This window comes from Acomys minous (assembly GCF_964271855.1).
Source record: "Acomys minous genome assembly, chromosome: 3".
NCBI classification, from domain to species: domain Eukaryota; kingdom Metazoa; phylum Chordata; class Mammalia; order Rodentia; family Muridae; genus Acomys; species Acomys minous.
Window position 1 is genome coordinate 22,693,643 of NC_140485.1, and position 72,089 is coordinate 22,765,731.

The window sequence follows — 72,089 nt, forward strand, 5'->3', positions numbered from 1 at the left end:
CTACCAGTGATGACGCAGCCCTCTTTATTGACAGGGTGCGCCACCTACATCTCAGCTCAAAAATTACCCTGGGTGTTCTAGTTTCACTCCTTCTCTGGGATGGAAACACTCTGACCAAACAGAACATGGGAGGAAAGGATCCATTTGGCTTTCACTTCCAGGCCACAGTCCATCATGGAGGGAAATCAAAGCAGGAACCTAGAGACAGGAACCATGGGAGAATGCCAACTGTTGTCTCCCTCCCTTGCACAACCCAGGACCATCTGCCTAGGGATAATGCTGCCTACAGAGAGATGGCCCAATACATCAACAGATAATTAAAACAACTCCTCACAAGCCTAAATTTATCTAAGTTGAGACTGTCCTCTCAAATGACTCTAAGCTGTGTCAATTTGACAAAACTAAGTAGGACAATTGGTAAGGTGGCTAAGACTGGGAAAGAAGACCATTTAACTAAACGAGGTATAATTGCTTATGAGATAGGATTATTGAGAGAATCCTGAATTGACTGGTGAAAGTTCCAGCAATTGTCCTTCATGACAACGCTCATCTCCGGCAATTAGTTGGTGAGTACACTACGAGAGATCAACTGTTTCAGGGCTGTTGGAGTATTTCTGGTTTCACATTTCTAAATAATCCATGATCTCACTTTAGTTGTCAGAGCGTATGTCATTTGTAATGACAAGGATGCTGACTTTCTCCAGCAGTCTGAGGTTGCGTCCTCCCTGAGTTTTCTTCATAAGCAGTATAACAGCATCACGTAGACTTCCCACCCACGGTCTGTCGCTCGGTGCTGATCTTTGGTGGCCGTTCCTTCTGCTTTTGCCCTCCTCTTGAACATTCCTAAAAGCAAGAACTTACAGGTTTCAATAATCCTTTTCTTCCATCATCATTAGTAGGATACATACTTAGAGTTCAGAGTCTTTAACTGTTCAAATATTGGTTTGAAATATATAGAGTAATGTCAGTAAAATGACACGATAGTAATTGCCAGTTCTTGTTCTCCATGGGATATTAACTTAGTAATAAATGGATGAAGATACTTTTGTGGGAGTTCTAGAATCTGAGTAGTTATAGTACCCAAGGAAAGTGTGGATGTGACAATAGCTGTATTTAAATAGCTTAAATGGTTCTGCATCCTTGAAACTAGTACAATTCGGCACTGGAAAATTGGATGTCTTGGTATACCAGGTCAGTATTTTGACGTTTTGGAGCATTTCTGGGGGACTGATTTAATTGTGCATCATTCAAGTGCTGAAGAACAGGCATACTGTGGACGTACAGGGCAGGGGGTGGTATAAAGAATGAAAAATAGTAGGAGTCGTACACATTTAAGCATGATGGAGAGAAAGTGCATAACCTCATGCTTCTCCATCAGGAGGGAAGAAAAGAATCAGATTGTAGGCCTGCCATTCTGACTTTTTGGAGACCCACACAAAGGGCTTGTATCTTTCTCACTCTCTGATCTAAGCTAGCCATGGTCTCACAGAGACTCACCTGCTTTTGTCTCCCAAGTGCTAGGGTTAAAGGCATGCACCACTACTATTTGATCTCTGCTAATGGACATATTTCTGCAAGGAGAAGCCTCTCTGATGATGGTTGAGAGATGCACTGACCTGTAAGAATAGCAGTAAGTCATTGTAATGCTCTGCCTATTTAGCACAATAGTAGAAGTGATGTTAGGCAGCGACAGTAAATAACTTAAATTAGAGGCATGATTATCATTGAGAACAAGGGAGAGCAAGGCAGTTTGTTATTCCACAACGAAGTCTTTGCAATACCTCAGGAGACACAAGGGGGAGCAAGAGATTGCAAAGCCCTGAAAAAGAAACTAATTTGAAAAATCAGCATGACAACTTAGACGTTGCATGCTCACAAACACAAGCTTTAGGATACTGCAGACTCTCTTAGCTAGCCTCATTGATGAGTGTCATCTCCTGCAGGAAGCCAGTGGACCAAGACTTGAGGAGCTATTTTATCAGATATACAGACTTGCTGAAAGTTTTTAGAAATAGACATGCCAACTTGGCCCAAAGAGAGAAACACATTAAATCCCCAGCAGCCAACCCCAAAGAAACAAATATAGATTAATTACTTGACAAAGAGTTCAAAAAACAACTCTTTAAAAATATTTGTATTAATTCTTTGGGAGTTTTATGCAATGTAATTTGATCATATTCACCCCTCCCCAAACTTATTATAGACCCACCCATCTCTCTCTCTCTCTCTCTCTCTCTCTCTCTCTCTCTCTCTCTCTCTCTCTCTCCCCTCCCCCCCCCCCGCCCCTCCATCGTCCCTTCCTTCCTCTTTCCCTTCCTCACTTTCCCAAAACTCCGGTTTGTGTTGGCCACCTAGGTTTGGGTTTGCCTCCAGCCTGGAGTATACTTGACTTACTTTGGGTCACAGTATTAAGGTCAAAGACCTCCCTCAACTAGCAGCTGTCAAATGGCAATAGTGCTGCAGCTAGGGGTGGAACTTTGTGCCCACCCCCACATCCTTGCTGAGATTTTGTTTGGTTCGAGCTTGTACAGGTCTTGTGCATGCTTGCATGCTGTCAAAATGCTGTGAGTTCATGCGTTCAATTGCCTTATATCTAGAGAGCACTGTTTACTTGGTATCATTACATCTGGATCTTAATAGTCTTTTTAAGCAAGCCCTTCTTCCATGAAGACCCTGAGCTTTGAAAATAGGGATTTGAGGGCCTGAGCAATCTAAAGACTCATACTTTGTTCACATTGTCTAGTGTGTGGAGCTTTTTTTGGTTTGTTTTTGCTTTGCTTTCTTTAAAGGCAGAGTTTCTCTGTGCAGCCCTGACTGTCCTGGAACTCGCCCTCTGATCTAAGCTAGCCATGGTCTCACAGAGATCCATCTGCCTTTGTCTCCCAAGTACTGGGGTTAAAGGCATGCACCGCTACCATTGGTTAATGGTCTTTGTTAATGGACATATTTCTGCAAGGAGAAGCTTCTCTGATGATGGTTGAGAGATGCACTGACCTGTAAGAATAGCAGTAAATCATTTTAATGCTCTGCCTATTTAACACAATAGTAGAAGTAAGTTTTCCACGAAGGCTATGCATGTGTCTAACTAAAAATTAGCAGTTCCAGGTATGACCTCTATCTAATAGACTGGGCCAGTGTTCTATGAGCTCAAAAATGATGCATGAACAAAGTAAAAATATCAACAAAAATAAGAAAATGTGGGCTGCTGAGCTTCAGATAAAGGTTCTTGTTCTCAGGCCTGGTGAACTGAGTTCCCTGCCTGGGACCCACATGGAGGAAAGAAAGAACTGGCTCCCCAAATTGCTCTTTAACCCATCTACAAATAAATGTAAAAAGAAAACAAAACAGAAAAGCTTAAAGAACACATAGGAAAGTAATATGAAAAATGAAATAGAAGAACTTACAACCGATGCTATAGAAATTAAAAGCATTATGAGTTCCACAGACGATTACATGCCAACACATTGAAGAACATATAAAAAGTGGATAAATGTATAGAAACATGCAGCGTGTCATGAGAGAATTATGCTGCATTAGAAACAATGAACAGATACACAACCAGTAAAGAGATGGCCAATCAAAACCTCCTCCAGCTTGTACATTCTTTCTACCCCCTTTTCTTGTGATGTACCCGACAGGCAGAGAGTAGCAAGAGTGTCCTCTCTGGAGTTGAATACCCAGCTACCATGCATTTTCAGCACTCTGACCAGTTGTATGTCTCTCTGTTAACCACTGCCTACCACAAAAAGACTGTTCTCTGACTAAGGATGAGAGCAGCATTAATATAGAACTATAAACATAAGCTTTTAGATTTTTTTTTTGGCCAAATGTGTCCCATTTAACAAAGCAGTAGTAATACATTCCCACCTAGAACACAGAACCCCCTCAGACACCCCCTTCCCCAACCTCATGTCTTTTTAAGATGTAATACACTAAGGCTAGTTAGCGCTGGCCATATGTGCATGGGTGTGGGGCCGTTCACTGGGAAGTCTACCAGTGACCACGTCATCCAAAAAGAATGATTCTTCCTCCCTTGGCTCCTATCAATTGCCAATATCTCCTTAGCAAGGGGTGGGGCCTGGAGTCTTGTCTCTGCAAATAGAGAAACGTTGGCGTCTTCCTTTCCTAGTTGCATCTCCTTTATTTGTCTCTCTCCTTCTATTGCTCTAGCTGAGGTTCTCAGCACTGTTTTGAATTAAGAGTAGAGACAGCGAACACTTGTCTTATTCCCTACTTCACTGGAAATACTTTTTGGTTTTCTCATTTAATGTGCTAGAGGCTTGTTGTATTGACTTTATTATGGTGAGAAATGTTTTTTTTTCCTATTCTGAGTTTCGTCAAGATTTTTAATTTTCAATTGTTTTTTTGAGATTACAATATAAGTATACCATTTCCCTTCCTTTCCTTTCCTCCCTCCAAACTCTCCTATGTATCTAACCCCTGCTCTCATTCAAATTAATGACCTCATTTTCTTTAATTGCTGATATACAATATATATGTATATGTTCCTATATATGTATGTGCATACAGTTATATGTAACCTGTTCATTCTGCACAGTGTTGCTTGTATGTCTATGTTTCCAGAGCTGACCATTAGGTATTAGATAGCCAATTGGTGTTTTACTCCCTGGGAAAGACTGTCCCTTACTCTCAGAATTCCTTTGTTGCCTGTAATTCTTTTCTGATGGCTGAGGCCTCTTAAACTTCCCCCTTTCACAGTAACAGTCTATTGATGTCATCCTTGCTCAGATGATGTTTTGGCAGACATGTTGATGAGACTTTATTTGGGTAGCTTCTCTGACATTTTTTGTTGATACAATCTCATAGCAAACTTTTTGTTCCTCTGGCTCTTACGATCTTTCCAGTCCCCTCTTTTATCACGATCCTTGAGCCTTGAGTGTTGTAAATATATCAGCTGGGACTGGGCTCTGAAACTCTGCATTTTGACCAGGTTTTTTGTTTGTTTGTTTGTTTTGGGGTTTTTGTTTGTTTGTTTGTTTTGAGTAATAGTCTCAATCTATTGCAAAGAGAAGTTTCCTAGAAAAGGGACAAGAATGGCATTTATCTGTGGGTATAAGATAAATATTTATAGTGTAGTTAGAGATTATGATGGTTTAATATAGTGATGGTTGTAAGCTCTCCAAGATCCATGACTTTGCTAGCCTAAGGTATTTGGCTGGGTTCCAGTACCAGGCATGATTTCCCTCTTATTGAGTGGCCCTATGTCCAGTTGGAGAACTCTTGGTTACTGCCAAGGTGAGCGTGCCACTACTGCCTGTTGTTTTAAATGAAAATCCCAGACATTCTATTTTACCAATAAAGACTTGGGAGCCAGATGTTGGGGTAAAAAAAAAACCCTGCTAGCTCAGACAGGCAGAGAAAGCACCCAGCTGACCTTCCTACTCAGCTCATGTCCTGATGGAAAAGGCCCCAAGGCTCACTAGCTCAGCTGACAGCCCAGGAAGAAAGGCCAAAAAAATCCCTGGGGCAAAGGCTTACTAGCTAAAAAAAAAAAAAAAAAAAAAAAAAAAAAAAAAAAAAAAAAAAAAGCCTGAGGCCAAGGAGCTGAGGAGCTGAGCTCAAGAGCTAAAGAGTTAAAATCTAAAAGCTCAAGAGCTAAGGATCTCCTTCTACTTCTACCCACTCTGTCTTAACTGCCCCTCAACTCAAAGTCCCTCCTACTCTTTAATCCCTGTCAGCTGGTTTCTTGCTCTCTCTCTCTCTCTCTCTCTCTCTCTCTCTCTCTCTCTCTCTCTCTTGACCTAGGGTTAACTTTATCAAATCCCATGTACAGAAAGCTCTGGTATTAGGTGTGTGCTAGGGTTGGCTGAATCACACCTTAGTCTCCTATTTACAGTAAACAGGAAGTTATTAGATTAAAGTTGTGTGTTAGGGCCCAATCACCAAAAGACAGGATTTTACAGTTCACAATTTCAGCGATCACCATGGGACCAAAGATCCTACAACGGTTGCCTCTTAGCGTCATCATGTCATACTGGTCCTTCAGGACTTTTATCATAAAGTTTTGATTTTGTTAAAGCCTTTTAGAGTCTATTGAGATGATGATGCGTTTTCTGTCCATGTGTCCACTCATGTAACGTACAGCACTTAATAATTTACATATACTGCACTATCCCTGAATCCCTGGGATTAAGCCAAGTTTATCATGCTAAATGATCCTTTTGATGTGCTCTTGAATTTGATTTGCATTGATTTCACCCATTTATTCTTTATCAGTATTTACTTTTATTGACAGTTTTGCTGTTTTATTATGTTTTGTCCTTACCTGTAATAGTCTGTTTTGTTAATCTTTCTGTGTACATTTGAAAATAGTATGCTTACTTTACTTGGATGGAATACTGTACACAAATCATTTAAGTTCAATTTGTTAATTAAGTTATTACATCTCACAAATCCTTATTATTTTCACCTGATCAATTCATTACTACATATATGTGTGGATTTACGTGACCATTAGTGTTAAAAATTTAAATTATTTATCATTTGAAAAATTTATACATGTATACAATGTATTTTGAGGACTCCCCCATTTATTTCTGAGAATTAATACTTTAGAGTTGTTAAAGACACTTTATTTGGTACATATAAATTATTAAGTCCTGATTGACCTTTAATTTGATCATTTTGTCTTTTTGAAATGTCCCTTTTATTCACTAATACAAAATAACAAAGTCATCCTTTACCTATGTGAATACTAAATGATATAATATTGGATGTTTTAATCCTTCTACTTTAATTATTTAGAATAATTTTATATTTAACTCTAGAATTATTACATACAAAGCTATACTTCTTACTTAGTTATATCAGATATCGAAGAGTTTTAACTGTTAAACTTTTCCTGGCATTTGTTGGCAGTGTCATTTCAGTTTTCTTTTGATATACATTCCAGGTGTTACAACATAAATATCTGACTTGTTAGAATTTTACTTAAATTATTTTTTCTGACTTTCCACACACTGCAAGGACCTTATAATAATTTAACTTCGTTTAACTTTCCAGTTGAAGTTTTTTCTACTGTTCATTATCTAAGTCCTCTATACAGCAATTGGCTCTTTATAAAAGTAGGGCTCGGAAATATTTTTATTGCATTTCAGCTACCTCATTATCGGTATCTTACAGTGTCTAGAGTTTTCCAGCTTGTTTCTGTCTCATAACTTTGTGTTTTATGTTCTTTTGTTGTGTTTCACACAACCAGGTTTTAGTCTCCCCACCTTTCAACTATTTTCTGTTTGTTTGGCTTTTGTTTTGTTTTGTTTTTCTTTGTGACTCCTCATTAATTGTCTTCACTTGGATTAATTTTGGCTGTCAGGGAAGGAACAAAACTGCAGGTTGAAACAAAAACTGCAGTGGTTTTCATCAGTCTCAGGGTCAACCACAGGGAAGACACTCCTGATACAGTGCAGGGAGAGCACTAAGAAGGTACTACTCGGGAAAAAATGTTGTTTATAGTTTTTGAGACTGAGGGTATCAATATTTAAGTATCGAGTCAAAGAGGGATCTGGAAACAGGAAGAGGTAAAGTAAGAATGAAAAGAAAAGTATGTTGATTGTAGGCATAAAAGCAGTAGAGAAAACAGATATTTTAAAACTGTATTTATTTATTTGCATGGATATGTCTGTGTCGCATACATGAAGGAGCCTGTGGCGGTCAGAGGAGCTATCAGGTACCCTGGAGCTGGAGTTACAGAGAGCGTGGACCACCCCGTAGGTTCTGTGAACCAAACCCGGTCCTCTGCAGGCACAGTAAGCGTTCTTAGCCTCTGGGCCACCTCTCTAACCCTGAGGAAATATCTATTTTAAAAACTTCACTTAAAATGTTTTAATTACGTACATTTACGTATGGATGTGTGCACATGACCGTGGGTGACTGTGGAGGCTGGGAGAGGGTGCTGGACTCCTTAGAGTTAGAATTACAGACGGTTGTAAGCTTAATGGATGCTGGAAACCAAACTCAGGGATCTCTGCAGATCAGTATGAACTCTTAATCACTGAGCCATCTGTCCAGGCCCAAGGTATTACACATTAATTTTTACAAATTATTATAACAGAAGGCAGACATAAGTAAAATATAAGTTATAACACAAATGAACAATTAAAATACTCAAGTATAAACCCCCCAAAAATAAAACAATTATCATAATTAAATTTAAGCATTGAAATAAAATAAAATGAACCTTTAAATTAAATTAGAATGTGTTTTTTCCTTTAGTCTATATTTCTTCCCAATTGAAAACAGTTTCTCTCATCTTTTTTATTATTTTTTTTTAAAAAAGAGAACTCAATCTCTGTGTGCAGTGGGAACTTCTGGTGTCTTTAATTCAAGTAAGCTAGATCAGTATGCCCTTCCAGAGAGCAGGATTTCACTGGCCCCACATCACTTTCTCTCAAAATGCGAATCACAGCCCTATTTCTGGTGCTTTGTGGGATCAGTTAGTTTGTGGAGGGCTTTTGTGCCTAAGGCTCTGAGGGAGTGTGGAGTCTCTGCCCACACTTTTTAACCCTTTAAAAAAACTCTCTGGATATGGTAGCATTTTTTGCCATCAACTTCCTGCAATCTGATCCTGTACAGTGGGTCCTGGATATGGTGGGTGTGGGAGGGTGTAGGTGCTGAGGGTCTCTGGTGTATTTGCTTGCTGCACCTCTGCTGCGTCCACCATCACTGCTGCCTGGGGATCTGTTGCTCCCATCAAGGTGTTGCTGCTGAGTTCTCCCTGTCTTCATGCTCAGGACATTGTAGAGCTCTCAGCTCCTGACTCTTACACATTTCCTATTGCTGTGTCCATAGCTTGCTGTCCTCTCTTCTTCTGGGGTGTGGCTTTGGTTTCCCTCAGCTTTCCTGAGAAGTGGTGACCACAGACCTTGAACCGTTGCTGGGACCCAGCTCTGCAGGAGTTGCTTGCAGTGGCTGGCAGTGCCCTCTGGTGTATTTGTGCAGACAACCTCACCTCATCTTAATTCTGTAACTCCCTCTTTCTTCCTCTCTCCCTCTCTCCCTCCATCTCCCTCTTTGTCTCCCTCCCCAACACTCTCTCTCTCTCTCTCTCTCTCTCTCTCTCTCTCTCTCTCTCTCTCTCTATTTTGGTGACTTTTCATCATAATTTATGATTTTCTCCATCTGCCCTCATGAATATGGCCTTCTAATTCACCATCTTGCCACAGACCTCTCTTTTGCCAAATTTTCTCTCTTAACTGAATAACAGCTTTGCTTTTTAGCCTCCATTAAGACTTCAAAAGGACATAGCGCATTGCATCCCCTCAGGTAAGCAGGAGCCTCCTGGGGAGCTGTCAGCATCCCTTCAGGGCTCTCATAATGACTGTATAAGGCATTTCTGTAGCACATGCCATGTTCTAGTTTCTCCATTCTTCTGGGGTCAATACTGAAATACGTAGATGAGAAGAATTATTTTAACTTTTCAACTTCACTACAAATCTTGGGAGAAACTGTGTGTGTGTGTATGGAGAAGCCATTCATAGAGATGTCTCAATATTCATTATGGGTATCTAGTATTTTTAAACCTTGTTGTCTCTTTGCTGAAGAGATTACTCTTGCTTTTGCTTAAAAGTCAGCACCTGGGCTCACTTCAGTTAATTGTCTATTTTTTTTTAATGATTTATTTATTCTTGCATTTTATGTATGAGTGTTCTGTCTGCATACACACCAGAAGATGCAATCAGATCCCATTGCAGATGGTTGTGAGCCACCACGCGGTTGCTGGGAACTGAACTCAGGACCTCTGGCAGAGCGGTCAAGTGCTCTTAACCACTGAGCCATCTCTCCAGCCCCAATTGTCTATTCTTGATTGCTTGGAACTGCCAGGAAATATTTATTGCAAAAGCATTTTAGAAGGAGATATTGCAACATCTGTTTCTCTAAGAATTTGTTTGGTTCTAGTCATAGATATGACTAGAAGACCTGTATACAAATCTATTAACAAATTATTGCCTTCATATCTTAAATGTATGTGTGTTTCAAGCAGCACTAGGTGAGATATATGACAGGACTGACCTGCAGAGGGTATTCTCCATGCAGGTCACACATGGGCATCTTACACTTAAAATTACACACACACACACACACACACACACACACACACACACACACATATATATATACCAGCATTTATGTACACACACACACAGACACACACACACACACACACACACACACACACACACACACACACACATACATATTTGGACCAAGGGATCTTAGTGGGTGGATATTCCAGATGTTGACACTGGGCATAGAGGAATAGTAAATGGTATCAGTCTTTAGAAGATAAAGTCAGCAGACTCAAGGAAGGGCTGATACATTTTCATCTTGGCTTTCTCTGGCGTGTTTACATATTTCTGCAATCCATATTATAGGCAGAAATTCAAGTGTTAGTCTTTCTCCAAATAACACTTGTTGCTGTTGATGGTGGGAAGAAAAAAATCAAAGTGTTTTATCCACTGTAGTTCGTAATTGTGGAATATCATCAGTAGGATTACTGGACAAGCACTGGCTCTGGTTGAGATCTTAGAATCTTTTGAGGCTGGCCTGGTCTACAAAACGAGTTCAGGTACTCGGTGGAGTGTTTCCTATACAGACCGTTAAGGACAGGCTGGGGAGGAGAGCTTGTGTGCGCTGGCTTTGTTCCTTAGCCAGCACCTCTGGTTCACTTTTGGCTTTCATCTAGTTTTGATGGAACATCAGATCATTGGATCATGAGCCTATGGTTTCAATCAGAGTCTGGCCAAATGTATGATGCAGCTCTTTTTGGCTATAGACTGAAGACCCTTCTCAACACCTATTTTTGGTTGTCTTGGCCTGGGTAGTACATGTAACTCATTTTGATGCTGCCAATAAAAACAAAAGGGAAAAGAATTCTTCCTACTTTTTAAATGGCTTATTGAGACATTAAATGATTTACCTTATTTGAGAAATGGGAGCTTCATTTTCTGATTAAAAAATGACTTCTCAAACCAACTTATATCTAAATACCTGGTGCCTATCCAAACTGATTGTGGTCTTAGAATTCTAAATAGCCATGTGTTTCCATTAAGGAAGTTTCTATTATTACCCAGAATTTATCATATCTGTAGGAAACTATCTGTTTTATGTAGGCTTAGAGTTAGTTAGAACTCTGAGCTGCACTGGGATACCAAACTTATTCTGAGCACTCCCAAATGTTCAGAACTCAGTGTGTGTGTGTGTGTGTGTGTGTGTGTGTGTGTGTGTGTGTGTGTGTGTGTGTGTAAGGAGGAGGCTGGGTCAGGCCTTGGCTTGCTTTCCTCCTTATAGATAAAAAACTATAAGGTGAGAGAAAGACAAACCAGCCCATGTGTTTTATTGTTAATCACAGGCATAAGTCAGCCACACTAAAGAACCAAGGCCGCCTCTGCACTCTCAGTCTTAGGGGCACTGCCTTGTTCAGCCTGAGCATCTCACAGCTGCTGAGCATTGGATATGTCAGGTCTGACCGCTGTCCTTAAGCCAGGCTCCCATGAAACATCTGCCCATCCCATCATCACTCAGAAACAGCCACACTGTGAATCAATTCAAGTTTGGGGATGAGTCCAGAGTCTTTGGGTTCTGGAAAAGGAAATCATTAAAATAAAACCCAAACTGGCTCAAATATTAGGCCAATTACAGGCCGATACAAGCTACATGCTTAAATGGTTACAGATTTGAATCCCTCTAGCCACTGAGCAGATGCAATTCAGTAAAAAAATTTAAAAAAAAAACCCAACTTATTAAGTATCACCACATATTGACGGAATCATAAAGACACATACATCTCTTACTGCTGCCCCCTACCATCCTGTCTCTCACAGGAGATCAACATGGTTGTGTCATCTCTGAGATGCCATGGACACTGGGAGTTTTTGGCTGATCTGGCCACGCCCCAGATTATCAGCCACACCCTGCCACTAACAAGGCACAAGAAGCCTGCATCCTCTGTTGGCTCTCACAAGCTTCTCTTACTGGAAGGCACCAGATTGAAAGTTGGCTTTCTTTGCATATTTTCTTCCAGAGGCTATGAGGATTCCAAAGCTTAAAATACAACAGGGGGCAAGAAAAGTCAGGGTCTCAGCCACTAGAAACTGAGGCCACTTCAGGAAACATGGCTCCCCCTAGAAGTCCTGGTGTGGGAGAGGGCTTGCCTTGTTGACCTCACATCTGGGAGACTGTTGTTCTTTAATCTGCTTTTCCTGCTGAGTGCTATTGCTGACTGAGAAGATCAATAAGGTAGACCATGCTTACCTACCTGTGAAAGTTTTGTAAGGAAAAGGCTGTCTGACCGCTGAAGCTGAGTAAAGTTGTGATGAGCGTCAAGGGTACCTGAGGGTGGTGTCCCTCAAAACCGTGCTGGCATCCGATACCTTGAAAAAAGTCCCAACATTTGGATCTTGAAGGTTCCCCTCAAGTGACTGTAAGGTGTCTGTGGAAGCATGTGAGAAAAATTTGTGCAATGCACAACCTTTCCCATTTCCTTAACTTTTTCCCCAATGCCTTCTACTACAATATGCCTAGTGCTATCTCTGGTCTCCCACACTCTGCAGACTATGAGCAGGAAAGCCCTGCTTATGCAGCCTTCCTCATCACCCTCCATTTCCTCCCCTCCTCTGACTCTGTGGTGCTGGTTTCTTAGCAACTGGAGCAAATCCAGGCCTGGGCGTCCTGTTTCCACAGGAGATCCAACCCATGCCGGTGACTGACAGTGCCTCACTGCATGAGTTAGACATAGGCCAGACCCTGGAGAAGACAAGAACTTCCTGTCTTTCTATAAAGGCTGAGAGTCGCTCTACTGTCTTCCAGAACCACCCTTTTCTGCCTTGCAGCTTTATTTGATGTTTCTCAGGAGCCACAGCCTGTGGAACCTAAAGTTCTCAGCTGGCTTTTAAGATGAGAGGGTTCAGGAAGGGTCAGGCAGGTATGGTATCCTCTCCCAAAATGTAGACATTGCAAATATCCTTTGTATTAATTTTACTTTAGCATGTAGATTCTTCTTCTTCTTCTTCTTCTTCTTCTTCTTCTTCTTCTTCTTCTTCTTCTTCTTCTTCTTCTTCTTCTTCAACATTCTTCATCTTATTACTGGACAAACCACATCCCCAATTTAGACATGACCAAGTCTCCAGGTTAAAAATGTTGAACTCCACTCCATTTGGTAGGATTGGTCAAGGACAATGATTCAGCATAAAGCCTCAGCCTTGCCATTGTGTGAATCCTTACAGTCCCAGCTTTGCTCTCCTCCAGTGTCTTTTCTTGGAGTTATACCTGATCTTGTTATCAGTTTTCATCTGAATGCATTGAGGAATAGGATGGTTTTGCTTTTGCTTCTTGGCCAGGAATCACTTGATTCTGAAAGTCTTGTGAGGAGACATGAGAAGAAGCTAAGCACACAATGGCAGAGGAAAGGAGAAGAGGAGGCCCCGGCTGGAAGAACAGCATGTGGCTTCTTATAGGAAAGCCAACTGTGGGTCTCCTGGTCCCAATAGCAGAATTCAGCTGTTTGCTTTATGTTGAAGACCTCCAAACCTGTCTGGGCATCAGAAAGCTTTGTGGTCCAAGACTACTATGTCGGTTCTATGCTGGATTCAGGATACAGAGGTGATGTTCTTATTGATCATTACACAATTTAGGTCTCTGGTTCCAGGCTGAAAGCCAGTCACTTGACAGATGACTACAAAGCATGTTGTATGCCTTTGCTCTAAGTCACTTAATTCACATGGCTGTGGGGTCCTTAGGGGATCTCAAGAATTCTGGTGACTATGTAATTAACTGACCAGTACATTGCCAGGTTTCATTTCCTCATTTTGTTCTGCAGAGGACAGAATCCCATGCCTTTCTAAGGTTTGACACATTTTGAACAGAGACAGACACCCTTTTAGTACACTAATGTCTTGAGACCATTCTTTCACAAGGGAATTCAGACATTATGATCTGTTTCCGGTTTTTTCTCTCAGTAGCCAGGACCCTGCCAGTTCAAACAGATAGAAGCAATTAATTCAGTTTGGATACCAAGTAAACATCTATAAACCAAGGGTCTTGGGAGAAAAAAGAAGAGGTCCCAAAGGGGCAAAAAAAAGTTTCTTTCTTAAGCACCAGAGTGGTGGTGTCGTGTGGTCACCTAATTAAGACCCTGCCTCTACTGAAGCGGAAAGGAGTAGGGACAGCCAGAATCAAGTAAGAAAAGCTATCCACACCACCTTTGCTCCTTCCCATGTAAATTCAAAGAGCCTTTCTCCTGATCATTCTGAGTGTGGGGAGACCTCAGGTGCTGGGATGCTGGACTGAACAACTCACTGTACATGTGAGGATGTGAGGCTGGTCCTGAGTGGTGGCCAGGCACCTGGTGGGCACAGCCAGTGCTTGGATTTACTTTATCTTTATATATTCTTCAACATGTCCAATTCTGTACTATATTCCCCCTGCCTTACAAGATCTTTGCTGCCCTTGTGTGAAGAAGCAGCCCTTTCTGAAGGGCTGCATGCTTTGGGAAAGTTGGTTTGACGAATTGCCCAGTCAACAACTTTACTGTATTGATATTAACAGGCATCTCCGACTTAATATATCCCAACCAAACCCCTCTTCTCCTCTCTAGACTTACTCTTCAAGGAGATACCATGCTAAGAGAACAAAAGTGGGTAGACAGGAAAGGAGTTACACAGCACTGGACTTTTTGTGAAATAAAGAGGAGAGCAGATATTCCATAAAGAGGAAATTCCCCTGCTTCCAAATCCAGCTGCTTAGCTCCTAAATTTAAGGGAAATTACAGAGTATTGGAGATAAGGCTTAGTGGTTAGGAGCCTGTAATGTTCTTCCCAAGGACCTAAACTCGGGTCCCAGGACCCATATCAGGTGGTGCACAACCAGCTGTAACTTTGGGTCTGGAGGATTGGATACCTCTGTTTTTGTAGGGCGCCTGCACTTACATGCACATATCTACCTACATACACACATATACACATAATTTTTAAAATAATAAAAATAAAATCTTCAAAAAGGATAGTTCTTTTTTTTTAAAAAAAATGACAGAGTAAACAGAAAGAGAAGTACAGACATTCTATTGACCCCAAGGACAGTGATGGATCAAGGCAGCTGAGGAAAATAAGGTAAAGAGAGTATAAATTGGTCATCTTGGGCCACACAGCATGCGGGTCTACAGTGAGTACTCAAGCCTGCCCTTGGGTTAATACTTTGGAAACATGAAGTGAAAAGTGAACGGTAGCCTTTGTTCACTAGTTAGAAACAGCCTAGAACTGCCTTCTGTGTTGAATTGGCTGTATCTTACTGTCACTTATCGACTTCCACACACTATAAGAGACTTATTACCTGTTATCTTACCAGTTACTATAGTGACTACTTGGGCAGTGTTGTTACTATTGCTTTAGAAAATAAAAGACCTACCATTTTAGTAGGTGTGGGGGGAGGCGGGGGTTCATGTGCTCATGTATGTTTGCACGTGTGTGTATGAGGGTGCATGTGAAGGACACACTCAACGTAGGATGTCTTGTCCAGTTGCTCCCTCTCATTTGTTTATTTTTAATGCTTCACAGTGCTGGGATTTAAACTTAGAACAACACATGCCTAGCAAGCGCTTTAACTCTGAGCTACGCCCTCACTCTTTCATCTTGCTTTTCATTTTGTTTTTTGAAGACTGAGTTTCTCACTGAACTCGGAGCTCACTGTTTCCATCTGACTGAGTAGCCAGTGAGATCCAGACTTCACCTGCCTCTGCTCCTCTCCTTCTGCCACTGCTGGGCTCACAGACGCACACCACCTTATCCAGATGCTGATGTGGCAAACATTCTCCCACCCGAAGCATCTCCTAAGCTCTCATCTTAGTGGATGCTAAGTGCCCAATTGGTCAAAAAAGAAGGAAGAAAACGCAAGAAAGTGCCAGGTTTTAGAATCAGGTTTATTTAACGGCAGGGCCATGATCTTTCAGCTCTGTTGCATTTCTGACGCAGGGTCTAGCCAGCCCATCCCTAACCCATCCATGTGTACTTCCTCTGAGCTATGGCATGATACGGCAGTGGTCTTGTGTATGCTATTCAGAATTGCTCGCAGACTGGAAATTATATCTTTTATTGTAACTTTATATTTATATTTATATGTTTCTGTAGCCAAATTATACCACATGTGCTCGTGTGCTGTGTTCTGCTTTGGTTGTCATAAGAATGACCTGATGAGTCAGTCTCATGTGTCCAATTAGAACACAGCTCAGTTGGAAAGAATGACCACCACTGGTAAAAACATAAACAAAATCAGGAAGAAAAAAAATTTCAATTATTCTGCTTACAGCCCTTGAATAATACTGTCATCACAAAGGAAAGAAACATTTCTTCATCTGCCCTCGTCCTTTTCCAGATGAAGAAAATCTTAAACCTCTATACATCATGGATTTGCCTCCAAAATAACCCTTGTGTGGCGAAGCTCAGCTGTGCTTCTGTAGTAGATGCAAGCTCAAAAGACTAAGTAGGACTCAGTCCTTCCCATAGTAGTGACAGTGCTGTGCTCTTCACTGGGGACATTGTTCTACACAGCGGAATGAACTTATTTGCCTATGGCCGTCTGTAGTGAGAACATAGATAGTGTGCAAGGGGAAATAGGAACAGCGAGGGATAGATGACTAAGTGGAGGGGGCATGGAGGGTGGGCAGAAGACTGGGTGGGGGAGGGATGGCTCACAATAAGAATGTTTGGAAATACATATGGAAAGCTAATATCGTATAAGCCTCTTCATACAGACATATAGATAAATATATGCACATATTATTTAAATAAATACATATGAAAATAATAAGGAAATTGTTGTCAAGATTTTTAAGATTCATGTAACTCAGCAAACCAGTATACTCTAAATGATGCATTCTGCACAAGCATGCATCGGGACACCCCATCAACATGCAAAAGACCTTATGTAACAAAGTATTGATTGATTTCTTCATTGTAGTTTCAATTCCACTTTTTAGATAACAAATAAGAAAGTAGCCCTTGTTTAGTTTTCGTGTGATGCCAAAGAAAACCGAGATTATCTGGAAAGTTTGAACATAATTTATCTCTTATGATTGCAACCAGTTTGAGGACTGATCTACTTTCCAAAATACTCCAGCCAAAATAATACATGATAATAGATGGAACGTGGACTGAGAACACAGTTCTCTTTCATGAAGGCAAAGGGATTTGCAAAGTTAAGACAAAGTCAGACTTCTCATTAAACTTTCTTGTTCTAGAAAATCCAGTTTGTTTTTCCTGGATATATTTCCATTAAAATCCAATGGATTCCTTGTACTTTGAATGGAACTTTTACTCATGTGCAGAAACTAAAGTTGGTTTCTTGGAAAATACTGAATTTTCAATATTATTGTTTAAAATAATCATTTAATATCTGTTTGTTTTAATTTCAAAGTCAATATAGGTATAAATCATATAGGAAACATGCCTACATTGTGGCCTTGGATAACTTTCCAGAGTATAAGGAAAGTCTTAGAGCAATAACTCCAAAGATTTCTGTGCTAGATATACAGCACAATAAAACAGTAAATTACAGGGGAGCAAAAGAGTGGGATGTGCATCACCGGTTGCTTTGACTCAGGTAGAAGAAGGGGAAAAGAAGACTGGAGGGAAGGCATGGTGCAAAGAAGGGTGCATTTGGAAGAGCATCAAGTACTAGCAGTGGCTTAGGCTGTGAGAATCCTCCAAATCTCTCCTTTTATCTTAGCACTTTCATTGCCCTGATTCTGTTGTCAGTCACATTCTCATTCTCCCCTCCACAGATGTCTCCCTGATAAGTTTCTCTGCTTTTCACCATTCATGTAATTCTATTAGGTCCACCTAGATAACCCATAATAATCTTCCTATCTCACAGTCTTGTGTTTTAATCATACTACAAAAAAAAAAGACCCTTTTGGTGTGGAAGTGTGCTGCCTAATTTTATGTCATCTTGACACAGGCTAGGTAACACACCAGCTGAGAAAACGCCTCCATAAGACGGGACTGTAGGCAAGCCTATAAGGTGATGTGGGAGGGCACAGCCCATTGTGGATGGTACCATCCCTGGGCTGGTAGACCTGAGCTCTCTATAAGAAAGCAGGCTGAGCAAAGCCATGGGAGGCAAGACAGTAAGCAGCACCCCTCCATGGCCTCTGCATCAGCTCCTGCCTCCAGGTTCCTGTCCTGTTTGAGTTCCTGTCCTGACTTCCTTGATGATGAACAGTGAGGTGGAAGTGTGAGCCACATAAACCTTTTCCTCCCCAAGTTGCTTCGGCCATGGTGCTTCCTCACAGCAATAGTAACACCAACTAAGAAAGAAGGCAAAGTACTCATGGATCCTGGGCACGTATTAACATACATGTTTTGAGTGCAGCTGGTACCCACAGGAGGGATATCTTCAGATAATCCTGACAGGCATTGCTTTTGCTTTCTTATTACAATCCTGTCCACAACTGTTATTCGGGTAACTAGGGAGATAAACATCCATAATTCCTGGAAATAACTTTTTTTAAAAATCGTATCTCAAAAAATTCCAATAGAATTTTGTTCTTGCTGATCCCAGAAACCAATATTTCATCAGTGTGGAATTTTGCTGTCTCGGACACATAGGGAAGCAGTAGTGAGCTTCCACATGATGTGCGTCCTCAGTGTGGCTGGGTTCACAAGCCTTGGAGTGGAAGGCAGCAATTGGGTGAATTTTGTTATTCTGCCACCAGCCCTGTCGAGAGAGCATAATAAACTCTGGGCTTTTGAGTGATAGCTTATCACAACGGCCAAATTATAAAAGAATGTTTAAATTGGGTAAAAGAAACCTGCAAGATGGATACAGCTCAAATATTTTCCAGCATATGCTTCCTTCTGAAACTAATTTATAAGTTTGTCTAGCTTACCCTCACATTTGTGCGTGAGATGCTAAGTAACTATGTAAGGACAGAAAGGCAATCCCTAGGGTATAAATTACAGGAACAGCTGGAGCTCCAGCCAAAGGTCAGTTATAAGTCAGAACAAGTCCGTGTCTAGAAACTAGTTCCACAGAATTAAATGTCATAGAAATCAGGCAAAATGACAAAAGCCATTATTTTCGCCCCTATACGTGTATGTATACATACAGGAGGATTCTGTTTCTTCAATCAGTCAAAGAACTTACCAGGATATTCCTCTATTGATGTTTAATGTTACCCTGTAAGAGTGGTCTTTGGTATCTGGCAACTTCCACAGTGAAAACCACACCATCTGTTCACTCTCTCGAGTGTGTACAGACAGCGGCTTTCCATGCGTTTCCTTCCAGAAAGGTGTCCCTAACCACAGCAACCAGAGTTTCTCTTGAAAATTTCTTTTCTTAAACATCTTACTTTAAAAAAATATTTAATTTTTTATGTGTGTATGTGTGTGCCTGAGTATGTCTATGCACGATGTACTTGTCAGGGCCTGAGGAGATCCCTGTAATTGGACCTAGAGACAGTTGTGAGCTACCATGTGGGTCCCGGGAACAGAACCCAGGTCCTGTAAGAAGGGTGGCCAGCAGATCCAAGATGTTTTTTTTTCTTAAGGAAGTCATCACTTTCCTTCCTCTGTCCTGCCCCCGGAAGTGGGAGTGCACAATACCACACCAAGTTCACTGCTCTCCTAATCCATTATTATCTTGCCAGGCTATATCTTGTCCCTTTTGATTCCACGTGCTGTTTCTATAATCCCAGGCCCATGTAGTTTACTGGATTGCTATGAGAAGGCTGTGTTCTCCTTCAGACAGTGTAATGTTCACAGGCCACAGTAATACACCATAGTAATTTGAGTAGTTTTGAGGGTGCAGGATGAGGTTGAAGGTAATACCTCAGCTTTAAAGAGTGCTAATCATGGGAGGCTTGGTATCTAGCTTGGTGAGTGCATGCACTGAGGCTCTAGAAGGCATGAGTGTGCGTGGGGGAGTCTCTACAAGGGAAATGTAAGCACATTAAAGGAAAGTTGCAATACGTCACAGGGTTGTCTTTGCTTCTGGCCATTGGCATGGGCCCTTATGGCTTCCATTAGTTGTACTGTGGAAGGAAGTGTCTAAATAGTTTGTTCCCGACTGTGAGAATCATAAGTAGATGGGAAATTTCCTTTGAACTCCCAGTTTTGTTTAAGAATCCAAGAGGGAGAAACAGTGAGCTTTAGGAAAACACAGCATGATGCCTCTAGAAGACCAAGGGAAGCCTTCTGTTACAGCCTTTATGATACTTAGCCTAAGCTTGAGAATCCAGAAATCCCACTCTCCCTGACCCTAGGGGCCCCATTAATCTAGAACTAGTCAGTTCCTAGAGATAGCAAAGATTTTGCCCAGGACTCACTGGCAGTGGAACTATTGAATAAAATGCAAGCCAGAGCTATGAGCCAACCAACTCCTTAACCGAAGATCTCAATAAACACCAGAGGGCCAGGCACCAAACAATTGTATCCCCCAACCCCTAGATCTTAAGCCTCATGGGCCTCTTTCTACAGAATACCCCTGTGGGACCTCTCTTAGCTACTGAGCATCACTCAGTTCTTCATTCTTCACTGCTTTTAGGTGCAAAGTAGTTGAAAGAAGGTTCCTGGTGGTGTGATTATCAAAGTTTTAGAGGCATGTTGCGAAGAATCGGAAAAATACTGAGATGAAAACTGTCCCTTTAAAAGGCACATGGAGGGGATAAGGCAAAACACAATAAATGCATTTTACTATATGAAATTTTAGGTTAAAAATGAGAATATTACTAAATGTTTGTTTCTGTGCTGTCTCGATCTTTCACTCAAACATTTGTGTCTTTTCATTTGAAAAGCAAATTATTCCAACCCCTGATCAAGTATATTTCTAAAACTGTTATGAGGAATCATCTGACTTTCAAAACAAATCTGAAAATTGATTTTAGAGACTACAAATTTTCAGAGAAGGACCCTGTGTGAAGCAAAATTGTGCAAGAGTCTGTGTGTGTAAGAGGGAACCAGGGAGTTCATTTTGATTCAGAAGTCAGCCAGTACTTCGGGTCAAGTTGAGATAAGATACTACCATGGTTATTGGAAATCAACAAGACTGATTATTTATTTGAAATCAACAAGACAGATTATTTTTCTTCCAGAAAATTTTGTGTGAACTTTTTTTGTTATGTTTGATTCTGAAAATGCACCCATTCACAAATTCTCTGGGAAGCAGGACAAAAAGGCTGTACAACCTCCTAAAATGAGCCAGAATTCAAGCTGAAAGACAGTTCAGTGGTGGGACATGAGCCCCATGAAGAACAGCTTTACCTTTCCACTTCACCTCACGGTTCCAAGGAAGCCATCTAGGTATTTCAGAAATATGAACTGCCTCTGACTCACATCTTGTTTACCTTTGAGTTTGGTTCAAAATACTTTGCTCAAATGGAAGAAAAGGGAAGAATGTAGGAAAAGCACAAGCCAAGGAATTAATTTTATACAGAAATAAAATGAATCTGTGGGTGCTCTGGGCTGCCGTTGCATAGTAAAGAAACTATTTTTAAACTATCGAATATATTTGTCTTCGTCTGTATTCTGCTATTGTGAAGAGATACCATGACCAAGGCAGCTTATAAAAGAAAGCATTTAATGGAGGGCTCACTTACAGTTTTAGGAGAATAGTCCATGATCATCATGGTGGGGAGCAGATGGGCACAGTGCTGGAGCAGTAGCTAAGAGCTTCACATCCCATTCTGCAGTTCTGCAGGCAGAAGGCAGAAAGACAGACGCCGAGCTTTTGAAACCTCAAAGCCCTTGCCTGGTGCCACATTTCCTTTTACAAGGCCACACCCCCTAATCCTTCTCAGATAGTTCCGCTCCCTTATGACTAAGCATTCAAATTTATGAGCCTATGGGGGCCATTCACAGTTAAATCACCACACCAGTGTTATTATTTGAGGTGGAAGGTTTTAAGGCTTCAGAAAGGTGCGTTTCTCTGCACCTCCACAGCATCTGACAGGTTTTATAACTTTCCTTTAGAAGTAATTCTAAGGCTGAGAAACCACCTTCACAGGCTCATTTAAGATCTATTAATGTCCTCAAAAATGGTATTTCCAGATCATCAACAAGAGCAAAATGTTTACAGATTTCTGTGAGAGAACATGGGTTTGGTTGGTTTTGCCTCATTAAAATCCAAACAGTTCTGAAAATTCCAAAGATTTTCCTCAAACACTGTCCTCAGGTGAGTGGTACTCACAGTCACCTGGACAATTCCGTTGACAACACATGGACAGCCAGGAGTTCCTGGAGTGAGAGGACAAGCAAATCTGAAGTGCTGGGTAGGCCATTTTGAGAAACTTGTTCGCCTTGAAGCTGAGGTTGCTGGGCTCATAGACAGGACCGCATACTGGAACGCATGCTGAAGCCTCCTCTACAGACCGAGTATACCAGGTGTCGCCTGAGTCTAGTCCCTCTCCTTGCTACAGTCATCAGAGAGCAGTGACTGTATTCATTTGTCTTCCTGGTATGATTATGTGGCTTGGAAACTACGGGAGGAGGAGTTTGGGGTTCTTATGGAGAGCTCACTGCAGACTCTAAAATACCGAAGGATTTCTGGATATAAGGCCTTTCAGTAAGATGTGGAGAAGTTACCATAAAGCAGGTTAGGAGTCAGAGCCTGGATTCAGAAAGGCTATGCAAATGGGATGACGGCCTTGCCTTCTCCAAGTTTCTTCTATTTTTCTTTTCTTTTCTTTTGACAATATTTTTGGGCAAGACTCAAAGGCCAACAGAGCATGCATCAGAGACTCCTTTAAGCATTTGGAAGGCTTTGCTTGGCATTTTTAGGTGGTGAAGAAAAGTGAGCCATTTCCTTGTCGAGTTCTTGTATGTCCTGCCAATGGCACGTCAGCGTTAGCGCTGGCCTTTTAGCCTCCCCTTTGCCTGACTGCCCAGTTTTAGGAATGAGTTTTATGAATGAGTCTTTTTTTTTTTTTTTTCAGAACCACAGTGTTTTGTCCATGGAAGTTTTCAAACTGTTACTATGAACGGAAATCACCAGGGAAGCATATTAAAATACGGTGAGCATGCTGCATTCCCACTTACAACTCAATACTCCTGGGGGGGGGGGTGGGGTCTCAGAAGCTTCAAGTGACATTCCTGTTGAGTCCCAGGTTCACAGCTGTTGAGACCAGTGGCTTCCTAACATACAGCCTTAAAGAGGCTACTCCCCACTTTCCCTGCTACTTCCTCCTTTGCCAAACCCTCAGCTACCCTGACCCTGTAGGGGGGTGAGTAAGAGATCGTGAAGGAAGTATTACCATCTTCCACTTGGAAGCTCACTAGCTTTATTCCTACCACTTTAGTGGTGATTTCAGACTTTTCTTTAGGCTCATTAGTCTTAGCCTCACCCAAGGACCACACAATTCCTGCTCTCACTCAACCTGAGTGTTGGCTATCTCGTCCTACAGAGTTCTGTAGCAGTTTCCAGTGAGAAAGATTTTATTACCATTTTCCCAGTCAATTTCAATCCATTATCAGATCAAATTTTCTATGTAAGAAATCTTAACCTAAAACTGTGCTCCCTGCACCTTCAGCAGGTAGGGGGAAAAAAGGCAGTGTCCCTAAGACCCTCATTTGCCGTGTCAGGGTCAGCCATTTCCTTCCTCCCTAGAATCTCTCCAATGCCTCCAGCATTCTAGGTCAAACTTGGCAGAAGGAAGATGGAATTGGATGGGCCTGCTTCTTCTAGCAACCACCCCAGTTAAAAGAGTATTCACGTATTGTTTGAAAGATGTTGTGCTTTTTTAAAAACCAATAGTCATAAGAATCAGATGGAATTTCTGGGCTGGGAAGAATAAGACACTATCTAAAGTTATTTCCAGGCTAAATATGGAAAGGAAAATAGTTCCCTGGGTGAGATAGGTAGCTTAGTGGGTAAAGGAGCTTGCTGCCAAATCTGATGACCAGAGTCTGATCTCTGATCCCAGGGACCTACGTGGTGAAGGAGAGATTAAACTATTACAGGCACTCCTCTGACCTCTCCACACGTGTGCTGTCGTATCTGCACACCTGCACTTACACACAAGTTAACATAATTAAAATGTTTAAATGTATATTTTAAAAAGTGAAGTAGTTTCCCAGTTGCCTATAGGCGTTGCCTGACATTAAGCCCATAGGAGTCACCTAACGTTCACATCGATAGCTAGACAGTAGAGATTAAGGGGTAAGCCCCGAGATAAAGCATTCCTCACCAGAAACTTCGTTCGATAACACAGTAGCCCCGTGTAAAGATTTCTCTGGGTATCAGTTGCATCAGACAGAATTAACCTGTTCATTTGGTGATGATCTCCTATGACAGCACCACTGAAAAATGGCCCCCGCGGCTCTTGCTTCCTGATGTATATGCCTTTGTGAAATCACCTTCCCCTGAGTGTAGGCAGATCCGTGTTTTGCTTCTAAATAATAGAATATAGCAAGAACGGCGTCACATCCCTCTCCATTGTGATAGGAGTTTTGTAGATAACATTTGCTATAATAGTTACACTGTTGACTTCCCAGTGGTGCAAGTATTAGAGCCTTTATTCTCATGCTAGTTATAATTTCAGCCTCCTAAAGTGTGAAGTAAATCAATTTCTTTTCTCGTGGTAATGTCTGCCTCGGGTATTTCATTATAGATGATGAAATCCAGAATGATACAAAGTTGATGTTTCTTCTGATCAGTTTGATTCTGAGCTAATAAAAGAGCAGTTGAAGAGAGGGAACAGGACGGGAGCCAACCATAGTTGTCCTCTGAAAGACTCCACTTAGCAGGGGATCAAAGCAGAAGCTGAGTCTCACAGCCAAACTGGGCAGAGCACCTGGAGTCTTATGGATGAGTGAGAGGATAGAAGGACCCAGAGGAGATGGGAGTTCCACACGAAAGACCAACAGAGCCAACAAAGCTGGGCCTAAGGGGGCCGGTGGAGACTGATGCACCAAACAAGGACCATGCACGGAAAGAACCTAGGCATCCCACTCAGATGTATCCAACAGGCAGCTCAATCTCCGTATGAGTTCCCTATTAAGGGAAGCAGGGGATGTCCCTGCAATGGACTCTGTTGCCTGCACTTTGGTTACTTCTCCCTGGTGGGATGCTTTATCATGCCACAGAGGAAGAGGATGCAGACTCCCCTCTTGGAGGACCAGGGGAGAGGTGTAGGGGGAAGAGGAAGGAAGGGAAAAATGAGGGTGGGGCTACAATTGGGATGAAAAGCAAATTAAAAAAAAGAATATCCCAGATGGCCCTGGGCTAGTCATGAAGTCCCTTCAAAGAGGGTATATGCACTTCATAAAACTAAGACTTCAGACCAGAAGTTTCTATGCTGGATGATCCAGCTTACCTTTGTCCAGACTGTTGACTCATAGAAACTGCCATAATAAATCTGTTTTGTTTTAAGCTGCAAGCTCTTTGACACAGCGTGCCAATGGATGCACATCTTTTCTCCCGATGCATCACTGTTATCAACCCCTCCTTCAGAAAAAGGGGCTTGAGTCGAAGTTTAAGAATGAGCAAGAAGCCACGCGATGGTGACGCACCTCTTTAATCCCAGCACTCAGTAGGCAGAGGCAGGTGGGTCCCTGTGAGTTCGTGGCTAGCCTGGTCTACAATGTGAGTCCAGGACAGCCAAGGCTACACTGAGAAACCCTGTCTCAAAAAAAAAAGGGGGGGGGCAAGAAAAGCCAGACAGCTGACTGGTTGGAGCTAAGCACATCCCTTCCCAAGGTGAGCGAAGGCTGGAGAGGGCTGCTGCGAAGGAAGCAGTGTCTTCAGAGCGCGGCAGAGCATTTCGATTCATGAACCCAACCACAGCAACAGTTGTCTGCGCGAGCTCACCTCCACCAATATTCCAGCATTAATGGGAGAGGGAGAGTCAGACTCCTTCAGAGAGGTGCCCCGCTTGGTCCATCATGCACCAGACAACCGCCCTAGACCCGTGTGCATAATTGGAGGTGCAAGCATTAATTGGATTTAGCGACTTAGAAAAAGAAAAAAAGAAGAAGAGGACTTGAAGTTAAGAAGGGGGCGTGGTCAGGGTGGTCTGGGAGGAGCTGTAGAAGGGAGTATGGTGGGTACGGTCAGCGTGTGAAATTCTCAAGAGAGTAAATAAAAAAAACTACAACCTAAAGAAAGACTGGGCTACAGAAAGGGCACTTTTCTTGTCTCACAGCGCTGCCTATTTATGGAACTCCAGGAGGCAAAAGCTAAGTGAGGAGAGAGGAGCTGGCTCTGCCTTCAGGCAGGAACAAGCAGCTGTGATCACTCAAGCACCAAGCGTCTGGATACCAAGTAAGTGCAAAGCCTGATCTGGACTGGTGCTCTAGGACACAGAGTGCTTGGACAGGCTTGACCCCGCCCTTCGGCGTCTGCAGGAACTGGAGGAAGGACAACACTAGCACACTCAAGTGGTTAGGTGCGTAGCTGGTAGGTACAGCTGATGGGCACAGACAGGTGCCTCCAGTGGAGGAACAGAGCTGGGCTTGGTGCTGCAATGCACAAGGAAAGGATGAGTTAAACAAAAACTAGAAAGCAAATGATTTCCGGTCTTTGATCTGATGGAACCTAGCTAGTGGTGCAGAAGCATCTACTAAACATATATCAGGTTTCTAAAAAAAATCTAATTAGTACAGGAAGAGGAAAATCAACAGGTGGTAAGATCAAGGGTATTGCGGCAAAGGCTTTGGATTAAATAGTAAAGGGCATTCCCTCTCAAGAAAAAGCCGCCGCCCCCCCTGTAAAGAGCATCCTAGATAGAGAAAACAAAGCTGTGAAATTGTCAAGGTGCTAAGTTGCGTGGCCTTTTGTGCACAGGATAGGCTGGAATGTTCTGGATTGCATATGTTTTCATCTTGTAGGATGATAACATCAGTTTTAGTTCATATTTGATCTAAATGTTGAGGAGAATAGAATCAGTCAGTACCCTATGAAGACATAAAAAAAAACCAAACCAAAACAAAACAAAAAAAACAATCTATTTGCAGTTCTGGCTTACCTGTGGTTCACAGAGTTTTGAGTGCATGAAAGGTTCTGAAAAGAAAACCAAACAGTAAATACTGGGTAATACTCCTGAAAGCAAGAGGGAACGTTCTGTTTTAAGAGAAGGCACTAGTTTGCCTGAAGAGTCTGAAATTGTGGAGAGAAAAGCGCAATAATCACCTTTTCATAAATATGTCCTGAAGTGGTTAGTTTAAAGTGACCTGCATTCTTAACTTTCATGACGATTGTAAAGTTTAGGATTAAGATGGAGACCCTGTCACGGTTCACGAATCCAGCTCTTCGTCAGATGCCTCAAGGGGAGTTTTATAAAGCCCTGATTTTCAGCCTTTCTCCAGACTCACGGACCAGAACACCTTAAAACACAGTCTACAACTGTTTTGTATTTTAAAAGACCCTTGGTAATAATTATTATGTGTCCATTCCCGGAACAGAGTGAATACAGTACAAATGCTATGATATGTAAAAATAGTATTATAGATGATACAATAATACATTAAAATAATCAGAGTTATCTATGTGTATATGTACATATGTATATAACATTCATCCTTATGACTTACGTTAATTACTGACAAGTCCACTAAGTCAGGGAAGTCACTGAAATAGTGGGAGAAGACCCAATGCTTCTGTGAGAATGTACGTACGGTTCAACTCCTGTATCTCATCAAGACATTTTTGTCAACCAGTTAATATAGAACTCTGTCTTCCATGCATTTCATTTATGGGCTCCTTATTCAAAATATATTATTAATTTATGATTATCAAACTAAATGGTAACAGCATTATACACCAGTCTGAATTAAATATACCCGCCCCATGGATATTCTCCATAAGCCACAACATAATCGTCTTCTGCTTTGTGAACACTAGCCAGAAACTCGGCACCATAAGTGAAGATGTTATGTAAAGAACAAAATTACCAACACGTTACCACAAAAGTGTGAAAATGTGGATTGAATGCTGGGGACACTTATTTACAGTCTGAGAACTGAAACAAGCTCTAGTGTCGCTTTATTTTATACTAAGCAGGAATGCATGTGTTGGGGTAACAAACATCCCACTGCTCCATTCATGTTTGCACGTGACTATCAAAGGACCCCCCCAGTAGGGATTTTGAAATTACAAATAAACTGAAATCTGAATTTAACATATAGGTTCCAAAGTTCAGATCCGCGGGTGATGGCTGATCTTGGCTGTCAACTTGCCTATCTCTAGAATGACCGTGGACCAAGCTGTTGGGCACACTCATGAGGGATTTTCTTCGTCAGATCGTTTGCAGCTGGATGACACTGCATAAATCTGGGCGATACCTTCTGGTGGCAGCCCAGATAAAATGAAGAAGGGAACTTTGCTTTTAGCCCGCTCCCCCTCAGCTTGCTCGCCTTCACTCTGACTGACATGTTCACCTGTGCTGCAGCAGCAGCTGATATGAAGCCTGACGTCTTCAAGATTCCAAGGTATTCTGTTCCCCACAAATGTCCCAGGACTCCAGCCCCAAACGGCAGAGACACACAGCCTCTTGTACTGAATTAGATCCTTTCTGCTGTGAGGCAGCCATGTTTTGGACTACCCATACCCTATAACCCTATAAGACAGTTTAACAAAACCCCTGTTGATATAATATTCATCCTATCAGTTCTGTTCTTTTAGGGAATCTTGACTAATAACACCATGTAGCACTTGGAGAAATGGGTTTCCCACCTCACCGAAGCGCAAACACTAACTTTTATCATTACAGGGAATGTGATGTTCTATTATAAAAGACACTGCTTGTCGGAGTCATCCAGTGACAGAATGAAAACAGCCGGGGAGGCAGTCACAGCTGTGTGTGAGAGGTATTTAAAAAAAAAAAAAAGCCATGGATGTTTTCAAGCTTACAAACAATTTACTGCTTACTCTCCAAATAAATCCCATATGGATCTAAAGCTCAGTCGTTGACTAGCTTCCAATCGTTTATGTCACTGGAGTATTGATAAACTGTTTTGGCTTTCAGTGTAGTATGTAGTGAGCATCAGTTCCATGCACAACGCAGAGCTTATTAAAGTAAGCATTTGCAGTAGTGACCTCCAGTAACGTGTAAGTCCTGAGCTGTGGTCACCCAACACACTACACACCAGTTCCCACCCCATGTAAATAAAGCAGAGTATCATTTAGCAATGACAATGAAAACAGTGACCATCCTTACACCTTTCCCCTTTCTCATGAGGGCGGTGTTTGTTGTTCATTGCTTAGAGAGCTCTGCCAGGAACAACGTCTGCTCAAGCCAGTAGTAGTCATTCTGGATGCATCTTGAATTGATTAAAAACAACTTCTCTTTGCAACAACTTCCCCCGCCCCACCCCACCCCCAACTGAGCCAGAGGCCGAGTTTAAGGACTGTGATCAAATCATCAGAGAAATAGTGGTGTGGAAAGTGAGAACGAAGTGATACTGGTGTCTGTCAGTTACAAAAGGAATACTCAACGGTTCGGGTTTGGTAGACTGAAAAGACAGTTTTTGAATAAATAAGCCGACGTTAAAAACTGAAATGTTTCTAAGAGATAATAAGCAAACGTAACTTTTCTGCTGAGAGACAGCAAGGGAATGGATCCAGATGGGAGGTGGGGTGGAACCGGGAAGAGCAGAGGAAGAAGAAACTGTAATCAGGATGGTATTATATCAGAAAAAAAAATCTATTTTCAATAAAAGGAGGGAAAATAAATAGGTAAGAAAAATGCCCTATAAAATAAATTGAATTTGCCTTATAAAATTATTATAATATTCAATGATCTAATTACTATAAGGTATAGCATAGTATTTGATGTGTAATAATTATTAAAACATTGGTAATTTTTACTATACTTAAGCATATAATTCTGGTTCATGAGTGTTTGGTTTACATAAATATAAATGTATATATATATATGCTATTTATATACAATGCATTCATAATAGATACATATTATATATAAATCTTGGATGTTGATAATAGCTTGAGTTTATTATAAAAATATAAAATAAAAGAATCAAAACATACAAAATTGAAAATTTTTTCAAAGTACACCTATCTATTTGTGACTCTGTATATGTGTGTGTGCATGTGTGTGTTCATGTGTGTGTGTGTGTGTGTCCACTAGCATACATGTGTGCTACAGTACATGTGTGAAGGGCAGAGGACCACTTAAGGGAGCTGGTTCTCTCCTTTCACCATGTGGGTCCTGGGGGTTAAGCTCGGGTTGCCGGGCTTGGCAGCAAGCACCTTTCCCACGGAGCTGTCTCACCAGCCCTAAAATATTTCAATTAACGATGGGAGAGCCTCTCTCTGACTTTCAACATGTGATAGGCACAAAAGTAATAAACATTCCATTTGGGAATAATCAATTGAACTTTGAAGCAGCATGTGGAACTCTCAGAAGGAAGCCCAGACCCAGAGAAGCTGTGGATGGAAAGATGGGTGGGGCTGCCTGTTTAGAAACAGTTTACTCAGTGCATAGAATGGACAAGTACTGGGGTTGGAATAAGTTCCAAAAGGGGGAAAAAAACACACTGGCTGGGCTGGATGGCATACAGTCTACCAACGAATACACGCAATTAATGTTCAGGAAAAGGACACTTTGGTTAATGAGGTTTGTAACTCCTCAGGACGGCTGGAAACACGCCCACTGAGAGGCCTGTGGGGCGATGAACTGGTGGAACACCAAGGAAGCCCAGGAAGTAGACGCTCATGTTCCTGCCTACCAGGAAGCCAGGAGTTCCTAACTCCTTTGGGGCACCTGTCATAAACAGCATTCTTTTCTGAAAATCCTAGTTCAAGGACTTCTTTTCTTTTTTTGTTTTTGCCATTTGTTTGTTTGTTTGTTTTGTGTGTGTGTGTGTGTGGTATGTGTGTTTTGTTTGTACACAGAAATTCTCTGTGTAGCCTTGGCTGTCCTAGACTCGATTTGTAGACCAGGCAGGCCTCGAACTCACAGAGATCCGCCTGCCTCTGCCTCCCTGACTATTGGGATTACTTGAGTCACTGTGCTGGCTGTTAAAGGACTTTTAGAGAAAGACAAGCAGACTGTGCAGAAGGAGACAAGAAACCGGTTCAGTGGCAGCTGGTTACTGAACATTGACAGGCTGTTGGTGCAATAGTGAAGGAAGGACGTTTTAATGAAACATCAAGAGTTTATCTTAGAGCACTCAATTTTGTGTTTTCCGAGATTCATCAGCCATCCATACTTAGGCACTTATGTTATAGGTGTAGCATTTCTCTTAGTGACCTCATGAAAAGTCAGGTTTAATGGTTTTTACATTTTGAGAATTTTATACATGTAAACAATGAACTACAGTCTAACCCCATGCCCTCCCTGCTACTGCCCCGTATTTCTGCATCACACGCCCCCCTATCTTCATGGCTTTTGTGTGCTAATTCAGTAAGTCCAGTTAGTAGTGGACATATGTGCATGGGTGTTTGCCCATCTCCAGGAGCATAGGGAGCTCAGCAGTGGCTGCGTTCTCAGTAAGAAGGACTCTCTCCAGCCGTTGTCTACTGCCGACAGCTCCTCAGTATAGGGAAGGTTTGGAGATCTGTAAGGCTGAGGAGTTGTGAGACCAGGGCAGCAAGAGTGAGGTCAAGGCACGCCCAAACCCTGAGAAATCTCATCTTGAAACTGGCAGGCGTGCCTTCTGGTTCTGGGCCTGCATGTCCCAGCACACATAGGCTTATGGCTCCCCGACCTCTGCCACTCTCAAATTGGTAGTGTACCCTGGCAGCCAGGTTACGGGCTAAACTTCCCATCTCCTTATAAGGTCATGTCCGGCAAACACCTGTGATTTCTCTTCATGTAAATAAGGCATTCCCAGCACCTTGGCCCTGGCCAGTGATGTATACTCACTGGAAAACCTCTACCCACTCCCTATAGAGTTAAATACCCTTGTTCCCCTCCTCCCTAATTAAAGAGTGGGAACAAGAGAAATCATCTCCCTATCTGGTGTTGGCCTTGCCCAGGTAACCGCAGCTGCTATGGGTTCCATGAATGTGATAGCCACGTTGCATCTAAAAGACAGCAGACACACACACACACACACACACACACACACACACACACACACACACACACTCACACACACACACACTCCTTCAGCTCTTATATTCTCTCTGCCTCCTCTTCTTACACAGTGTTCCCTGACCTGTGTTGGTGGCAGGGTTAGCATAGACGTCCCATTTAGGGAGGAGGACTCAGTCTCTTGTTTTCTGCACTTTTGACCAGTTTTGATCAGTCTTTCCATTGACTGCTGTCCACAGCCCAGAGCTTCTCTGGCCAAGGCCAAGAGCAGCAAATGCTCATACAAACTCTCTCCAAGGGACGATGCCAAGCTTTTCTGAGTCCCTGGAAAGAATTCCTTCAGCAGGAGGGTACCACTTGATTTTAAGAATGCTCAGCATGAAACCAAATACATACAAGGAACATTATATGGACTAAATTGAATGTTTATATTTACATGTAGGAATACAGAGAAGTAGAGAGACCATACATGAGAGAAAGAGAGAGAGACAGAGAGAGACAGAGAGACAGAGAGAGAGAGAGAGAGAGAGAGAGAGAGAGAGAGAGAGAGAGAGAGGAGAGAGAGAGAGAGAGGAGAGACCGAGAGAGCAAAGGGATACATTGGAGGGGGTGGAGGAAGGAAAGAGAAGTGGGAAATTATATAATTATATTTTAATTTCAGAAAATGAAACATTCAGAAAGAATACTCTTCACTTTTTTTTCTATTTATATTCTCATTGTCAATAGTGAGACTACTTTTTAAAGAGTAACATTAGTCTTGAATACAGTCTTTATATCTGATTACTACACTTCCCAGGAGGCTCTACCCTTTGAGTTTGCATGTAGAATCATGTACACTACTCAGCAAGTGCCAGGGTCACTGTAAGAATGAATCTTAGTTTGCCCCAGTTCACATAGTTTATAAAATGTCGATGCCAGTGCTGGGCTAAAGCTTCCTGGGAACTGGGACGCTGCAGGGGAAAGTAGTGTTGCCCTGTGAGAGCTGCTGGGTTGTGTATGCTCATTGCCTTGTTCCCTGCTACTCAGCTCCCCCAGATCAGACCCCAACATGAGAAAAATCACTGGAATTAAACTGTGATTTGTGGGAAGCCCAAGAATGCACACATCTCTTTTCTTCCTTCAGATCTTACTAGAGAAATATGACATTTTGGATGAAGGCAAGAAGATTAGTGTCTCACACACACACACACACACACACACACACACAGAGAGGGGGGGAGGGAGAGAGAGAGAGAGAGAGAGAGAGAGAGAGAGAGAGAGAGAGAGAGGAGGGGGAGGGAGGGAGGGAGAGAGAGAGAGAGAGAGAGAGAGAGAGAGAGAGAGACAGAGACAGAGACAGAGACAGAGACAGAGACAGAGACAGAGACAGAGACAGAGAGAGCTTTACATTTGATTGAACATGTTTTAAGCAATAGTTACAGCCCAAAGGTCACGGATTTAGAGTTATTGTGACAAAACATCAAATGATTAAACTCTAGAAGACATTAACTTAATTAAGGCAAGGCAATGAAAATAATATCTATTTATGAGAATTAAACTCAGCCAAAATTCTGCCCAAATCCTCGTGTTCAGCCTTCACTGCTGTCACTTGGAATTACCAAAACTCTTTCTCAGGAGAACTCAGGTCTGTGATGCACCACGGTGCCAGCACTTTCTGTGCACTGCTGGTTGCTAGTTTGCCATCCACTTGCCAATGTTTAAAACTGAGTACAAGATAAAATAAAAATTTGGAACTGCTTTCAAATCTTTGGTGGTTATTGAGTTCCATTCCTTATTATTCTTGGCTTAGAAGAGGAGAGAAATTCCTCTCAATTACTGTTTTCAACAAAAAGGTACATTTTTGCTTATGCTGTCATGCAACTGGGGCCTGGGCAGGAAATGGCAAGTTGTTTTGTATGTGACTGGTGTTGCTTTGTTCATGGCAAGTTCTTTGGAAATGTCTCTGAACTTATTATCATCTGACTCCTAACTCTTCAAGAAGCAAAATTGCAGTTTTCTGTACCTGTGATTTTCTGAACAGTGCAGTGAATTCCTTTTCTAAATACATTTTAATTAAAATATAGTAACATCATTTCCTCCCTCCCTTTTTCCCTGTAGCCCCTCCAAGTCCCTTCCTTCTAATCTCTTTGATATCCACTACCTCCAAATTGATAGCCTCTTTTTTCTTTGATTATTATGTGATATATATATATATATATCTGCATAAATACAACCTGCTTAATATGCTTGTGTTGTTTGTGTGCATATGATTTCAGGGCTGACCCTTTGCATTGGGAAGCTACCTCGGGGGCCTCATCCCTAGGAGAGGATAACGCTCCCTTCTTCATCAAGCCTTAGTTACCTATAGTTCCTTGGGTAGGTGTGAGATTGTTTTCCCCTTTTACAGTTAGCATGTCCACTGCTGTCGTTCAGATCTTGCTTATGCAGCTGTTTCTACGAGAGACGGCTTTGCAGAAGACTTCCTCGGATTCTGGTTCCTACAATCTTCCTGTGTCCACCCATTTCCACTCTATTGCCTGAGCCATAGATGTAGGAGCTGTGGTGTAGATGCATCTGTGGAGCTGGACCCGCCATGATAGAGGCATTGTATCCAGGTGTGGTTTTCTGTGGCTGTCTCCATTTGCTACAAAGAGAAGCCTCTTTGATGAGGGATGGTAAGCACCTGTGGGGCTAAGGATAAGATTTAGAATGTAGTTAGGAATTACGCAAGTCTAGTAACGTGGACGTAATAGATTCTTTACTAAGGTCCATCATCTCACTAGCCCAGAGAATCTGGCTAGGTTTCCAGTATCAGAAATGATTTTCTTCCTGTCAAGTGGGCTCTAAGTCCAATTAGACCGTCGTTGGTTACCATCAATGTATGAGTGTCATGCATTACACCTTGACAGATATCTTGCCATTGTTGGGACTCATAGGTGTCTCATGGCAGGACTGCTCTCCTGGAAGCTCAAAGAGTGTTTTCTGGTAACATGGAAACTAGACCACAGTGTGCAGGGTCTTCAGCAACAGAGGTTCATCCTCAACCTCTGAGAGGCAACCAAGGGCAACAGCAATAGCCAATGTTCTTTGGGGAGTGACTTATGCTACCCTGAATCTATGGTTCTTTACCAAACCATGTGCTTGCCTTGCTTCATAGCTTAGTGATGAGGTCTCCTGTTCAGTTCATCCAATGGCCACTATTTGGAAGCATCTAAAACATCAATTTGGTAGGTAGGTTCCTTCAGTAGCTACTATTGTGTAGAGACATCTATGGAGGTGCACATTCTCTTCACTTCCCTTGCAAGGATTGATAATGCTTCTAGTCCTTCATGCATCCGGAGACTCTGTGTGAAACTTCATTGTGTCTACTGGTTATTTCCATAAAGATATATAAATCAATTTTACCTGTGGCCAAAGTCAATAATTCCATTCTTCTAAAATTGGATGCTGTTTCATTTTGCTCAATATTTCAGTTCATACAGATGTTTACTTAGTGAACATACATTAAGGAAATGTTTTAATGATACCTTTTCTGAGTTAGTTGTAACTCAGACAGAGATGGACTACATTGTATATAACTTTATTTCACTTTAAAATTTTTCTATCACCAACTGGGCCAAGCTTATCCAAAAGAACAGTCAACCTACTAAGAAGTTATTAACAATATCTTAAATAAAAATAAAAAGCTCATGCATCTCATTAGTAAAAAAGGAAAATAACCCCACCTTTTCTTTTTTAATGTGAAAATTGAAAATTAGAAACCAATAAGAAATTTTTATACTCATATGTTTACAAAAAGTACACTATTTTATATATAATATTTTTGGTTTTTGTTTTGCTTTGTTAGTGCAGGCAACTTTGAATATAAGTTATGAATTCTTAAGTTTTTAAAATCTCATTCTAAAGGAATGGGCTTTTGGGTTCCAAAGTTTTTAACAAATTCCAGTTAATATTGAAATTTTGATAACTCAAAATTTACAGAAACTTCAGATGACACTTTCCTTAGCTCTGTGCTCATTATAACAGTACCACTTTCTCCATGGTCTCCAACATAACCGCACAGAACTACTGTAAAGAGAGATAATCACTTTCTGTCTCTACTGATAAACTATTCAGTTCTTCCACTGATCCTTTGGCCCATGAAAATAAGATGTGAAAATAAAAGTCAACATTGGCTAAATCTTTTCATCTTATTGGTTAAACCCATCCATTGTATTGTGTTTACTCAACTGAAAAGTGTTCCTGGTCTCAACACACAAAAGCCATCAAACTGCGTTTCAGAGGCATAGAAGACAGCAGCTTATAGAATACAAAGGAAGCCAGTAACTTTCAAGATCTCCAAAACTCTGCCTTAGTTATTTTTTTATTGCTGTGATACAACATCATGACAAGGCAGCTTATAAATGAAACAACTTAATTTTGTGCTTATGGTTTCAGGAAGTTAGTCAGTGATGACAGAGCAAAGGGAAGGAAGCAGGAACAGCTAAGAGATCTTATATGCATATTATCTATACATTAGTGAGACAGAGAAGAGACGGAGGAAGGACAGTGAGAGGGAGAGAGGGAGAGAGAGAAAGCAGCAAATAGAGGGAAGGAAATGGTGTGAGTTTTTTGAAACCTCAAAGCCTCTGACACATCTCCTCTGATAAAACCACACCTCCTAATCCTTCCCAAATAGTTCCACCAACTCAGGACCAATTATTCAAATATATAAGCCTTCTCTTTCAAACCACTATAACTTCGGTCTTTAATTCAGTGAGGAAGGGTATGATTTCTTTTCCTGTATAAATTTCCATTAAATTTTGACCAAGCAATGTGCTCAATCAAAAGTAGCTGGGTTTTACCTGTGGTGTAATCTGTTGCGTCTGTTTGTTTACTTGCCCCTGCAATTATGAATTTTAAAAAAACCTTATTTTTAGTATAGATGAGCATTCAAGATTGTGGTTCTTCATCTTGTGTTCTGTATTATTGCACGTGCTCAGCAAAGATGTCCGGGTAGCTGCCGGGGTGCTTATAAGATGGATACAGAAAAAATATATTTTCTTTACTTGAGAAATATTTGGCCTTATCATTTTCTTCTAACAATAAAAGCAAAGGGGCCAAACTATGCCTAGAGTGATAACCTGAGGGAGACAATCCCACGTAGGGCTCATTTAGATATCTCTGTGGTCTTTCTCCTTCACTGCACTCCATGTTTCTTTTAGATTTTAAAAATGTAGCTGTAAAAGATGTGGGAATCACTCTAATGGCCAGAACTGAAGAATGTCGCAAGTGTTTCTTCCCTGTCGCCCTCTTTTATTTGGTCTCATGGGTCTTTGAATTTTTCATTAAACAAATATTTTATAGTTCAGAGAATTTTTACTATGATTTTCCTGTGTAAGTTTCCATACAGCTTTGGCCAAGCAATGTGCTCAGCCAAAAGTAGCTGGTTATTGTATGCAAAAAAAAAATCATTTACATTGTGGTTTCCCAACAGTGGAATTTGCATCTGTTTGTTTGCTTGCTCCCGCAGTTATGAATCAAAACTTTGTTTTTAGGGTAGGAGAGCATTCAAAGTTGGGAATTTTCTCATTTTCATCTAAATGATACCTATAGTTATTTTTTTTTCCTTGAGAAATGTTAGTGTGGACCATCTGAAGCAGATGCTTTAGAAATACTTAAAGCCTGGCGTGGTAGCTCATGCCTGCATTCTTCATGCTTGAAGGCTGACATAGGACAACAGCACGCCTGAGGCCAGCCTGGACAACATGCTGAGACTCTACTGCCACACAAAGTAAGTTGATGCCCACTCGGAGGATCAATAGAACTTATGCTAAGCACTATCTCTGTGTCATTAAACTTCTGCTTGTCAAAACAAGAGGCACCATCCACTCACACGGAAAGAACTGCATGAGGAACCTTCCTTCCTTCCTTCTGTCCTTCTTCCTTTCCTTCCTTCCTTCTTCCCTTCCTTCCTTCTGTCCTTCCATCCTTCCTTCCTTCTATCCTTCTTTTCTCCTTTCCACCCTCTTTCTTTCCTTTCTTCCTGTTTCCCTTCCTTCTTTCCTTTCTTCCTTCCTCATTACTGTTTGGACATGTGGTTAGTCACAAAGACTACCACTGGGCTATTCGTTTTTAAGGAGTCTGTTTTGTCATTCGTTTTGATTATTTCATGGATTATTCTACTTCAAGCATTTGAGATTCATTAATTTTTAGGTATTTTTGGTTTTCTGATATTAAAAAAGAGGCCTGAAAAGAGCAATGTGTGGAAATGTGCTTTTTCCAATTAAACAGCACTTAATTTTTAGCAAATCACATCCAGAACCAACCAAGATTTGTTAATCCTTTCAACTAACTATTTTTGGTTAAGACTGTTCACCTAAAGTAGGTTTATTGTTTTTGTCTTAAAACTGTAGAACCTGTTAGCCTATGAGCATATACAGGGGAAAGAGGTCCCCTTCAGTCACAGTCATAGGGGAAGAGAGTAAAGGGAAAATGGGATGGAGGGAGGCAGGAATGGGAGGATACAAGGGATGGGATAACAATTGAGATGTAATATGAATAAATTAGTAAACTATATAAAAAAGAAAAAACCCATAAACCAAAAGAAAAAAAGCACACACATGTAAAATAACCTGTAGGGAAAAAAGCTGTAGAATCATAAAGGAGTACACAAGCACAAATGTGACTGTTCTTAGGCAACACTTCCTAACCCTGCTGGTATAGGGAACTCTGTCTTATTAATAACAACCCTGAATAAATGTCTTAATTATTCATCATCACAATTCACTTCTACAAAGGAACATTAGTGCTTAAAAATTACAGTGGGTTCATGAGTCTTAGGAAAGATTTTTTTTTAAACCATAAAAAATATTTTCAATAATTCACATCTCAGAGACATCTTACTGTTCTTTTTTAAGCAACAGAAAACAACCAGGTACAAATACAACCTTGGTCCCAAGACCAGCCAAGCGTAAGGGCTAACTTAACACTGGCCTCTTAGCTTGGGTTATGGACATAGTCCTCCTCTACCCGTGCACTTGACAATGAAGACCCCTTGCCTGCACATACTATGCATGCATACCCTTCTCCTGCTGCACATGCTATGCATGCATACCCTTCTCCTGCTGCACATGCTATGCATGCATACCTTCTCCTGCTGCACATGCTATGCATGCATACCCTTCTCCTGGCAATGCGTCTACCAGCCTGAGACTCCCCCTGCACCATGCTGCATTTTAGTGCACCTGGGTGCAATTGCCGCTGAGGCTCCCTCTGTGTTTAGGGAAGAAAGGCCTTTTATCCACAGCAACAAAAACTGTCTCAAGTATACGGAGATAGCATCGACTAGAGGATCACTTCAGTGAAGTCGGATGAAAACTATACTGACAGGATAGTGTTTTTGCAAGTCTTCAAATGGTACCTTGTCTGGATCTGAGTGTGAAAGTGAAGGTTTAGGTTAAGGTAAAAAGGGCCTTTGCTGTTAAGCAGTAACATCACACTTAATCAGAAATCCGTGTTGCTTGCCACAGCAGCAACTGATCTAGTGGGCCTTGCTGTGGTTTGCACCTGCATAATTAAAACAGAACCCGCTTTGGCAATATTAATTTTTGTACACAATTAGAAAATCTGTTTGATTCTTTATTCTTGCGTCCGTGGAATTTCCCCAGCTTCAGAAATCAAGTGTCAAACATTTTTTTAATCTATTGAAAGATATTTGTGACCTTTCCGTAAGCCTAAAACAAATAACTCGTTCTGTTGGCTTCCTTACCAGGGAATTCTGGGAAGGAAGGATGTTCAGAAGTAGTTAAAACAGAAAAAAGGAAGGTTTCCCCTCTGACCTTTGAAATCCTAATGTCATGTTAATTTTATCCGGATTTCTTGTTAACAGTTGTTTCCCTGAAACTCTTCTGAGAAATGTAAATCGAATGTTTATAAGAAAGCAGGTGTCTTCTCTCACGCTCTTGTGTTTTTTACACAATATTCATTCTTTTCTTTCCTCCTTCCGAGTAACCCATTCTCACGATGTGCGCCTGTCTTTTCACTTGTAACTAAACCTCATTTAGTGAGAACTTCCTTGTTTAATAAGTATTTGTGACGAAATAGCTGGAAGTCACAGTTTTTATCCTAGTACACGCCATGGCTTTATCATTTAACCTGAAATCAGTTAAGTCTAAGTCCTCATATACTTCATATATTAAAAGCTAATAAAATGCCTTTAATATTTACCTTTATTTTAATTCTATTTTGCGACCATTTGTAGGGAAAAGGAACAAGAGAGAGAGAGAGAGAGAGAGAGAGAGAGAGAGAGAGAGAGAAATGAGGGAAGACATAGGAAAAGGAATGACAAATGGCCTGTAACTATGCTAGGCATTTTTCTCTACTATCACTGATATAAAAAAATTATTGTCAGGTGGATCTGGGCCCAGGGGTCCTGCTCAAACTATGGCACCAGCCAAGGACAATATGTGTAGTAAACTTTGAACCCCTACTCAGATCTACCCAAATGGACAGGACATTCTCTACAGTTGAGTAGAGAGTGGGGTCTGACTTTCACATGAACTCTGGAGCCCCATATTTGACCACGTCCCCTGGATGGGGAGGCCGGGTGGCACCCAGAGGAAGGATAGCAGGCTACCAAGAAGAGACTTGATACCCTATGAGCATATACAGGGGGAGGAGGTCCCCCTCAGTCACAGTCATAGGAGAGGGGAGTAAGGGGAAAATGGGAGGGAGAGAGGTGTGGGGGGGATACAAGGGATGGGATAACAATTGAGATGTAATATGAATAAATTAATAAAATACATTTTAAAAATTATTGTTAAAGGATAAAGACTCCTATTATGTTGAATGCAAAAAGTCAACGCTGTTCATGTGATCTCAGGTAGAAATGATAGTAGTGGATTACAGGCTGTTTGTGTTATGTTCTAAAGAGCCTGTGTACATTTCCCCCACGCCCACAGTTTTTGTGTGAGATGGAGTTAAACAGTGATGGGCTAATTGGAGCTGCTTAAGGTCTTCTACACACGGCCCCTTTTCACCTGGGAAAATTTTGTGCCGGGTATCTATATTGATGTATTAAGTAAGTGCACAAGTTAAATGTTTACTGGTAGTAATAAGGGAATTTATAATTATTTTGTATGAATATAATTTACATAATAATGTGGCTGTTTTCAAACAATGCGAAGGTGTACATAGTTGGTACTCAAATACTGAGGAACGATTGTAAAAAAAATACTAAACTTTTTTATTTTCATAATTAATCCATTCTATTTCCATAAGAGCATGAAAGTGCCTGTGTGACGGTTCCTCAGCAAACTATCCCTTTCCTGTCCATATGCTCAAAGGACTCAGTTTCCTATTACAGAGTCACATGGTCATCCACGTTCATTGCTGCTCTAATGTCACAATAGCCAGGATATGGAAACAACCTAGATGTTCAACAACTGATGAACAGATAAGGGAAATGTGGAACTTAGACGCAATGGAATTTTATTCATCTGTAAAGGAAAACAAAATTATGGAATTGGTAGGTACATGGGTTGATATGGAAAACACTGTACTGAGGCATCCAGACCCAGAAAGAAAAATGTCACCACATGTATGTAGGCCTTAGGAGCAAGTATTTTGACTTGTGTGTTCAGCTTAGAGTATCTGTAGAAGTCAAGAAACTAGAAAGGAACCATTTGTGGGGTGGAAGAAGAGAAATCTTAAGGGAAGGAGAGCTGTGATATGAAAGGGAGAAGGGGAGTGACGGCAGGGGCGGGGGGGGGGAGAGATTGGGGTGAGAGGCGTGGGACGGTGTGGCAGAGAGGAGGTTGGGAGCAGGGTAACTGAGGATAAGGAGTCTTGAAAAAGCCATATGGAAATCCATTATCTAATCTTCATAACCACACACACACACACACACACACACACACACACACACACACACACACACACACGATTAATTGGAGTTGCCTTATACATGGAAGTCTGCATGCCAGAATCCACAAATTGACAGATTAAAAGCCCAGCGTTGGCTGCTTTGAGCTTCCTCCCCTTGAGCTGCTGGTCAGAAGAGTCATGGAGACACCAAAGTAATAAAATAATACAGGCTGTTCCCATTGCTGTGAAGTGTTTGGAAAGATACATAAACCAACTACAAAACTGGTTTGATTTGAGCATTTTCTAAAACTGTGTCCTTCGTCTTGGAATCTGCACACTTGGGAGCTTACTCAAACGTTTTTAGAGTTTTGTTCAAATGTCGCCCCCAAGGTCTGACCCAAGCTCCTTACTTAATACTGCACCATGGCCTCCAGAGAATGCATGCACACACGACCAAAGGCATTCGCTTCGCTGGTAGTCCCTCCTAGTCCGCCCCTGTCTAGTAGGACTACTATCTGCCGATTGTGTTCACATTCATCATCTCTCTACACTTATTAAACCCACAATTGCATAAGGACAAGCATTGCCGTTTGCTTTGTTCTCGTACATGCAGTGCCAGCCGTGCTATAATTTCTTTCTAATAATGAGATGCAAATGCCCGTGACATCATCATGTCTGTCGGTGGTAAAGTGGGATCACAACGCAAAGGACTTGCAGGCAAATGCAGCCCACTAGAAACCTCCAGGGCTCACACCCTCTCAGCAGTTCAAGCAAGCTTGGGCATGAAAAGGGTGCGTGTCCGGAAGAAGCAACTATACGTCTTCATGCCTAAGAGAACAAAATATTCTGACGTCAAAGGAAGAACGTTTTGAAGTGAAGAGCTGCAGGTGCCCATGTGGCAGCTCCTTACACACTGTGGCAGTGCGTGTATGTGCCACGTCCTTATCTCCATCCTGTGGCCGCTCCTGGCTGGGCTAGCTCCGTGTCTCCATCCCGGGGCAGCACGGTCCTGTGTGTACTACTGTTATACCGAGATCTCTCAGTGTAATGCTGAGATCGCCCAGATCGCGGGACCCCTAAAAAAGGCCACCAGGACTCGATACTGATGCAACATACACAGGGTCCTGTATTACAGGCTCAGAGCTTCCATCACAATCCTTCCTGACGCAGCAGGATAGGAGAGTGATAACAGAGCTTCAAGGGTAATGGGTTTATAAGGAAAAACTGTAATTAGGCGTTGGGGTCACAGGAATGTAGTTTCTTAGGCAGGTTGGGTGGAGGCTGGATCTGGAGGGGAATTAAAAAAAAAAAATCTCAGAGGAACATTTGGAGTTAATCGTATCTAATCGCTCCTGTGGAGTTTCTGGAGACTGCTGGAAGGTCTAGTTTATGGCAGTGCGTGCTCTTTCCCGGAACACAGAAAGCAGTGAAGTCACCTGGACGACAAGTTCTCACAGACCACGGCATTAATTGTAGAATATACATTACATATAAAACATGGCATTAATTTTGCCCTTACACTACCACTGTCCTTTGTTCGTGGAAGATGTGCGCCCTTACATCAGTTTTGGTTTTTTGTTTTTGTTTTTTTCCAGGCAGTAAAGAGAATCTTAGAAGTGCAGTCTAACTGTCCTTTAGAATTGAATTTCTCCGGAGAGGAGAAAGCCTATTTCAAAGGTTGATTTGAATCTCCACAAATGGTGCTCCTTTGGGCCTGTCTCTTTCACAAATCCAGTGTCAAATTGATCATGTAATCTGTATACATAATAAATAAATAAATCTTTAAAAAAAAAGATTTACTCTCCAAAGTAATATTAACTCCACTAAAGAAAAATGGCCGCTGGACGAGCAGAACTATTTTGTTTTAAACAAACGTCTGAGCATGTGTGTGCACACACACACACACAGGTTGGGCTATGTAAAAGTCAGCAAATGCATGTAGGCAACTTTATTCAAGTTTTCATTTGTCTTTTCAAGCAACGATCTCTAATTTATTAGTTACCCACCCTTCGGACATTTCTAGTCTATTCAGTGCAGATATTCTTTTTATAAATTCCTTCATTCTCTTTTAGTTTCTTTTGCAAAAGCAGCTAGTTATTTATATATTTTAATTATTTTTGATTGATTTCTTATTTTTCATATATTTGTTTTAAATTAACAACTGTGTTTGTTTTGATATGTTGTGCATAGGTTTATATGGCTTGGGCTTTACCTCAGGAAAATATTTTCATTTCTTATTTAAATTTCTAAACCATTAGCCTTTTTTGTACCCCTTCACCTCTGTCAGATATCTGGCCATGGTAATAAGCTACAATTTTTTTGAACCTGTAATTTTTAATTTTTTTTTAGTGAAGTGGTGGAAACTACAAGAGGAAAAATAGCGAACTTATCCTGGTTGTGTAAAGAAAGAGGAAGTTTGCATGGGGTTGGAGTAGGGATGGCTTGGGGAGGCAGAGCTGCATAACCAATGAAACGTGCAGCACGTTGGAAAGACAGTGAACTTGAGAGGTACATGAGCCCTGGAACCTAATCGCTACCTGTACTTTTAGTCTGCAGGTTCTCACCTTCCAGCTGAAGGGCTGTGGGCTCTGACTTGTGAGGAGATCATGAAACATGCCTCCCCAGGTGCAGATGCAGGCACAGAGCAGACCCTTAAAGCCCCCTTCACAAAGACTCTCCTTACCCTTCAGGCCTGGAGAGGGCCAGTCCATGACCCTTAAGGCACCGTCAATTATGGAATGAAGTTTCAGTGTCAAACATGCTATAGAAGTGGCGGTGAGGCCGGGCGTGGTGGCGCATGCCTTTAATCCCAGCACTCGGGAGGCAGAGGCAGGCGGATCGCTGTGAGTTCGAGGCCAGCCTGGTCTACAAAGTGAGTCCAGGATGGCCAAGGCTACATAGAGAAACCCTGTCTCGAAAAACCAAAAAAAAAAAAAAAAAAAAAAAAAAAAAAAAAGAAGTGGCGGTGAGGAATAGGGCAGTTGCACTCCTGGACAGACCTGGTGAGCCTCTTCAGGGGCTCCTGGGGACTTCAGGCACATGATGATGATACAAAGCAGACCAAAACCTCTTAGTTGGCTTTATTATTTTTCAAAAAGTTTTTTTTAAAGTATATTTTGTATCCATGTCTGTCTGAACCCAGACAGCCTACTCCCCACATCCTTTGCTGCCTCCTGGCCCCCTCCAGGGAAATCACTGCTGGGATTCCATGTAAATGTCAAAACCCCACAAAGGCGGCGTCACTGAAAATTGCCATTCGCTTTTCTAAAACATTCCTTCCACCTCCCTGTCGGGTCTCTGTGCTGTTTGAGAAAGGCTGAGAAATACCATGTATCCCTTACTGCAGAGTCTTACATGAGAGGGCTAGCTTTTATTTCTTGAGTAGAATGCTGTGCAGGATAAGTTAAAAATACACACACACACACACACACACACACACACACACACACACACACACACACACCACGAACCAAGAAGGCTTTGCTCAAGGCCAGCAGAGTTAAAATGAGGCTGTCTCAATAGCCACTGTGTTCTTGTTTTGATGTCCAAAACTGGGAACCTGACACCATGTGTTGCCTTGCTGCCTCCTCATACTGATAGGAAAACCATAAACTGGGAGCCAGAAGACCCGTGTTTAGACCTTAGCGCCACCTTTGGCTCTCCCTTGTCTTGAACAGATTGTTGAATCTGTATGCGTCCCACTCTCTTCTTTTTCATAGACAGGTTGAACATGTATCACTTTCTTCCCAAAGGATTGTCCTTCAACAGTGTGCTCGTGATTAAAGAAGGGCAACTAGTGTAGCAATAATGCTGGGCCGACGCCCTGCCTGCACTCGCTGGGAGCAGCCTTCCTCAGCTGGCTTCTGGACCTCCTAGTCCCTAAGGCAAACATGGGAGCACTTACTACAAGTATATGTCACACGATTCTTCTGAGCAGACTCGGATTTGATAGCATGGACAGCGAGTTATTGGTCTGTAGAGATTCTTTGTGCTGGCTAAGTACCTAACTGGTGTTTTGAGCTCGTTTATATTGATACTTGGATTTTCATTATCATTGTGACTAGGGTATCGAAATGTACATAGAGGCATAAATCATGAGGCTATAATAATGATATATAAAGTATCAAATGCAGATCAAGGGATAAAATGAGGAACATCCTGGAAGTCACACTTCTAATTTCTGCTCACCCTCTTTCCCAACGGTAACTCCTGTTCAGACTTTCCCGATTACAGATGAGTTTGCTTTCCTGTCTTGTCTTCAGCAGGGTCTACCAGGGTCCAGTGGCTAATAGCTCTTAAGTTTTTTTTACAGATCAAATATTTGCTTTCATTAAATGTGTGTCTTGATAATTTAATAAATACTGCAGGAGATACGGGAAAGCCAGGACAGCTACAGAAGACAGGCCTGGACATCCTCCACAAAACATTTGTCAGTGGAGCCTAGTGTGTCATTTCCAGTGGACATGGGATTTTATAATTTCTTTGTGAAAGGAAAGCTTAACCAAGTTAGAACTATTGTGTTTCCTTTGTCTCTGCTCTATTGCAAAATACCATTTACCAAAAACTATTTTAAAAGGAAAGTGTTCCTTTGTGGCTTAGCTTGGTACTTGCCCATACTTGAAGAGAATTAGAGTGATACAAAATAATTCTGTCATCTTTGATTTTTAAATACCCTTAACCAACATGTTCCCAAGTGTATAAACAAAAAACAGATGTCAGGCCTTGTTCTCATCACCTATGTATTTCATGATGATGATGATGATGATGGTGGTGATGATGATGATGATGATAAGGTTAAAAAAGGAAGTGTGGCAAGGGAGGGACCTAGGTCTGTGTACCAACCACCTCAGGGCAGGAAATCTAGTTTCCTTTCCTTTCCCTCATGTCAAATCCTCAGCCACATTCCATTGTCTGAAGAACTGCCACAACTGTGGTTGTTCCGAAAGGAAGATGGACGCTGGCCATGCTTGGGTCTAGGATTCTCTAGAATCACTGCTCCTCTGGGCATTGTTTCCCAATGTATCACATTGCTTGTGAGCCTTCAGTTTTCTAACTAGCTAGTGAAAACGTTGCAAAGCCTTTTCTCCAAATACAAAAGACGGATTAAAAGTCTTCCATTCATTATGGGTTTTTTTTCCCCCTAGTCTCATGGAAAAAGAGAGTATGACTATGTGACTCAGCTATCTGCCTAAGTTTTTTCCTTGGGGTTGATAAATTACATATCACAGTAGCCATAGCATAGCAGAGCTCTCAGCATGAGTCTACACAATGAAGGCTCCAGGATGGCTTCTTATTTGAGCTGTTTGATGTGTATCAACCGACGTTCCCTAAGAGCCTACACTGTACCAAGTACAGTGTTAGATTCAGGTGACAAAACGGCTTCCAACTAGTCCTCATGGCTGTCTGTGCTGGCTGGCTGTGCACAAGTGATTCCTCTGCACACGTCTATAGGGGTTAGCTCTTTGTTGTTTCTGGTATGGGCTTACCGGGGAAAATAAAGAGATCATCTATGGTGTTAAAACTCCTCCGTCTATGAGCATAGAGGTGAGCCACAGTCTGACCAGCTGGGAAGAGAAGATGAAACTGGGAGAAGAAGCCTATCAGTGAATTCCCAACAGGCATCTGGCTCTTGTGGGGAGAAGGAATTTGTTTCTCCAACATCTAGTATTTATCAGAAGGAATTTGGAGAAAATTCAGAAGAGGGAACATAAAATATTTGGGGGAAAAAATCTAAAATTAGTTTTAATTCCAGGTATATATGTATAGACGGAGAAAATCAGGTGTGTGTGTGTGTGTGTGTGTGTGAGAGAGAGAGAGAGAGAGAGAGAGAGAGAGAGAGAGAGAGAGAGAGAGAGAGAAGAAGAAGAAGAAGAAGAAGAAGAAGAAGAAGAAGAAGGAGGAGGAGGAGGAGGAGGAGGAGGAGGAGGAGGAGGAGGAGGAGGAGGAGGAGGAGGAGGAGCATGGGTTTTAGTTTGTTTCCTTAAGACTAAAAAACACTGTCCTAACTCCTAGTCTGCTAATTTCTTGTGAGTAGAAGGGAGCAAGGAGTAGGCAGCCAAGAGAAAACAGCTCAGATCTGATACTTAGTCAATAGTTTCACAGACTTCTTTCTATCAGATGTGGTGGCAGACACCTTTAACCCAGGAGAATGGCAAGAAAATGTCAGCATGGGCTATGTACTGAGACCAAAATTTTGTTTTAAAGTTTTATTTAAATTTAATTTTCCTTCCTTCATTATGCCTCAAAATGTCCCTATAGTTAAAGAAAATAAACCTTTTGACTTCAAAGCCTGCACTTGAAAATAGAATGTACTTGGTGTAATGGCTTAGGCATAAAACATCCGCTATAGGGTCATTTTTTGAACAGTTGATCCATAGCTGATGGCACTGGTCCAGGGAGGCACTGGTTAGACCTTAGGAAGTTTACATTAGATGGGAAACAGATTAAATTTATTGTATAATACTGTGACAATGTATTGCAATCTTGAGTAACTTTAAATAGTTCTCACCACAAAGGATAGGCATACGGAGTAATTCTCGCCAGTTGATTTGATTCGCCCATTTTATAGTACACATGCAATTCAAACAAATTTTTAGGCACCATGAACACATATGAATGTATTCATCAATTTAGAAACACAAAAATTTAAAAAGACAGGTGACCAAAGGCAATCAATCCAAAGAGGAGATTCACTTTTTATCCTTCATTAAACACACACACACACACACACACACACACACACACACACACACACACACACACACAGTTTAAAATAAAAACAAGACTAATAATGCCTAGTAGCTGTTCGCACAGTGGACAGCGAGTGGAAAGGAGTCCGTGAGACAATCAATACATGAAGCCACTCGGAGGCTTGAGATTGACCAACAGGAACACCTGAAAAAAGCACTACTTGAACCAGGAACACGGTAGAAATTACAACTCAGAGATTAATAAGTGTATGGGCTGTAAAAGAGTAAAAGTGTAAAAGAGACCTTAAAGTCTGAAATGAAGGTGAAGAAGTCACTCTTTATCCACTCACCTGCTTAGAGAAGACTGTGAGTGCATTCGCCCAACGCCAGCCAGTTGCTTACCACCTTGTAACTGCAGCCTTCGGCGAGGATGATACAAGGCCTGTGCTGTGATCTTTAGGGCCTCCATTACCACTGTTGACCCGTGATGGCTTGAAACAACTTTTCAGCCTGCTTTAATGAGCAATATGCTGGTCCTTGTTTGGTATATCTATGTTGAATTTAAAGACCTAACATCAGCAACCTTGGGGTGAAAAAAATAGTAACTGGAGAATGTTCAATGTTCTTGAATATAGTAAAATGTATCATGTCTGGCTGCTTTCATATAAAGCAGAATTATTTACTAAATAAAGAAAAAGAAAAAAACTCTGTCACCCACCTGGATGCTTGATGCGGTTTATGTGATAAAAGGCTGAATTATTTCAAGAGTTACTTCAAATGATCGTAGGTAGAGTAACTCTTGGGGTCACATTTTCCTCATGCCTATGCTAAGTCAAAGAAGGTGTTGGCTTGCCTGGCCCTGGAACTAAGCCCAGGACACTCGAGCTATTCTGGCACAGGCAGTCCTTCCTTAGGGTAACCGTGGGGACTTCTGAAGACCCTGTCCCCAACTTACACACCTCTGTCCATTGATTTTAGTCCAGAACCGAAATGAATTTACTTTTGCAACAGCTTCTCAGCTTCTATTGTTAAAATAAATGAAGGTGCCTGGGCTTAAATCTGGAAAACATTTTTAACTTTATAAAATGATTTAACAAAAGTAACAAAGACTTCTGTTTTTTAAATCCAAACAACATGTTTTCAGGGAAATGTGTTTTGAAAACCAATAACAAACAAACAAAAAAAACCCTTTTCCATCTAAGGTTATAAAACAGCAGACTCCTTGGTTCTGTATTTCCAGCTTGTTTCCTCTTTTCTTCCTCCTTCCTTATTTCATCCTTTCTTCTTTCCTCCCTCCCTCCTTTCTTTTCTCTAGACAAAGCAGTTTAAATTAATTGAAAACTAAACAATTCTCGAGAGTTAGACTGTCTTAAAATGTTTGCTTTAGAAACTGAAGAACAGCAGGTGCGGTGGTGCGCGCCTGTAATCCCAGCACTCGGGAGGCAAAGGCAGGTGGATCGCTGTGAGTTCGAGGCCAGCCTGGTCTACAAAAGCAAGTCCAGGACAGCCATGGCTACAAAGAGAAACCCTGTCTTGAAGAAACAAAAACAACAAAACAAACAAACAAACAAACAAAAACCCAAGAAACAAAACAAAAGGGAAACTGAAGAACAGACCAGAGAAATGGTTCAGTGTGTAAAGTCGTCTTTTACTAACGCTAAGAAACTTGGGTCCGATCCTCAGACCTCTACATAGTGGAAAAAGAGAACACAGTCCTAAACATTGTTCTCTGACTTCCACATGCACATCCGGGCACACGTGTACCCCCATACTCATATGTACACACAAATAAGTAAGTCATAATAAAAAGAAACTAATGAGGGAAAATGCTACAACAGCAAACATCTAATGATAAAATAAATAATACATTCACCATTGTGTGGGAAATCCTTGATAGTAAACAGTGTAAAAAGATGTTTTGCACCCTGGATGGGGAGACCTGGTGGCACTCAGAGGAAGGATAGCAGGCTACCAAGAAGAGACTTGATACCCTAGGAGCATATACAGGGGGAGGAAGTACCCCTCAGTCACAGTCATAGGGGAGGGGAGTAAGGGGAAAATGGGAGGGAGGGAGGAATGGGAGGATACAAGGGATGGGATAACAATTGAGATGTAATATGAATACATTAATAAAATATATTTTAAAAAATGTTTTGCAACACTTCTCCCTAACCTCTGGATCTTACATTCTTTGTACCCAGCTCCTTCATGATGTTTCCTGAATTTTAATGGGGGTGTAGGGAATTACAGACTTCCCACTTCAGGTCAAGAAATCCACAGCCACTTATTCACCACACTTTCACCAATTTGTTGGAAGTCTCTGTGTTAACCACCACCTGTTGCAAAAAGAAGCTTCTTTGATGAAGGTTGATCTTAGCACTAATCTATGAATACAAATGGAAATATTTAGAAGGCAGTTTGACACCATATCCGTTTAGCAAAATAAAGGTAGTAGCATGCCCTCTAGGGCCTTTGACCTCCTCAGCCACTGAGTTGTGGCCAGGTTCATAATACCACACATGACTTTGCTTCTCTGGGACAGATCTCAAAGCCAATCAATCATAAACCCTTGGTTATCCCCACAACAGTCACGCCACTACTGCTCTATGACTCATGAGGTGCACAGGTGGGTAGAAGTAGGGATGAGTTTTCACCCCCAGCAGCTCACTTGGCACTTTCTGGTACAGCAAAAATTGGCCAGCAAGGAGCAGAGTTCTAGCTCAGATCCAGCCTTCTTTTTCTTTTTCTTTTTTGTTGTTGTTTGTTTTTTGAGTCAGGGTTTCTCTGTGTCGCCCAGGAGATCCTGGACTCGCTTTATAGACCAGGCTGGCCTCGAACTCACAGAGATCCGCCTGCCTCTGCCTCTGGAGTGCTGGGATTAAAGGTGTGTAACACTATGCCTCAGCTTTATTTCTCAATGTTTTGAGACCTTAGGGTGTAGTGTCTTCACAGTCATAAGGTTCCTATGAGCTCATTCTGGTGAGCAAAGAAGATAATAGTTTATGATGTTTTGGAGCCTCTTGGGTCTCCCTGACCAACAATCTGGGGTTTTCATTTAATAATGCCTCATTTAGGGAAGAGCATTCTGGGAGGAGGCACCTATGCAGGGTGCCTCCACTCAGAACTTAAAAAATACATGTGGGGCTCTGGTAGTTGGAGGCTGCTGGGCCATGAGTGAGTCCTTTCTCGAAAATGCCCCTGGAAGTACAGCTGCGCCTACCATCCACCCCTCATTCAACATAGATTTATTTCTCCTTAAGTTTGGGAAGCAGTTTCTAAATAATTCAAAGGGCCTTTTCTTCTTGATGGGAACTTAAAAGGAGATTCCGGGGACACATTTCTGTGCTAGGTGCTACAGGGTTGTGAACACAGTGGAAGATGTAGATGCAGATTCCAGCGTTACTGCCGCAGTAAGCTCAGTGAGGCAGTCAGACCCCTCAGTCCACAGTCAGCCATTTGCTTGTTTGGTTCCCCTCCCTGTTAGTTCATCTTTTTCAGCTTCCATTGGTGGCTACCGGGTAACCCAGATGCACCTTCCCTCAAAGGCCTGAGTTTTAAGCTATTATGCTCTTTTCAGGATGGTGTTGCCATGCCTACGTATTATAATTATAATCCCGGTTTAAGTGCAACCTTTACTTCTTACTGTCCCCATTATGAACAAGAGTCTAACATCCTTGTGTTAAGGTTCAACCATCCCTGTTCTACTAGTCAGGGTTTTCTAGAGTAACAGACAGAACCTATAAAGTGAATATCTCTCTGTATGTATAGAAAGGGGATTTATTAGTATGACATACAGGTTTCGGCCCAACTACTTCAACAATGGCTACCTATGAATGGAAAGTCCAAGAATACAGTAGATGCTTAGATCACAGGCTGGTTATCTCAGATGGTCTTCAGTATGTGCTGGACCCCCAAAGAAGCAGCCTCTAATGCCAGGGAAGGAATAGACTTGCTAGTGAGGCGACAACAAACAAAGAGCAAAAGCTTCCTTTTTCCATGTTCATATGTGGGCTTCCAGCAGAAGGGGTGGCATGGATTAGGGATGGGTCTTCCCAGATCAAGTGATCTGGATTAAAGGTGTGTCTTCTTGCCTCAAGATTCAGATTAAAGCTGTGGTTTTTTCCCCAGCTCAAAGATGTGTCTTCCTATTTCAAAGATCCAGTAGATCTTTCTACTTCAAAATAAGCAAAAATTCCTCACAGGTGTAGCCTCCATTTGGAGGTTTGAGTTAATTTCAGATGCAGTCAAGCTGACAACCAAGAATGGCCATCACATCAGTGAATATGGGGGCTTCTTTTCTTGTCTGCCACTCTCTGGGCACAAGGAACAGGCAGCTGATGCAGCTCGCAGCTTTGGTGTGTGTCTGCATTTGAGATCAAGACCTTGCATTGCGCACAGTTCAAATGTGGACACCACTCCCTTTAAACTGTTTAACATCAGGCTTTTCTTTTGTCTATTTATCTCCTTGAACATGGGACTCAGCTGCATTCCACTTCCTGATGCCCCTTTTCGCCTCAAAGTGTACATTTTATATTTTTCCACGCTCTGCTTGCTCCTTTTCATTATAGATCTTCATAAGAGTGAACACTAATAACCACACAACAGAGTCAAAACTAGGCTGTACTGAAATTTCCTCTGCCAAAGAAGGGAGGAGCCCCAAAAAGCAAAACAAAACCTCTTCAATTTAGCCTCAGGTAGGTATTTTGTTGTTGTTGTTGTCTTGTTTTGTTTTGGTTTTTTGTTTGTTTGTTTTTAGAACAAGGGCAAATAGCTTCATTCTTTGTCACACTATCACATGAACAGCCTCCAAGCCACACACAAACATTCTTCTCCTCTGAAACCTCTTGATCCAGGCCTCCATAGTTCAAGTCACCCTCAGCACCACTGGCATCCATGTTCCTACTGGTTTGGCCCATTTAACATCATTTAAAGCATTCCCTGCTTTCCTAGTCCAAAGCCTCCAACTCCACATTCATCTAAAGACAAGCATGGTCAGCCCTGTTAGCAATACATCAGTCCCTGGTATCAACTTCTTAGGGCTTCTATTGCTGTGAGGTAACATCATGGGTCACAGCAACCTTATAAAAGAAAACAGTTCACTGGGGCTGGCTTACAGTTTTCAGAGGTTTAGTCATGGTGGGAAGCATGGCAGCATGCAGGCAGATAGGTGATGGAGAAGGAGCTGAGCGTTCTACATCTTGATCCACAGGTAGGAGGAGACTGACTTTGAGCTTCACTGGGTGTAGATTGAGCGTGTAAGACCTCAAAACCCCACTGTAGTGCTCTCTTTCCAAATTCTACCTTATTTGGGGTGTTTAGGCCTCAACTTCCCTTCCAACCTCCAAGCCCTACATAGGAGAGGGAAGGTTAGCGGGGAGAGGGAGGTCCCTTTACTTCTCCCAGCTGTTTAGAGTCAAAGGGTCTTTGGAGGTATACCAATCTCTGCCAACAGCAGACACAGCCAGCAGTCTCCTCCAAGCTGCTGTGCCCCAAAGCATTTCTCTCCCTCCATCTGCCCATCTGTCTCTGGTCTCTTCAAACCACTACACATTGCACACCAACACCTCACACTACACCTCACTCTCTCTGGGCTCTCATTTATAACCCCAGAGCCCTAGACCATGTCCTTAGAGGAAGGCCTTCCTTACCAGCTGGCCAAAGCCATGCCCTACACAAGACAACAGCTGTGGACAAACTCAGGCTCCAATTATAATCCCACACTTGGGATTAAGACAAAAACATATTTACAGAACACAACTGAGTTTGCAAAGAAACCAAAACTTCTATCACATCTCCCAGTGACACACTTCCTCCAACCAGGCTACTCCCTCTTCTGCCATTGATGCAGGAGCTGTGGTGTAAAAGTACTGTTGGGGCTGGGCTCCCCAAGACCTGTTGTTCTCTGCATTGTATCCATCTGTGGTTTTTGATGATGGTCCCTACTTGCTGGAAAGAGCAGCTTGTTTGAAGAGGGATGATAGCAACATTTAACTGTGGGCTTAAAGACAAGATTTAGAAAGCAGTTAGGAATTATACTGTGCTAGAAAAGTAGAGATAGTAAGAGTCTTTACTAAGGTCCATGATCTCACTAGCCCCAGGAAGCTGGCTAGGTCCAGTACTAGGCATAATTTCCTTCCTGTCATTCAGGCCATGTGAGTGTCACACATTGCATCTTTATGCATATCTTCCCATGCTGGTAATTGCCAAGGCTCATGTAGGACTGTTTAATTGCTTCCCTCCCTGGGTTGTTGGCTGGAACCATAGAAGCTGGACTGCAGGAAAGAGGCTCACAGGTGAGATCCGGCTCTAATCACCCCAATCCTGTTCCTTACATGAGTGTCAGCAGCAGGAATAGGGGTCCACCCTTAACTCCTGAGAGGCATCCAGAGCTATGGGGAGCCACTTGTGTTACCCTGACCAAGGTTTCTGATGCCTGGTACTATAATTCTTGTGGGGAACACTGTGAGCCAAGTGGCTTAACTTCCTTTAGGACAGAGCAGGCCTCACACACAGCAATAACTGGCGAACACAAAACCATCTCCATGTTGGTTTCCTTGCTTTTGTTGGCTTTCTGGAGAAGAGGAACATATGTTGAAAACATATTGTATGCACCTGCCCAGCTACCTGCAAGTAGCAGGGCTCTCCAGGGTTGCAGCTTCCTTTAGTTGTCACCTATATTGGGATGAGCTCTTTGGTGATACAGCTGCTTCTGAATCATCTTCACTCTTGAAGATAGCGCCTCATCCATTCTCCTGTTAGTAGCCCCAATAAAGTCCCTTGCCCACCCAGACCACTTTGGTCTACCATGGTCTGTGTTACTGTGACATCTGTGATCTCATCCTCTCTTACTTTTTCATGCCATGTGTAGTTCCAAGCCTATTCTCAAATATGCTACACACACAGTTACCTCCAGTTCTTTGCACACAAGTTTCCCCCCTTTGAGGCTGTTCATCATTATCAGCATGGTTCACTCACCTTTCAGTCAAGTCTCTAGTCAGTGTTATTTATCACAGGGCTTTCCTATTTAACTAGTATCTCTTTCATGTACTACTACACTAGTCAATGTGTCCTTTATTGTTTTTAGTGCCTAGAATTTGGTATCCTATACTGATCACCTACCAAATCTTTAGCATATAGCTGGAACCCCAGAGTTTTTGTAGAATGGGAGATCTCTTTAGGAAAAAAAACCAACCTTGTACCAGATTTAGAAATTACCTTTAGAATTGAGTGTGCTGTCTCACACACAGTCCCAAAACTGATGAGGCTGGTGTGGAAAGACTGCTAATAGTTCAAGAGTATATAGTGAGTAGTGATTTCCAGGCTAGCCTGGGCTAGAGTGAGACCCTGTGTCATAAACAAACAAAACAGCTTTTGCAAAGAAAGTTAAAACTGCCTTGTTGACTAGACAATTCTAGTGACAGAATTAGAGTAAAGGAACTTACTGATTGACATGAACCGGCCAGCTGAGGGTATGACCATTACAGCACCCAAATCAAATTTCTCCATGACACCATAAATATGTAGTGAGTATACAGTAGTTACCCAAGCCAACATGTAAAATAAGATTGCTTGTCCCCCACCCCGACCCCACCCAGAGCCTCAAAAGGATATAAAAATGTTATGGTTAAAAACAATTTGGAGGTGTGTTGATAGGGCTCAGTGGGTAAAGATGCTTGGAGTGCAAACCAACGGCCTGACTTCAACCCCAGAATTCACATGAAAGTAGAAGGGAATAGATTCCACAAGGGTGTGCCCCTCTGACCTCCTCCAGCCTTCAAGCGTGCACGCTGCAGCCCATACCCTCACCCTTACAAATCATACACATACATACAATAATCAAAAGTTTTAATTAAAAACAGTTTGGAGAACAGGGCTTTGGCTTCTCAACAATCCCTCAGGAAACTCAGTGTCACAATAACCTAGACGTATGCACAGTTAACAGAGTATACGAATTTTCCTGTCACCTGATGTTGCTTACTTTTGTGAACTTACCATTGTTGTGGATTTAGTTTCCAACCTTATCCTTTACAACAGAGTGTATGGCTAATCAGAGCACTGCCATCCTTGTATTTCATGTTGTTGTGTTTAATTCAGTAAGTCCAGGTGGTCCATGGTCTCAGTCACAACTTTTAACAAGGTTACCATTAAGTATTTAGAAATTAGAATTTTCTATTCTGATATTTTATCTTCCAACTCTTGTACTGAATTACTTTAGTAGTTTCTCAATTTCTAGGATCTTTATTTAATGACATAACCACCAAACTGTGTCTTTGAACAAATACATTCTTTCTGAAGATACCCAGAAGTCTTTTTCCTTTGTATTCCATGCTTTTCCCTCCATTTTTCTTGTGGAGGACTGTATCCATTGTGTGTTGATAAATGATTCTCATGAATGGGCAGTGTTTTGTCTTGTTTTAAGCTGGTGGTCTTCAATTACAACTCATTAAATGATTAGCAATACTTTTCAATGGAGCCATTTAACTACTAGTATTTGGAGACCAAAAATTGATATATCATCCTTCCATAATATGAAAGACATGTTTTCCTACGGTACCTACTTACTTGTGACATTTGGGGAGCTCTAGAGTAGCCAGCTGCCAGTCACTTCAACATTGAGCAGTCACCCCAACAGATAAGGCACTGCAAGGAGAGAGGCTGACACAGATGAGGAGGCATACAGACGGAACCGAGAGGAAGGACAGAGCCTAGCATTTGGGATTCGAAATGAAATTCTTTCTCATCAAATAAAATGTGATTATTAAAGACAGACAGGGACAAAAACCAAACTAACATGGCATCAAAGAAAAGGCCAAGCGAAGTCCCCTTACTTCTTCTTAAGGCTTCCAAATGGGCTGAGAAGGACCTGTCAACTGAGACATGTGGGAGGAGCAATTGGGGGCTTAGGGGCTGAGGCCACACAGACCATCAGTCAGCCTTCCCTGCAGCAGCCTTCCAGACCCACTTCCCCAATAGCCCCACCTTTGGTGGGGGTGGGGGCGGAGGCAAGGGAGCCCTGGTCCTTTATTACTTTTGTCTAAAGGTTATGCTAATCCTTTAAAGATGTCTGCTTTCCTGACCAAAATCCCACCTGAACTAGCTGGCTGCCTGGAAGAGTCTGAGGCTGCCTTGAATTCACAACTTTATTAGAATGTATGATCCTGGGTGGGAAAGCTGAAAGAAGAGGAACTAGCAAGGGTGGAGACCAAGGACACACTGACAGATTACTGCATAGCATCTGCTGCTGTGGCATGGAGTCCAGGAGGCGGGTGCCCATCTCCTGGCAAGGATGCTTGCCTAGCCAGGTGGCCACGACAGGATGAGTGGACGCAGTGTGTGGAGGAAGGAAGAGTTTAGCATATACGCCTAGGCCATTCATTGAGTTAGTTTCATTCACACTGTAGATCACACCCCAAAGCCCTTTTGGCAGCCTCAGGGAATCCCACACGCCTGCTGGTACTGTCAATGGGTAAGAAGGGAAAGAAGACAAAGCCATTGGTCAAGAGCTTATGAAAAAATGGGGCTCAAACCCTTCCTGGGTGCTTGAGTGGCATCTGATACGGTACCCAAAAATGTGCTAGCTATCCTGGCACAATAATGCTGTAAAATAGTGCAATGCCAGTGCCATAAGGCACTCCTTGTTCACATGTCAGGAATCAGGGAGGTGGCTATCAGGTCACCTGACCTTCACAGATGTACAGGGGCAAAAGGGTAAAGGCAACCTTGCACGCTCCAGCAGGCTAGCAGAGCCATGTATGTTATACGCCGACAGCCAAACCACAAAAACAGAAATGCAGATCTGGGAGACGCTTATGACTCAGATTCAGAGTGAGGGGCACTTCAAAGTAAGAAAACAAGGGCCGAAGGGCCGTTATACAGGGAGCAGCAGGTCAAGGCCATTGTTAGTCTACCATATCAAAGGGAGATGAGGCAAGTGCAGCCAACTCATTACTCTTGCAGGCACCCTCTGCCTTCAGGAAGGCCTGGAGACTCTATCTGGCCACAGGGCGCTGCAATACTCTCGGCTGGAGGAGGTGGCCCATCTTTCTCATGGCGAAGGAGTGATAAGACTGTTCTCTCCTCTTTTTCCTTCAATTTTTGAACTGTTTTGTTGGTCTGAAGAGCTGGTTAATGGCAGCAGAGTTGGCTCAGGGAAGTCTGACATCAGCACACCCCCATCCTTCCCCAGCGCAGACTTTGCCCCACTGCAATCCGTTCTAGCTTACCTTTATTTCTAGACATGCTCCAAACATGAAGGAATTTCTTTTAACCCTGTATCATTCACTCTTGAAAACTAAATTCCATCTCCTACAGCATTCCTGGTACATCAAAACATATGGTCCTGTTGGGCCTTGTGACTTGCCGAAACAGGCCATATGTGCATCCCTCTGGCAGGACCACAGCTCTGTCCTAGAGCAGAGGACAAGCAGTGGGAGGGAGTGTGAGCCTACAGAGCCAGCATAGCACACTTACTTATGCCACGTCTGTCACTAACATCAAGCAAATTATGCTTCTCTTTCTTTCTTTCTATTTTTTTTTTTTGCCAAAAGATTTTGACTTCATTTAGGTCCAAAGGCAAGGTGAATATAAGTGAAAAGATAAGACAATCTCTGATCACATATAATTATAATCACATACAGTTCACAGCATATTAAAATGTACAGTGCAACCGAGATATGCCCAAACTGACCAAAATAGCTCCGAAAGTATCTTTCATTCAGCATCATCTCTTAAAAATTGCCAAATTCAAAGTTTCCTTTAAAAAGGATGATAAAATGAACAAAGCTGGAATTTCCCCCAAGTCCTCAAAGACATTGAGCGCAATTCTTTCCCAGAGTAAACACGGCTCAGGAACAAGCCTGTGGACGTTAGCAGAGCACATGACAAGCGCTGTGCGCAGAACTAATGGGTGGGTTTTGGTTTTGCCTTCTCCCCAGAGCCCTTGGCATTCTTTATCAAGCGGTACATGAAAGAGTAGAAGAACAGAAGATTGTCATATTGTCCTTTGTATTTCTCTTTCAGCATGTCACTATGGTAGTCTACCAGGAAGTAATAAATGGCTTCAATTGTGGAAAGGAAAGTATCTGGCTTCCCTTTTTGATGGCGCCAAAAGCAAGTTTTCCTTGTTTTCAGTTCAACTTGTAATAACTCTGCCAAACAAACAGAAAAGGAACATATAAATACTTCTCAATTGCATTATTACTGAGAACAATAACAGTAACTGGAACAATAATGTGCGCTGATACACAATGATGGTTTAATTGCTTCAAGGACTTTTTAATTAAGAAGTGCAGATAAGTTCCTTCCATTCCAACTCTAAACAGGGTCTTCTTTAGATGCACAGGGGTACGTATAGAAACAGCACATGGCACAGAATGGGATCGTGTGCACGCCCAATCTCCCTGAGTCTCAGACCTTGTACAATACACTTAAAATTGAACGGTCCACAACGTCTTCTATGTCACTGTTTCTATCCTGCTATCTTCTGTCTAAGAGCTTCTTTTCAAGTTTTGACTTGTTAACAGAATTTCATTATTCATTTGCAAAAAGGATTTAATTTATCCAATAAAGTGATTTTTTCCCTTGAAATAGTTGTCATTTTTATTTACTCTTTTTTTTCTTTATATTTTTTTATAGGCTCTAACTAAGGAGGAGGGCGACAATGCAGGGAGGGGGAAAGGTAAACTGACCGTAAGGATATCTGAACAAGTCATAAGGATTAACTATTTACCTATCATACGTATAAGTACGTGTATAAATACATATCCACAATTAAAATAAAAATTTCTCGCCTGGGCTGACAATGTTCCATCCAAGAGCCAAAGACCTAACAAAAGCCCCAACACCAGGCACGAGAAGCCCTCATTTGAGTTGCTGTTGGTCAGTGTTGTCCAAGAGACTCTACAATATTATAGGTTATTGTTGCTGCCCCCGAGAGGTGGAAGGCAAGTCCCAGCTGTTGAAGGTACCGTGCACTTCAGACATAGGGCCCCGAGCAGGCCTCAAAGCCTCTTCCCTGGAGACCAGCTTTCATGGTACTAGGAGGCACCATGCAAGCTTCCAAAAGCGGGAAGCAACTAACAGTCCTACCTAGCTATGACGCCCATGGACCACAACATCAACCAGCATGGCACAATAATCCCCAGGGTACAGCAGCGGCGCCCATATTCTGGTGGTAACCAACAGTTCTCTAGTCAGACTTAACTAAGCCCTCTAAAGAGGAAAATCATGTCTGATACTGGAAACCTAGCTATCTACTCAGGGCTAGCGAAGTCATGGATCTTGGAGGAGAATCTCTTTACTAAGCCAGCATGACCCTTAGCTATGTTCAGGATGTCTTCATAATAAAAGTCCTCAAGAAAGTAAGAATGGACAAAACACACCACAATACGATAAAGAGCTATATATGACTACCTATAGCCAATATACTAAACAAAGGAAAACAGCACTTCCTGTAAAACGTTGGACAAGGGTGCCCATTCTCCTGGTTCCTATTCCACATAATTCTTAAAGCTTTAGCTAGAGCAGTAGGATAAGATAAAGACATAGGGAGAATCAAAATTGGAAAGGAAGGCATTAACCTGTTGCTTCTCGCAGACAACGTGATTCTATGCTTAAAACACCCATGGGCTCCACTAGAAAACGCCTGGGTGTAATAAACATGTTCAGCAAAGTCAAAGGATACAAAACCCAGTAGCTTTTATATACACCAATAATAGACTTGCAGTGAAAGAAATCAGGGAAAAATATTCCATTATAATTGCCTCAAAAACAAAACCATCCCAGACATCTAGAGATAACCTAACCAAGGAAGTGAGAGATCTCTATAAGATGAGAAGATGGGGGAAATTGACTCTTATTCATTGCTGGTGGGAACATAAACTGTGTAGCCACTATGGAAGTCACCGTGGGGGTTTCTCAAAACACTAACAATGAACTAACACACAGCCTCATTATTCTACTCCTGGGAATAAACTCAAAGGACTTCTTATACCACGGAGATCTCGCTCATCCATGCTCATCACTGCATTTTATACAATGGCAAGGAAATGAAGCCAGCCTGCATGTTCATCACCAGGTCAATGGGTAAGGAAGATGTAGTAAGTATACCACAAAACTCTATTTGGCTAAAAGGAAAACAAAAAAGAAAAATTTGAAAACTGCAGGAAAATGCATAAAACTGGAAAAAAATTGGAAACCACTATATGAAGTGAGGTCATCAGACTCAAAGACAAATCCCAGAATTCCCTCTCATCAAATTCCTAAATATGTACATCTAGGTAGGAGTCAATGTGAGTAAAGGGGAGTATTGAGATAGGGAGAGCAACACAAGACATCAACCAAAATGAAATATGGAGGAAAATGCCCTAATGAATACCCATTAACCACCTATGCCCCTCCCCTAGACCTCAGAGAGGGGGAGCCCTTCTCCCCTATCAAATGACCCTAGCCTATCAAGTCTCATCAGGACTGTCTGCATCCTCTTGCTCTGTGGCCTGCTAAGGCACCCTACTAGAGGAAGTGATCAGCGAGTGGGCAACAGAGTCCATGGCAGAGACAGCTCCTGTTCTCCTTACTACAGGACCCCTATAGAGACTGAGCTGCCTACTGGACACATCTGAGCCGAGGGCCAAGTCCTCTCCATGCATGGTTCTTGTTTAGGGCATCAGTATCCGCCATTCCCACTGGGCCCAGATTTGCTGGCTCTGTTGGTCCTTCTTGTGGACTCCTGTCCCCTCCAGGTCCTTCTATTCCCCCAACTCTTCCATAAGACTCCCTGTGCTCTCCCCAAAGTTTGGCTATGAGACTCAGCTTCTGCTTCAATCTTCTGCTGGGTGGAATCTTTCAGAGGACCTCTATGTGCACACACCCACATACAGACAGATACATATGCATACATAAATAAAAACAGTAAGAACTAGGAGCTATGGTTCAGTGATTAACAGCACATGCAAGCTTCTGCAGGACTTAAGCACACTGATGTGGTTCACAACCACTTGTAATTTCAGCTCTAGGGAAGCCAACATTTTTGGCCTCTGAAGTCCTTACTCTCATGTGGACACATCCATTCACAGAAACATCCATATGCATATAATTACAAAATAAGATAATATATTTTAAAACAACAAAAAATTTAAAAATTTGGGTTAAATTCAGACAAAATATAATCTGGGCCTGGAACTTCTGAGTTGGAAGTATGATTTACTTATTTGTTTAAATCACTGCTTCCTATGGATATGTCTTTTTGTGTCTTCTTTATCTTTAGGGCATGTATGTCTAGAAATTAAACAATTCACTTCACATTTCCAACATTTTTATCAACAGAATGCTTTAGACAACCGAGTAATAAGCAAGCTAAAATGTCAACCTAGAAAACAATGTATCACAAAGACTGGAGTGATTTCACAGACAAACACATACTGTACTTCTGCTAATAGGACCCTTGAAGGAATTCTTAAAATGTATATTATGTTTCAGCGAAGGCAGCAGAGAAAAAAGAATGCTAAGCAACAAAGTGGTCAAAGGCCATACGATTCCAAATACACATTGCGGTATAAAACAGTGATCAGCAAAGATTCCAGTTTGTGGGCTGACAACAGAGGACAGACAGAAGTAATGAGCACAGCAATAGCTATGTGAGTCAGGAGGAGGCTGAATAAAGTGTGGATGGAGACGGTCCTTACAGTGTTTGCAAGGAAGGTTAAAATGTTGACTTTGAAGTTTTGAAAAATAATCCTTTCAACTAATTTAATTATTCTTTGTCTCTGTCTCTTTGTCTCTGTGTGTGTGTGTGTGTGTGTGTGTGTGTGTGTGTGTATACGCACGTGCGTGTGCGCGCGCACGTGCACGCTACAGCATGTGTGTATAGATTGGAAGACAAGCTATAGCAGTCAATTCTTGCCTTACATCAGTTGATTCTGGGCACTGAACTCAGCCCAAGCCACCTTACCCACCCAGCTTTGAACTCAGATAGGATTATTTCAAAACACAATAAGTAAAAATATTAAAACTTGAAAAACTTATTTCAGGAAAACAAACAAACAGAAAAGGCCCTGAGTGGTTATGCACAACTGTAATTTCAGTGCTCTAGAGGCCATCCTGGGCTACACAGTGAGTACCAGACCAGACAGGGCAAAGAGGTGCTGCCCAGGCTGCACTCACTTTAGATTACATGTGCTACAATATTAGCTGCCAAGCAACACACACCTATTGACACACAGTCACATGACTATCTGGAGGCTAACCAACGTCTCTGTGACTGAGTTTGAGGCCCACTCCAGGGAGAGAACACGCCCTTGATACCCCAAATCTGGCCAAAAGCTTACGGCTGGGGAAGGCATGGCCTAAGGGAGAACACACTACTGTGCTTTGCTTAAACCAACATAGTGTCAAACAGCTTTCTAAATATTTCTGTTTTGTCTTATAAACCAGTGCTGCTCTCAGCTTGGGGAAGCTCCTGTTTGCAGAGGTGACAGTTAATGCGGACACTCATACCTGGTCAAAGTACTGAGCATAAGTGACTGATGAACTCTTACACTGTGTCATCTATGTATTTCCTCAGTGTGACAATGTACAATGAGATGCTGAGAATAGCAGGGAGGACCAGCTGCCAGTCATGAGATCAGGAGTAGAAGCAGCTAAGCCACTACAGCTAAGAGATTAACTGCGTTAGACAAGTTCAGTATAAGGCAGGTTCAGTACTGTATAGTCCTAATGTAAGCTGACGGATGACTACGCACAGGCCCTGAAACGACAGGGTTTACAGCACAAACCAAAGTACCAAGCTCTACCAAAGCTGTCAAAAGTGGAAGAAATTATGGTGCACTGATAATTTAATAATCTGGGATCCATCTACCTTCCACATTTCCCCAGCACCCTCTGATGAATATTCCAGAACACTATGCTACCTGGTTGTACATGATTGCACCAGGACTCTTACCTTTCAGGGTTTTATTCAGATACTAGTGAAATAGCCAGCGCTGTTGTTTCTGTAATGTTTAATGAAGTGATAGTTTCACTGTTATGGTAATTTTTAAAGTCTCTTTGCTTTGTTGCATGTATATGAGCGTACATATGTATGTGTGTGGACCATACGCATGCCACAGAAGAGGGTTTGGATCCCCCGGAACTGGAGCTATAGGTAGTTGTGAGCCAACATGTGGGTGCCGGGAACTGAATCCAGGTCCTCTCTGCACAAGCAATAACTGCTCTTAGCCACTGGGCTGTGATTCTAGCCCATTATGGTGATTCTTAGTGGCAGCATTCAGAACACGAGGATGGAGGCAAACCTCCTAAAACAGCACATCTGAGGGCTGAAGTGTGGTTTGTTCAGCTTAACCAAATGAAAACATGTTTTAAGATTAAAGCCCATGAGTTTTCACACACATGGGATTATTTCTTATGGAGGCAATCTGGCTTATCCAGAAATCTATCTTTCTTACGTATGGAGGCTGTAATTGTGAGCCCCCCAAACTATTCCTGAGGAAGCAGGGACTGATTTAGGAAATGTAGAGACTTGCTTTCAGAGACTCACTGCATGGTTATGAACTTGCACGAAAGTGAAATGCAAGCTTTTTATGGGAATTGGGAAGATGTAATGAATCTTTTATACAAATCTCATTTAGGCAAACCTGAACGAACTGACTTTAAATAGTAGCAGAATAATTCCATTTATAGGTTTTTCAAGGACATTTACTTGTGCTCTTTCATTTGAACCTAGAAATTACCATATAAGGTAACAATAATAAGAAAATATGCCAGACAAATCTTCACACTGAAAGTAACTTGCGGCAGTAAAAGGTACAGAGGCCATGCCAGGCAGTGATCTCTCACTCCTTCAGAGCACAGGGCAGCGTGGATTCATCTGCTAACCACCAGCAACGAATTCCTCCAAGCCTGTAATCCACAGGTACAAACTAATTAATTAGATAACAAATTGCCAGTGAAATGTACTTTGTACTTCCTCTTGCATGAAAATGATAACAGACTGCATCTTTTCTTGAGGGACCTTTTGGCAAACATGCAATACCAGCTGAGTAGCTCTCCGGCCTTCTAATCACCAAGCTGGTCAATAACTGGGAACATCCTAAAGCTTTTAGGGAAGCCACTGAGAATGTCTGAGGCACTGAGAAAGATACAAAGAAAAATGACAAGCACCAGGAGCTCCTGGACTTCAGATTACTAGCTGTGTCACTCGGGCAAGTAAAGTAACTCAAATTTGTATTGGGAGCTCAGCATGTCACTCCAGCAAAAACGGCACATGAGGCTAGGAGATGGCTCGGTGAGCAGCACACATGCTACACAACACCACTAGGACCCGAGAAGATCTCAGAATCCAGGCAGAGGCAGTAGCACACAGGCATAGCCGCTACATATTTGGTCAGATGGAGGTAGCGATGGGAGGATGCTCAGAAGTACGAGTCATTAGGCTGGTGCAATGAGCAAGGGACTCTGTCTGAAACGTAGTGGAAGGTGAGGAATGACACCAAGGTTACTCTCTGACCACCACACATGCGCAGTGGCATCCATGTGTCTACATACATAAACACATATGCACATGCATCACATACACACATAAACACTTACACATATGGGAGTTTTTATTTAAAATAAAAGACATAGAAATGGAAGCAAGACAAATACAATGCCTGAAATGCTGAACTGAGTTGAGACTACCACTGTGATCTCACAATATGCACACATACACCTCTTTATTTAATTGGCTCTGTCCACTCAAGAAATGGCATGCATGCCTCAGCTTCCATAACTCAGTTGCTAATAACAGACCCCAGGAAAAGGAACCACAGCTCTGTAAGACAATGATGAGTCCAAGTCTGTGGCAGGAAGAAAGTCAAAGAAGGCTTGAGATTCCCTGTGGCACTGCTGAGTCCATAGTACTACAAACTACTGAGGCCACTATTTAAACGCCAATTAACACACGAAGAAGCAACAGGACTGAACTTCCACTATTTTTCATTTCTCAATTTAGTGACTGATTGAAGCAATGATTCGTGAATACCAAACCCTGTTGAGAAGGTCTGTAGCCTGAACGTGTCACTCCAGTGTACTAAAGGAATACAAACCTTTATGTGGAAAGATCTGCCCATCATCACAGTAATCAAGTAGTCCTTGTTAAATACAGCTAAATGTGGAAACAACTTGTTTTATATGCCTCCTGACTTAATGCAACAGTAAGTATGCAATCTGAACTTAACATTCATGAAGTGTGCTGAGCTGACAGGGAAAAGACCCAATATCATAATGACAGCAAACAACAGTACAAACTGGACCAGCAATAGACAAGCCTGGATTTATTCCTACTTTAAAGTACCTTAACTGTGAGGCTGGGGAAATGGCACAGTGGTTAAGAGCACCTCCTGCTTATGTGCAGGTGCCAAGTTTGGTTCCCAGCACCCACATCAGGAAGCTCATTAACCGCTTGTAACTCCAGCTCCAAGGCATCCAACTTATTTATTATGTAGGAATGTACTGTCAAAAAGATCTATAGTAATTAGAGAGCAGTTCTGCAAAGCCTTCTGCTTAATTTAAAATTGTTCCACCAGCAAAGCACATAGATGCATAAATAAACACATAAGACAGAAAGGGAGAAGAGACATGGAGCGAATATGAACGTTGAATGTAACTGTTCTCTTGAGGGAACGACTAAATAAAAGCCCCACACAACTTCCTTACCCCGAAGCCGCTCATCAGAGGCTATCTGGTTTGTCTGGCTCCAGGTGCTGTCAATAAAGACAACTCTTTTCAATCCTGGGCCTTTGCAAGTGCTCCTGCTCGCATCACAGCCTTCCTCTTCCTTAGTTCTCTTGAGTTTAAGAGGTGGCACATCAAGGTCATCAGTTCTACTTCTACCTTTACTTTCAGTCCTTTTTCGTAGATGAAAAGAGACATCTTTTACTGAGATGGACTGAGGCCCAGGAAAAACAAGTACAACCTAAAACAAAGAAACTCAAGTTAGCTACACGGTACTGTGATCTCCAACATAAACTCTTGACTTAAAACTCTAAGAAAAAGAGATGCTGGGTATCTAAAAAAGAAGCATTAGGGTGATTCTATTATTTGTTTTCTTCCATATATGGTAAAGTTTAAGCTCATTGCTAATAGCATATAATCATATTACCTGGAGAAGTTACTTCAAAATAAGTTACTCACTGACTACAAAGCCAAGTTAACAGTACCTTGAGTTTAAAAAAGAATATTAAGAACTATTTTTGTGGTGTGGGGCTACACTCCTATATTCCCAGCACTAGAAAAATGGGGGCATGAGATCAGGGTTAGCCTGGGCTTCCTAAGAGTTATAGGCCAGACAGAAAGACAAAAGACAAAGTACATGATGCTTTTTAAAAACAACTACTGGGGCTGGAGAGATGGCTCAGTGGTTAAGAGCACTGGCTGCTCTTCCAGAGGTCCTGAGTTCAATTCCCAGCACCCACATGGTGGCTCACAACCTTCTGTATTATGACCTGATGTCCTCTTCTGGTGTACATGAAGACGGTATACTCATATACATAATAAATAAATATTTTAAAAAAATAAAAATAAACTACTAAAAACTGTTCAACAATTAAATACCATTTTCACGGTATAAGGAAAGATAAAATAAATAAGGCAGGGGAGGAAATGGTGTAACAGCTTTTACAGCCATTACTGAGGGTAGGATAAACATAGTGGGGACTGCGAGGCACACTTGTAGGCCTAAATTCTTCAGGGCTGAGACAGCAGGACCTTGAGTTTCAAGGCTAGTGTGGACCACACAGTAAAATTTGGCATCAAATTTAAGAAGAGTATAACAGTGTATTCTGTTTAATTAAATAAATGCTATTTAACTGACCAGAGAAGGATACACAAACATATGACTAGATCAAACTCAGACATTACTTGTAAATATACTTTCAAAATAAATTAAAATTGCACAGAGAATAAAGAATATATCTCAACATATATGTATGTGTATATATTTTCTAATATATATTCATTTATACATATATTTAAACATATGTATGTATTTATATATGTAGTGTATTATTTTTTGATAAGAAGGCTACTAACATCCCACCAAAATGACAATTTTAACTAGGGTATGAATTAGGAATCTAGGTGTACCTAAGGAAGACATTTCAGCAGTTGTAAAAAAAAAAAGAAAATCACAAAGGTTTTATATACTAAAACTCTTAATTTTGAGAGAATTTCCAAAACCTCCTCTGAGGCAGTCTTTCTTTTCTTTGTTGCAGCTATTCCAATGACAGTTGTAACTCGGTTTCCCAGTCTGTATCAAATTAGACCATCCACAAGTCATACAGAAAGGAGAATTCTGCGGGGAGCAAAGGAGAAGCAGGGTACTAGTGAAGAATAAAACCCAGAGTGAGGCATCAAACCTATAAAACAGACTAGCAGAGGGATTTAAAAAAACCGTAATAGTTGAGGATCTGTGAAGACATCACTGAAGTAAAACGCTTAGCATTAAATAAGCATAACACTAGATTGCTAGGAAGATAGTAAGTCATGTCCCAATAAGTTCAGAAAGGGGATGGAATTAAAAGCTCCCACAGGGATGTAAGTGCCAAGCTGCCCACCTCATGGTCCGTGCCTTCATACTCTGGAATGCATGGGTACGTGTAAATGCTCACAGAGTCGGGCGCTAAGAGCTTTGCGTGCACAGCAGTGCTTTTGCCATCTGTTTCATTTGGATGCTTAATGATATCGATCTTCAGTGGGAGCTGGAGTAAAACGAAAAGACAAATGGACAAAATAAGGATAAAATTATGATTTTTATGTCAACATTAACCTCTGAAGCTACACCCCAAGCTCACACTGAGCTCCTGTGAGCACACTTACAGTTGAAGGTCACACTGGTTAGACCAGAGTACTAAGGATGGTTAAGGATCCACCAAACTCCAACCGCTCCCTCAAGGTGGGGCATGTATCTGAGCAACCATTATAGCCCACACAGGGTTGTTTCCTCAAGACATATGCGTATTAAGTTCAATTCTTCACATTTCAGCATCCATGACAAAGACATTAAAAAAAATAATTTCTACGAACTCTAGATTTGTTTTATGCTGTTTTCAAAAGAAATGAAACCTTGAATGATACTTCAGATTTAAAATTCAAATTCTGTTCCTCATACAGTTTTTTCAGGTCAAGGCTACCTGAAATTTTGTGATCTTTGGCAATGAATTTTCACAACACAAATTACAATAGAAAAACCAGCAACAGAATGGGCCTTAACGGCTTTGTTACAAATAACCGTACTCAAGTTATACTTGATACAAGTGCATCTCAGAAACACTTGCCCAAGTATTTTCCTTAATTAAGCAGCTGTCTTATTTCTGTTCAAAAATAATAATAATTATCTTGGATTTCTTAAGCTGATTTTGTTGTTTGTCTGTTTGTTTTACTATCTAAGTTTCTTCATTTCAGACTCAGTTATTTGGTAAGGTCATCTACCACCTCCAAGATCCTCACTTCATACAAAGAAGGTAAGGTCTCTCTGAACAGGTCCTGGAAGGCAGCCATTTTACTCTCGAGCATAATACTGTTTTTCCTGTTTTAAACTACAAATATTCTCAGTCTGCATTCTCATAGGGTTTAGTATCTACTGTACCTGTGAACTAGCCACCATGGTCAAGATAAAGATCTGCCACCATCAGAAGGTCCTCTAGTCTCCCTCCTCTTCCTCTCCTGCTGGCCTGTTGTCACTTCAGCTCATTTTTTCTAGAGTCCCATATAAGTGGAATATTAAAATATGATCTTTCCATCTGGTGTCTTTAACTCAAAAGAATTACTTTGAAATACATTTTAAAAAATCTTATCATTTGTTCTATAGTTCACCCCACCCCCTTCAAGATGAGATTATTTGGAGAGACAGCCTCAAGGTCACAAGGGCCATGACTGGGCCTCTATAAAGTAGGGCAGCAGGAGTGTGGAGAGAGCATCACCCCAGGGGAGCTTGATAGGTCTGGAAGAGGATGCCTTTCCTTCAGCACCCAGACAGGAGCTGCGTTAAGAGAGAGGTTACCATGTGAAGAATGACAGAGGCCTAAAGGGAGAGACGGACCCTTCAGCTGTTCCCAAGGCTAGTTTCTAAAGGAGCTGTTTTGCTGCACACTACAAAGTAAACCAAATTTCCTTTCTCTTTCTGGACAATTATGTGAGGACAGGATGTTATACACGGTATGCCTCAAAGGGATGCAGGCACAAATACATACCTCAAACAGTTCCCAACCATGATGTCACACACCATTACTCTCCTTCTACGCCCACAAGCACACTCATCATTTATAACATAGGGTCAGTTACATGAAATCAACATAACAATGTCTACCTGTAGGAAATTTGTATTTGTATCCTGGTTCATATATTTGACCAGAAAAATCACATTAAATACTGACATGGTAGAGTAAAGGCTCCAGTAGTGACGAGACCAGAGGGCAGTTTGGAAGAGATGTTCTGCTTTGAAACATGCAACAGGATGCCCATTTGCCCTCTAATAGCACATGCCTTTCTGCTCAGATATACTAACCTAACACCACAAGTGCTTGTCCCACAGCAAAGCTTTTTCAAACTGGGCTGCTGAGGCTCAAGTTTTCTTTTCCATCTTTATCTACACATTTCTTATAGTTTTAAAATTCTGCATCAAATAAAGGTGTATCTGATTTATTCTTGTCTTAGTTACTTTTCTATTGCTGTGGTACAACACCATGACCACGGCAACTTATAGAAGACAAAGTTCATTTGGGGATAACTGTATCAGAGGATTAGAGTTTGTGATGTCGCTATCCCTAGCTAACCGATGATAAAAGTCATCCTAGCAGGGAACATAACAGCATGCAGGCAGGCATGGTGCTGGGGCAGGAGCTGACATAACCATGATGCAGAGAGAGAGAGAGAGAGAGAGAGAGAGAGAGAGAGAGAGAGAGAGAGAGAGAGAGAGAGAGAGAGAGAGAGAAAGTGTGCACTGGGAATTGCATGAGTCTTTGAAGCCTCTTCCAACAAGACCACACCTCCTAATCCTTCTCAAAAAGTTCCACCAACTGAGGATCAAGTATTCAAACATTTGAGCTGATGGAAACATTTTCTTTTAATTTACCACAATTCTCCAGACTAAAGTTTTAGGCTTTAAAGGGACTTGCTCCTTGTGTTCTACCGTCCCAAGCAGGCTCTAAAAAAGCAAATGCTACATAGTAACACATCAAATTTTATGTGTGGGCACGAAAATACACTTTAGAAAACTATACAGTTGGTCAAATACATGGCATGTTTTTTTTTTTTAAGTACCTCTAATACATGGTGGATACTGTCAACTGATTTAGAAAATAATCCTGTTGTAAAATTTCTATCAAAATAGTAGCTCTATAAATACAATTTTCTTTCTGATCTACAATCCTTTTTTTTAAAAACATACTTTAAGATTAAAAAGTCTTTTAAATGTTTGTAAGATAGTGTCTCACTAAGTACCTCAGGCCTGCCCCAAACTCACTGGCATAAATCCCCTATGTGTTCTGCCTCAGCCTCCAAGTGCTGCAGGTATACCAGGCAAGGTAAGGTATTTAGTGGGACATTTT

At 41.8% G+C, this 72,089-nt stretch overlaps 1 protein-coding gene and 1 long non-coding RNA gene across 4 annotated transcripts in view; one reads left to right on the forward strand and one right to left on the reverse strand.

Moving 5' to 3' along the window:
* The first annotated feature begins 322 nt into the window (after positions 1–322).
* LOC311594109 lies at positions 323–29,763 on the forward strand. The gene is made up of 4 exons (XR_014777961.1): positions 323–566; positions 22,937–23,014; positions 26,144–26,262; positions 28,125–29,763. It is a non-coding gene; the product is annotated as an uncharacterized lncRNA (long non-coding RNA).
* A 26,575-nt stretch (positions 29,764–56,338) lies between these two features.
* DTWD1 (DTW domain containing 1) overlaps positions 56,339–72,089 on the reverse strand; it is a 20,521-nt gene continuing 4,770 nt past the window's right edge. For all 3 annotated transcript variants that reach the window (XM_084775514.1, XM_084775515.1, XM_084775516.1), the window contains exons 3-5: positions 69,099–69,242; positions 67,201–67,459; positions 56,339–59,657 (exon numbers count right to left, since the gene is read on the reverse strand). In XM_084775514.1, the coding sequence (XP_084631640.1) occupies positions 59,410–59,657; positions 67,201–67,459; positions 69,099–69,242 (651 nt within the window). In that variant the 3' untranslated portion in view covers positions 56,339–59,409. The remainder of the gene's footprint in view (positions 59,658–67,200; positions 67,460–69,098; positions 69,243–72,089) is intronic.